Raw genomic sequence first — 72,089 nt, 5'->3', positions numbered from 1 at the left:
GGAATCATCAATAACATGATACCTAACTGTGGGTGTATTTCAAAAGGTGCTAAAAAGAACTGGCAGCTATGAAAGCTGAGTCATACTGTCAGTGCTATTTAGAAGATCATGGAAAATGGGAAAGGTACCAAAAAACCAGAGAAGGGCAAATATCTTGATTTCTAAAACAAGAAAGAGAAGCAAGTCTAAAACTGCAGGTCTATGAAATTGACTTTAATTCCTAGCGAAATTGTAAAAAAATATCATTAAAGTGATGCATTGGTGAATATCTAGAAAGGGAAAAAGAACCAGCTTGGTTTCATCAAGAATAGGATATGCCAGATGAACTTCATTCCTTTTTTTGGATAGGATTGCTAAACTACAGATTAAGGGGATATTGTTGATATGATTTAACTAAATGTTAGTAAATCTTTTGATAAAGTATCTTATACTGTTCTTATGGTTGGAACAGAAAGATGGAGATTAGACAGTAATACAATCAGATGGATTCAGAATTGAATGGATAAATTGACTTTTCTTTTTTTTTTGGCAGGGAAATAAGGGTTAAGTGACTTGCCCAGGGTCACACAGTTAGTAAGTGTCAAGTGTCTGAGGCAGGATTTGAACTCACGTCCTCCTGAATCCAGGACCAGTGCTTTATCCACTGCACCACCTAGCTGCCCCCGGTAACTTGACTTTGAGTAGTTGTTCTTATATCAATGTAGCAGGAGGGGGCAGCTAGGTGGCACAAAGGATAGAGTTCAAATTCACCCTCAGACACTTAAGACTTACTAGCTGTGTGACCCTAGGCAAGTCACTTAACCCCAATTGCCTCACCAAAACCAAAACCAAAACCAAAAAATAAATAAATAAACAATAAATAAATAATGTCTCAATGTAGCAGGAGGTCTGGATGGACGGTCCCCAGGGATCTGTCCTTGGTCCTGGGCTATTGAATATTTTTATCAATGACTTTCATAAAGGCATAGAAAATATGCTCATTAACTTTACAAATGACGACAGTACTGGGAGGCAAAACTAACACACCAGATGACAATGTCAGGATCTGAAAGGCTATGACACCAGAATAAATCTATTAAGATGAAATTCCATAGGGATCAATATGAAGTTTTGTGCCTGAGTAAAAAAAAAAACAACTAAAAAAAAGATAAGGTAAATGTGGATATATAGCAAGAGTTCTCAAAAGAAACATATTTTAATGGACCGAAAGCTTGATTTGAGACAGCAGTGTGATGTGGCAGCCAAAAACACCAAAGCAATCTTGGACTGCCTTAGAAGAGACACAGCTTCCCCTTCACTGTATTCTGCCCTTGTCAAACTTCATATGGAGTATGATGCTGAGTTCTAGGGATGATTGTTTAAGAAGGACTTTGATAAGCTGGCTTGTATACACAAGAAGAAAACCATGGTGGTGAAGATCTTTGAGTTCATGACATATAAGAATGGGTTGAAGAAATTTGACATGTTTAGCATAGAGAAAAGACGATTCAGGGGGAACATAATGGCTATGTTCAAATATTTGAAGAGCTGTCATGTGTGGGAGGAATTAGGCTTGTCTTATTTGACCTTTGAAGGCAGAATCAGGCACAATGAGATGTAAAGAGGTAGATTTGGGTTTGATGTCAGGAAAAAAACCCAAAAAACTTCCTAACAATTAGTGTTGTCCCAAAGAGGAAGGGCTGACTTGAAAGGTAGTAGGTTATCCATACTTGGAAGTTTTCAAGTAAATGCTGGAGGGCCACTTGTTGGATATATTATATTGATGTGTAGCTTGGACCAGGTACCTGGGCTAGATCCCAGGGTAGACGCGTCCCTTCCAAGTTCCAAGTTTCAATGTCTCTCCTCTCCTCTCCTCTCCTCTCCTCTCCTCTCCTCTCCTCTCCTCTCCTCTCCTCTCCTCTCCTCTCCTCTCCTCTCCTCTCCTCTCCTCTCCTCTCCTCTCCTCTCCTCTCCTCTCCTCTCCTCTCCTCTCCTCTCCTCTCCTCTCCTCTCCTCTCCTCTCCTCTCCTCTCCTCTCCTCTCCTCTCCTCTCCTCTCCTCTCCTCTCCTCTCCTCTCCTCTCCTCTCCTCTCTGTCTCATGTGGCTTAGTGGATAGAGATCTGGACTTAGGATCAGGAAAGTGTTCAACTGAAATTATGCCTGAAACACACATTAGATATGTGTGACCTTAGAAAAGTTGTTTAACTTCTTGAGTTTCAGTTTCCTCACCTAAAATGGAGGAAATAATAGCAGCTACTTTATAGAGATGCTGTGAGGAGCAAATGAACTAATATATGCAAAACACTTTACAAACGTTATAATTATATATAAATGTGGACTTTCCTTGCCAACTTGCTTTACTTATCTTAGTAACTGGCTGAAGAGAGGTAATGCTTGAGAAGAGGAAGGTCTTCTTGATGAGCTCTCAAGTCTTACCTCTCCTCATCATTTCCCCTCTTTTCTCCTCTCTTCCCTAATCCAGGGTTTTCCATCTCCTTAAGTCTTTCTCTTCCTTTAATCTCAAGACCTTTTCTTTCTTCAGTTCAATTCCTTCTCTTCCTTTAGCCTGAATTCTTTTCTTTCTCCTCCTTAAACTGAGTCACCAACTCTATTCCTTCTGGGAAAATGGGAGCCCATCAGATCTAACCATCTTCCTTGCCACTGCCTAATGTTCTTTCTTTCTTTCTTTCTTTCTTTCTTTCTTTCTTTCTTTCTTTCTTTCTTTCTTTCTTTCTTTCTTTCTTTCTTTCTTTCTTTCTTTCTTTCTTTCTTTCTTTCTTTCTTTCTCTCTCTCTTCCTTCCTTCCTTCCATTCATTCATTTACCAATATAGAGTTTCCCCTCCACTAAATCAATCTCTGGATTTCTTGAAATCATTTGTTTCCTTAATTTTTCTTCTTCTTCTTTATTTCAAGTCTCTCATGCTTCTCCCACACAGCCTTCTACCACCAAATCCAGAAGTAGAACAATGGAACTACAGAATTTTTAAGCCATAAGGGACTTGAGAGAGCATCTCACATTATTTCCCACTAACACCTATAGCTAAGTAGACTTTTCATTAGGATACTTTGGATGGATGGAGTTCCTGGAGGAGAGCAGGCCTAGGTCATAGATCACAAAGTTATAAAATCAGAGTTCAAAGGGCCTTAGTAATCCTCCAGTCTAATCCTTTGTTTTTACAAATGAGGAAACTGATGCTCAGAGAGAAGTGATTTATCCAAGGTCAGGGTATATGTTAGGGAGGATGGCTTTGGGAAGTCAGAGAGCATTCAAGGGTGCCTGGAAGTGGGCAAGGGACACAGGAAGGGAAGCAGATAAGTGATGATTAAATTTCATTTCCTTTGTAAGTTTGGCCAGGGTTCTGTTGGCAGCAGGGGCCTAAGAACCTTTTAACACAAAGATGAGTGGTAATCCATTGCTCTTGCTGGACAGTCTTTCACTGAACTGCTAGGCCCACTAAGGACAATATTTTCTTTTTTCCTCTTTTTTGGGGGGCAATTTTTTAAAAAATTATTTATTTAAATTTTTCTCAATTACATGTAAAGATATTTTTTGAGTTCCAAATTTTTCTCCTGGCCTCCCTTTCCCCCCTTGAAGCCAGTAAGCAATTTGATATAGGTTAGACATTGTGATGTTTAAAATCTAAATGTGTGGTTGCCTTAAATTAGAAGCTTTAGCACCAGTCTTTGGGCATTAAGCATTTATTAAAGCATACTAGGTATTAGTAAAAATGAAAACACATGGAGTTCAGAAAGTTAGGAAAAGGCCTATCAAGCTTAGAGTTCCAGCCTGGTCTGGTTCTTCCTCAAGTCCTCCACCATGAGCCTGCTTCAACCATGAACTGCCCCTCAAACTATTGTGGAAGCTTTTTATAGGTCCGGAGCAGAGGTAGTCCTTTCACACTTCTTCAAGTTGATTGGTTAGTGTCATCCAAATCCATTGGTTCACTGGACTTGAAGGTGGTTTCATGTTGAGTTCAAAGTCCTTAGTTTCTGAGAACAATACCTTCTTAAGGGCTAGCCAGGTGTGGTTACAATTAACAATCTAATTAACTTGAAGTAGACTAATCAGCCAAGTCAATCACTCTCACTTAATTCAATCAGTTTAGATTTATCTCCAGGTGGGCCTTTGAGTATCTGCCAAATCCCATTATTTTTTCTCACAATGTTAAACATATTTCCACATTAATCAGAACAAAAAGAAAAAAATACAAGAAAAAATAAGCAAGAACCATAACAAAAAAACAACAACAAAAGTGAAAACCGTCTACTTCAATCTGCATTCAGACTCCATAGTTCTTTTTCTTAATGTGGAGAGCGTTTTCCACCATGCGTCTTTTGGCATTGCATTGCCTTGGATCATTGCATTGCTGAGAAGAGCCAAGGGACAACAATTTCTATTCAATGGTATACGCATATATGTATGTGTGTATGTGGCTGTTGCTGTTTGTCCTTTGTTCTTGAAGAGGACATTGACATGACATCGGGGAGGTGATATGACTTGTACTGAATTGGATTGAAGTGAGACTTGGCTGTGCAAAGTCACCAGCTTCCCTTTCTCCTCCAGAGCCACTTGGGTCCAAACTTCTGTTTGCCTCAGTTTCCCCAACTGCAAAATGGATAATGACAACACCTACTTCCCAGGGTTGTTGTGAGGATCAAGTAAGATCATCATTGTAAAGCACTTATTACGTGGCTGTTAACTATTTACCATCCGTTCTCCGGAATTTCGGTTGCTTGTTGTGCTGATCAGAGTTCTTAAGTGAAGGATTGTGATCTTTGCTGGACAAAGGTTACCTGGACAAAATTAAGGGATATTTGAAACATTGCAGAAAGGAGCTGAAACATGTGCCACCGTCTCCTCTATTGGCCTGAAAGTCCCATGGTGCCAGAGATCCTTATAGCCTCACATCCCTTTTGTTCATCTTTGAATCTCCCCTGGCATTCTGGCTTAATAAATGTTTGTTAAATTCGGACGAATGTGTGTGTATTTATAAACATTCATGTATGTGTCCATGTGCACACACATACACACACACGTGTGTATAGAGACACACACAGTGATTGTTCAGAAAAACTACTCAGGTGTTGGAATGCGTCACTTCACATTGAGGGAGGAGGCCTGTCTGGTTCACAGGATTCATTTCCATTCCCACTCATCTTCTTTCTCTACCTTCTCCCTCCGCTTTTCTTGTCATCCTCACCCTCCTCCCAGTCCCCTGGGAAACACTACCCATGCTTTCACTTGCACTGAAGGTTCACTTTTTGAATGTTTCATTGATTTGCTTTTATCATTGTAAAAGGCTATTTTTTATGAACCTTTTCATTTTGATCTAAATACAGCACAAAGCCCTGATGGGAATAGAGATCTATAAATAACCACCAACCCAAACCGACCAAAGCCCTTTTTTTTTTTTTCTGGAGATAAGAAGGAATTTTAAAGAGCAGGGATGTTTAGATCCCCTTAGCTCATAAAGGGCTAGAGCTCAGTCTACACTGCAGGTCAGAAATCTGTTTAGCCTTCCAACTCCCTCTCGACTCCAGAAGCCCCACAGACTCCAGAAACCCCACAAGGTGCATGCTCACGCACGCACACACACACACATGCACACCCCCCCACACACACACACCCTGCTCTTGTTCTGATGAGAAAACTCACAGTTCCTTCTTCCAGGCACAGGAGACCAGGGGGCCAGGCTTCAAAGGAATACTATCAACTGTCTTGGTGAGAAAGGTAATGAAAATAGCCTCTTTTTCTTAAACAAGTGTTCAGGAGGAGTACCCATTGACGCCATGCCTGAGGAAGAATGTACGTTTTTTTGTCAGCCTGAGGGCACTAATAAATGTTGGTTCTTCTTATTTCTGTCACTAGGACTGGAGGATGACTGAGATCAATACCAGAGCATCTGGCAAGGTCCAACGGTGGCCTAGAGAGCTCATCCCTAGGGTCAGACTTAGCTGTGGACTTCACAAGATTCTGCTCAAGTGCCTTCCCTCAGAGAGTACCTCCATTTTACCCTCTAGAGCTCCTATGTACACACTGGTCTGCATGTTATTTCCCCATTACATCATGAACTCCTAAAGACTGCTTTTGTTTTTCTTCATATTTCCAGAACTTAGGATAGTACCTGGTACATAGTAGGTGCTTAATAAATGGACATCGATTGACTTCAGGGCCACTCACACAGAGAAGGGATGACCTGAGGGTTCCAAATACCTCCCTTACCAGGCACCTTCTCTTTCTACCTAGAAATTCCCATAGTAGACTCATTTTTGTTGTTCAGTCATTTTTTAGTTTTGTCCAACTTTTCATGACCCCATTTGGGGTTTTCTTGGCAAAGAGACTGGAATGGTTTGCCATTTCCTTTTTCAGCCCATTTTACAGATGAGGAAACTGAGGCAAACTGGGTTGAGTGACTTGCCTTGGGTCACACGGCTAATGTCTGAGGCTGGATTTGAATTCGGGTCCTCCTGACTTCAGGACAAGCACTCTATCCACTGTGCCACCCAGCTGCCTGTAGACTCACTACCAGGTTAAAAAAAAAGCATAAGCATTGTCTACAGAATGTCCCTATTGGGGAAAAACCAAAACAAACCACTGATGCTGTCTAAAGTATCCCTCTCTCTAGATCTCTCCCATGAGCACATCAGTTAGTTAGTTGGCACCCCATCTGATGTCAGCTGCTATAATGCGACTCTCCCCCATCATAAAGTGAGAGGATTGGACCCGAAGATAATGATGACAACAGCTCTGGTCTAAGATTCTTTCCAGCTCTAATGGTTTATGACATGTGACATGAAAGATATCCACCTATTACAGAGGACAGTGTCTTGGATAGGGAGTCAAGAGATTTAGCTTCCTGTCTGCCACGAACTAGCCCAGGGATCTTGAGCAATCATTTCCCTTCGCTGGGTCTTGGTTTCATGAGATTGGTAAAATGAGGGAATTTGGACTAGATGAAAGCATGAGTCAATCTATGACATCACCAGGGAGCACCTGGAAAAGGATGGCTTTGTGTTCTTGTTTCAGCCTCCAGGTCTCTTGTTCTTTTCTGGATAATAAATGGAACCTGGCCCATATTTACTTTTCTTATCCAGAGGGGGAAAAAGGATATGGATATGGGGGAGGTAGAGAGCTGGGTTGAGATGAATGGGCCAGAAATGAGCTGGGATGAGAGAAAGATGAGTTTGGGATTGGTTGGGGTGGGGTGGGGGAGACGATGAAAAAGTTTTATTACAGTCTCTTTTGAGTGGCCATCCCAAAGTGCATGGGGTAGAGTGTATCTGATCCCAGGAGGAAGAATTATTAGAACACAAATGATCTCTATTGACTTTCTCGACCAGCAAATTCTTTGGAGCTATGGAACCAAATCTTAGTTTTGGGATTTTAAAAAATGAGATAAATATAAATATTATTTAATGTTTCATATTATCAAGGATTTTCCCCAAAAAAATGCTCATAACATAAAAAATAGTTTGATAAGTGGTCCAATTGATGAGAAAGGAAATGAAGCCAACTCTTCAGATTAGATTCCTTCTTTTATCAGGGGGTCTAGACACACAAAACTTTATTTTCTCACACCAGCCAAAGAGAGAAAATGAAAACGTCTTTGAGGAAGGTTCAGTGCTTCCTTGATGATCACTGCCAACATCATCTTTGACCTTCTAGGCTTTCATACAAAAGAGGCTTGGGTTAGGGGTGCCGAAGTGCTGGACCCCAGGTCATTGCCTGTAGGAAGTGCTTTGCTAGGGCTTTGAATATGGCAGAATTGCTTTCTATTGGTTCTAAAATGACTGACATGTTGGTTGGGTCTAGACCTATTAGAGTGTGGGTGTCCACTGACACCTGCAAAACTGTTTCTCTTGGAATTCCAAGATCACCTTAATACAACCCAAATACAGGTAATCCATTGACTACTAATCCATCAAGTTCGTAGTTGGCCTTTGTTCTTGAAGAGTACAAATATGACATCAACATGTTGGGAGTCAAGGTACGGTGTATCTGACTGTGGCTGATCAGACCAATATGAGCTCAGAAGGCTCTACATCAAGTTGGTCACAAATAGTCCATCTACTGCCATATCATCAGAAGTCCCAACCATGCTGCTCAGTTCCCTCCTGGCTCATTCTCTGGTCTCCTCTACCTCTGCACTGGTTGTTTTGCCCCTTTGTGGCAAATGCTGTGGCCAGCTTTTCCTCCTGCCCCTTTACGTGTTGTCTTCTCCCAATTAAAATATAAACTCTTTCAGAGTGAGAACCTTCTTTCTTTCTTTCTTTCTTTCTTTCTTTCTTTCTTTCTTTCTTTCTTTCTTTCTTTCTTTCTTTCTTTTGTTCTTCCTTCCTTCCTTCTTTCCCTTCCCTTCCCTTCCCTTCCCTTCCCTTCCCTTCCCTTCCCTTCCCTTCCCTTCCCTTCCCTTCCCTTCCCTTCCCTTCCTTCCCTTCCCTTCCCTTCCCTTCCCTTCCCTTCCCTTCCCTTCCCTTCCCTTCCCTTCCCTTCCCTTCCCTTCCCTTCCCTTCCCTTCCCTTCCCTTCCCTTCCCTTCCCTTCCCTTCCCTTCCCTTCCCTTCCCTTCCCTTCCCTTCCCTTCCCTATCCTCAGCAGTAGGAGCCTTGGCTGGCTCATGGATCCCTTTAAAGACTGACCTACTCAGCGAAATGCCTAGCACATGGTAGGTGCTTAATAAATGCTTGTTGACAGACCATCATCCATCCTACTTTCCCCTTGTCTTTCTTACAATGTAATGAGGACAATCAGGGGAATTCCCCAACTCCTCCCACCTTGAGTTGCTGGGCGGGGCTTTGCTGGGATCACTCCATGGTATGTGTGTGGGGATGTGCCTGTGGGAGCTGTCCCACATGCTCTGGTCCTGCACTGGAGTCCTTGCAATCCCTTATTGAGTCCCATGGGCATTTGCGTGAATCATCCCAAAGGGAATCCAAGTCCTTTGGTACTGAGCCAGAGCACATGGGATGACTCCCCCAGCCCATCTTCACACATACTCCATTGAGCGCCCCTCCAGGACTTAGTACAGTACCCCAGGGATGGGAGGGTTCCTATAAATATCCCCATGACACAACAACTTCTCAAGGCATCTTGCAATATATTACCTGTCATTTTCACTGTCTTCTTGGGGACTTTCTTCCTCTGGCTTTGGAGCCCTGGTCAGTGTTTGTCTAACATCCCTGCAAAGAACCAAAGGGGAGGCAAGAAGACCGGGATGATGTGGAGGGCACGGGGCTCCCAAGGGAAAGCCTTCCCAACCACTCAGTAGCAGGAATGGAAAAGCTGAGGTACCGAGCATTTAACTGTCAGGAGCTAGTCAGAGCCTAAGAAAAGAATGTCAAAATATCCCTCGGGGGGTACAAGTTACATTTGGTAAATGCAGTGACTGAATTTAAGAAACTACATCAGAGCTGAGAGAAAGAAGCTCTTCTGGGACCCAGAGTGAGACTTCATTAAGACAAAACCAAGGCTGTGTCAAGAGCATTTTTCACCAGATGGCAATGTTCCAAGAGATGGGGAACAATCCATGGTGGCTGTCTTGTCTCCAGGAGCCACATTGATGACTTAGCCTCCATGACCATACCTAAAAAGAGTGGTAACCATAAAGATGTCCATTAATTAGACAACTTGGAACATATACTGAGATGGAGACAGCTTCACTAGATACATCCTGGGGAGGGAGGTGACGAGAATTTCTTGGTCCAGCTGTTTGTTTCAGAAAGCTGATGCTGGGTTTGTCTAGTCTCATGGGAGTCTGAGAATCTGCCACCTTCCCAGTGGAGGGATAGAGTTCATGGTCAGCAGAGCCACAAGAAGAGATTACTTGGTTTAACCCTTTCATTTTGCAGAAGCACCAGCTTAGGTCACAGAGAAATGACTTCCCCATGGTCATACAGCATCAGTTCAGTGATGAGTCAGGTTCCCAGGGTCTTAGGGTTGGAAGGGACCTTGCAGATTATCTAGTTCAGCTCCCTTGTTTTACAGATGATTTTGAGCTTTCAAGTTCCTTTCTCTGATCAAAATCTCCTGTCCTTTCAACTCTCCTTCTGCCTCACTCTTCCTCACCATGATATCCCCTTACGGGATCAGAGTTTTAGAGCTAGAAGGGACTTTAGGGGACATGGAGTCTAACTCCTTCATTTTACAGTTGAGGAAACTGAGGTTCAGACTAGTCCAGTGACTTGACCAAAATCACACAGGTAATAAGTGACCAAGCTGGGATTCAAACTCAGCTTCTCTAAAACCCAGTTCTCCCAGCACATTACTCTGTCCTAGTCTCAGCTCCCTCCCTCAGTAATCCTATTCTACAGTTAACCAGATCAATTATTCATTACCTCCACCCTAGAATCCTTTGGTTCCCTTGTCCTTCCATTAATCCTTACCAACCCACAACCATGGGCTACCCCAGTGATCCCCCTTCTCTGCTCTGATGTCCAAGCTACTAAAAGCAGGAAATCTACTATAAATTCATATTAGCTCACCTCAGAATGGGGAAGGGGAAGGGAAGGGAAGAGAACAAGCATTTATATAATGCCTACTATGTGCCAGACACTCTGCTAAGTACTTTACAAATATTATCTCATCTCATCTTTACAATACTATCATTATGCCCATTTTATGGTTGAGGAAACTGAGGCATACAGGTTAAGTGGCTTGCCCCGGGTCTTATAACTAGTAAGTGACTGAAGCTAGATTTGAACTCAGTTCTTCCTGACTCCAGTCCCATTGCTCTGTTCCACTTAGCTGCCAACCACCTGTTAAACATCCCCCATTAGCATCTGAAACTCACCAGGTCCAAGACCAAATTCATCATCTACTCCCCTAAATAGGCCCTTCCTTAAAACTTCCCTATTTCTATAAATAACACTATAGTCCTTTTTATCAAACAGTTTACTAACTTTGGAGTCATCTTTGACTCTTCCGTTCTGCCCTCCCCCAACATCTTTATATCTATGTTGTTTCAGTCATATCTGATTCCTTGTTATTCCATTTGGGGTTTTCTTGGCAAAGATACTGGAGTGGCTTGCCATTTCCTTCTCCAGCTTATTTTACATATGAGGAAACTGAGGCAAATAGGGTTAAATGATTTGCCCAGGGTCACACAGCTAGTGAGTGTCTGAGACTAGATTTGAATGCAGATTTTTTTTTTTATTCTGGGACTGGCACATTATCCATGGTGTCATGTAGCTGCTTTTTGTGCCACATAGCTGATCCTCAATATCTAATCAGTTGCAAAATCCTGCTTACTCTACCTCTATGACCTCTCTCACATCCACCTCTTTTTTTCCATACTTGCACAGTCCCATGACAACTTAATTGGTCTCTCTGCCTCCTCCCTTCCCTCTCACCAATCCTTCATCTCAACTCCTGTCAAAATAATCTTCCTAAGTCATTTGACAATGTCACTCTCCTGTTCAAAACTTTCAGTGGCTCCCTATTGCCTCCCAGATGAAATATGAAACTATGTGAACCCATCATCAGGATGACTTTTAAGACCCTCCACAGTCTAGGTCCAACCCTCTTTTCCACCTTATTTTTCATTATTCATTGCACACCCTCTATGTTGCAGCCAAATTAGACTAGCTGAACATCCAGGTATTTTATGAGACATTCCCATGCCTAAAATGCATTCCCTCCTCATCTCAGAATCCTCATATTCTTTCGACAGTTGTTTTGTTTTGTTTTGTGGGGCAATGAGGGTTAAGTGACTTGCCCAGGGTCACACAGCTAGTAAGTGTCAAGTGTCTGAGGCTGGATTTGAACTCAGGTCCTCCTGAATCCAGGGCCGGTGCTTTATCCACTGTGCCACATAGTGCACCCCCACCCATATTCTTTCAAAGCTCAACTCCAGTGCAAACTTCTCAGAGAAGCTTTCGCTGACGACCCCTCCCCCACTTGTTATTACCCTCTCTCTTCTCAAATTATCTCTATTTACTTATCTGTGTATCTTTTCTTTTTATCCATCTCTGTAATAGAATGGAAATTCCTTCAGGGTAGTAATTGCTTTGTTTGTATCTTTGTGTACCCAGTGCTTGACATAATATAGACACTAATCCAAGCTTGTGGAATTGAATTGAATGAAGAAAATGAGAACCAGAGAGATTCAGTAATTTGTCCAAAGGTTACACAGCCAATAATGGCAGAGCTTGGATTAGAACTCTGGACTTTGCTCTTTCATATGATCTCTTTGGTGCTACCACCTCCCCTCAACCCCAAGCAAGGCTGAATCTCAGGTCAGAGGGAGAAGAGGTGGTGGGTATGATGGAAGATAAGGGACAAATTGAGATGTCTTGAAAATGGGTCAAGAGCAGCATTTATTGTTTTTTCAAATCTGATTCAATCTCCTTGTTTTTCTCCCAGAATTCTGAAGAAATACAACATGAACAGGATGGAATGTTTCTGGCTTCTTTAAACCAAGATTCATCACAGCACAGCCTCACAGGCCAACATTCCCCTCTGAAAACATCTGACATTAGCTCAAAGTTCCATGGTCCAAGATCCAGGAGAATCTCAAGAAGTGATACTTTCTACTTTCCTTGTATTACAACAACAAATAGTTATTACTAGTCTCTTTGCCTGTGGGGAAGGGTGCAGCTAGTTCTTGGGAAGTTTAATCATAATTATAAATTCCTAGAATTCTAGAATGTTGTAACTGGAAGGAACCTCAGAGTTGATCTAATTTAATCCCTATGTCTACAGAGGGGTAAACTGAGGCCTAAACCAGTGAAGTGATTTGCCCAAGGTCATATAGCAAATTATGGGCAGAGAGAGCCAAGACTAGGACCCAGATCTCTTGTCTCCCTATCCAATGTGGGTTCTGTGTCTCACTGCAATTAAAGAAAAATCATAAAAAGAATAATTCCCCCCCCCCGCCAAATAAAAAATAATAATAATTCCCATTTACTTCAAGAAGCTAGTTAAATACTGGAGAGTGATAAGCATAACCACTTTTTTTTTTTAAGTGAGGCAATGGGTGTTAAGTGACTTGCCCAGGGTCACACAGCTAGTAAGTGTTAAGTGTCTGAGGGTGGACTTGAACTCAGGTACTCCTGACTCCGGGGCCAGTGCTCTATCCACTGTGCCACCCAGCTGCCCCAGCATAACCACTTTTAAAAAAAATTTAATTTAATTTTTTTTTTTTTAGTGAGGCAATTGGGGTTAAGTGACTTGCCCAGGGTCACACAGCTAGTAAGTGTTAAGTGTCTGAGGTCGTATTTGAACCCAGGTCCTCCTGACTCCAGGGCTGGTGCTCTATGCACTGCGCCACCTAGCTGCCCCCCATAACCACTTTTTAATATGTGGTTGTGGCATAGAAAGTGAGATGGATCTGGTGGATCAGCCTTATCTTCCCTAGTTGAGTCCCCACCTGGAAGGGAAGGACTGATTCCTTCAGGGCCCTGTTTTCCCAATTAAAAGTACTTTTGTCTTCCTCAAATTTCTTGTGGTATTTTGTCTGGGCCCTCTTTTTTTGCACTCATTTCACCTTACACACCATAATAATAGCTAGAATTTATTTAACACTTCATGGCTAGTAAAGTGCTGTGCATGTTAATCTCATTTGATTCTTATGACAATTCTTTGAGGTAGATACTACTATTATCCTAATTTAGAGCTAAGGAAACTGAGCCTCAGAGAGGTTAGTAATTTACCCAGGGTCACACTGCTAGTTGGTGTCCAAAGTGAGATTTGAACTCAGGTCTACCTGAGTGCAATCCAGCACTCTCACCCACTGTACCATTTAGCTGCCTTATGAAAACTCCCAGCAGTTGTCTCCTTGGCTTGGCACTTTGACACTGGCCTAAACCAGAGGTACACCTTAGGAGTTAGTGATAAGAAAATAAATGCAGGAAAACAGTACTATGGGAGTCAGCTAGTCCTCTCGAGGGCAGACCAGCAGTAGTGTGAGGCATAACATCAATGTCTGGGAGCTATTATTTTTATAGATCATTAGGGTTCAGTGAGAGACTGCAGTTCCCCCAATTTGTGTTCTTCCTTCCCCCTCCCACCTCTCGCAGTTCCCTTAAAAATGACCTTCCCCAGGTTCATATGTTGTTCTTAACCGGCTGTCACCTAATCCCCTAAACTATTAACCCATAATGGGCCTTGAGGTCTTCTACCCCACCCTTTCAAGGCCTTCCAGAAGGACAGGCATTTCTGATGCTAACAGATGGTCAAGGAAGTTTCAGCTGACACTTGGGAGGATTTGGAGGGAAAGAAGGTAAGCATTTGGGGAGTCAGGGGAACCTTCACAGTGCTTTTCAAGCCACACAGGCCATTGGTCACCTGGCATAGCATCTCACTGGGCTGCCCTGGCTCATTTCTTCTCTTTACAGAAAAGCGAAAACTCACTTCCTCGGTCATCTTAACACAGAACATAAGAGGCGGGGGCGGGGGGGGGGGGGCGGCGGCGGCGGACAATGGCTAGCTGATATCGACAGGAGGTAGTAGACAAGGTGGGGAGATGTGCCGCAAGAGACCCTACCATCAGTCATTAACACTTTAATGTGGATTTCAAGGTTACAGCTAGAAAGCCATTTCCCTTGTTTTATGATGAGGAAACTGGGGTCCAAAGAGGTCCCCTAAATGATTTAAAGCCAACCACTTAGCAACAGTGTTGATCTGACTCCTAATCCAGCGCTATTTCTAACGTGCCACATTCTGACTCGTTCCTATCTCTTGCTAAACCTTAATTTTGGATTACTATTCACTTCCTCTGCTCCTGCTGGCTAGTGGCTGGAGGAAATCTCACAATCATACTGAGTGCGTTTGTTAATACCAATACTACTACTATTACTACAACTACCATTTTCTACTATCTACTACTACTAGTAGTACTACTACTGTCTACTACTATTACCACCATTATCTACTATTGCCTAGTATTATTACTCTTTTTTTATTTTATTTTTTTATTTAATTTTTTAATTTTTTATTTCAATGTTTTTGGTGAGGCAATTGGGGTTAAGTGACTTGCCCAGGGTCACACAGCTAGTAAGTGTTAAGTGTCTGAGGCTGGATTTGAACTCAGGTACCCTGAATCCAGGGCCAGTGCTTTACCCACTGTGCCATCTAGCTGCCCCTAGTATTATTACTCTTACTACTAGTACCTATTACTACTACTACTACCACCACTACTACCACTATTACCTACTATTACTATACTATTACTACTACTACCTCCTCCTCCTCCTCCTCCTTATATAGGACTCTAAGGTTTGCAAAGTATTTCACAAATGTTATTTCATTTGATCTGTATAATTACCCTGGGAAGTAGGTACTATTACATTTTATAGATGAGGAACTGAGGCTGAGAGCAATTGAGTGACTTGCCTAAAACTACAGTTAGTAGATGTCTAGGACAGGATTCAAACTTAAATCTTCCTTAACCCAAAATGGGGGGAAACTTTTAAGTTTGTTTGATAAAGGCCTCCTTTTTCAAATATATAGAGAATTGAGTCAAATTTATAAGAATATGAATCATGCACTAATTGACAAATGGTCAGAGGATATGAATAAGCAACTTTCAGACAAATAAATCAAAGCTATCTATATAGTCATATGAAATGCTCTAAGTCAATATGATTTAGATAAACATAAATTAAAACTTCACACCTATCAGACTAGCTAATATGACAGAAAAGGAAAATGATAAATGTCAGAGGGGATGTGGGAGAATTGCAATACTAATGCACTGTTGGTGAAGTTGTGAACTGATCCAACTATTCTGGAGAGCAATTTGGACCTGTGCCCAAACCTATGCATACCCTTTTACCCAGCAATAAATACTATTTCTACTAGATCTGTATCCAAAATATTTTTTAAAAAGGGAAAAGGACATTTATGTATAAAATATTTCTAGCAGCTCTTTTTGTGGTGGCATAGAATTGGAAATTGAGAGGATGCCCATCAATTGGGGAATGGCTGAAAAAGTTATGGTATATGATTGTGATGGAGTATTACTGTGCTATGTGATAAAATAATGGAATTGGCAGAGGCCCAGGGGTCCCACCTGATTGATCTAGTATTGTTTGAGAAACCGACTAAGTATCTACTTGAGATGATTAGTTATAGGCCACACCTGGCCTACCCTGAGTGATGTATACTACTGATATCACTAGGGCGACCACTCTTGGCCAAGCAACTTGAAGGACCTCCCTTTTGGGGGATGGAGAGAAAAAGTAGAAAAGGGAATGCTCACTGAGAGGAGGTCTTTCTCCTGTTGGCGAGTTTCCAAGAGCGGATTGGAGAGGGGCTGCACCATTGACTCCTATAGAAACTATGGACCCCAAGTGGTGAGTTAATAGAAACGAGACCAACTCTTCGAATTAGCTGAGCTGGAAGCAAGTTTAGGGATTGTGTCAGTCTTTGCTAGAGCCAGGGAGCTTATCCGTTTTTCTCTTCCCCTATTCATTGTCCTTGACCTTATTAATTTCACCTTTGTTATATATTTTATTCCCATTAATAAAACCTGATTTGTTTGTGGAAAAGAGGCTGTTGAGATTCTTATTGGCCTGGGAGAAATAACTAAAAAAGTCAGTTTGGAAGGGAGGAAACTTTGGACCTAGAGGTCCCTAATTATTTTCTGAACCCCAATATTATGGCAAGCCATCCAATTAACTCTCCCCATATTAAATTTGGCCCCTACGGTTATAAGAAATGATGAGGGCAGTGGTTCCAGATTAAAATGACAAGACCTATATGAACTGATGAAAAGTGAAATGAAAAGAATCAGGAGATCATTGTACACAGTCATAGCAATATCATATAATAATCAATTGAATGACTTTGCTCTTTCTCAACAATACAACGATCCAAGACAATTATGAAGGACTTATGATGAAAAATGAGAAGTGATGGAGTCTGAATGCAAATCAAAGAATACTATTTTTTCATGTTTTTTTTCTGTTTTCTTTTACAACATGACTAATATGAAAATATGTTTTATATGACTGCGCATGTATAGCCTATATCAAATCACCTGCTTTCTCAAGGAGCAGGTAAAAGAGGGAGGGAGGGAAAGAATTTTGAACTCAAAATTTTAAGAAACGAATGTTAAAAACTGTTTTTACGTGTAATTAGAAAAAAATTCTTTAAAAAAAGGATCACAGGATAGCTAGGTGGCACAGTGGATAAAGCACTGGCCCTGGATTCAGAAGGACCTGAGTTCAAATCCATCCTCAGACACTTGACACTTACTAGCTGTGTGACCCTGGGCAAGTCACTTAACCCCCACTGCCCCGCAAAAAAAAAAAATTAATAAATAATTTTTGGGGGGCAGCTAGGTGGCGCAGTGGAAAGAGCACCGGCCCTGGAGTCAGGAGTAACTGAGTTCAAATTTGGCCTCAGACACATAACACTTACTAGCTGTGTGACCCCAGGTAAGTCACTTAACCCCAATTGCCTCACTAAAAAGAAAAAAAAAAGGATCACACATGCTTTAACAGGCACAACTAAAATGGAAGACAGAATTTGAATATGATATTCAGAAGACAAAGGATATGGCTTTACAGCCAAGAATAACTTACCCAGCAAGACTGAATACAGTGCTACCCATAAAGCTTTAATGCAGTAGGAGACTTCCAAGAATTTCTGATAAAATAACTAGAAATGTATAAAACCTTTGAAGTTAAAATAGGAAATAAGAGAGACATTAACAAGTCAAACATGAGTGGGGGCAGCTAGGGGGTGCAGTGGATAAAGCACAGGACCTGGATTCAGGAGGACCTGAGTTCAAATCCAGCCTCAGACACTTGACACTTACTAGCTGTGTGACCCTGGGCAAGTCACTTAACCCCCATTGCCCCACAAAAACAAACAAACAAAAAACAAAAACAAAAAGTCAAACATGAGTGATCAATGGCAATGGACCAAATAAAGATAAATTACTTACATTTTTTTTAAAGAATAGATAATATGAAAATGTTTTGCATGACTGCACTTATATAATCTCTATCAAATAACTGGCATGCTGGGCCACCACCGGTCTTCTTGACCTCTGTCTTGCCACTGGACTTCTATGACTCTGGAGGAAAGAGTGAGGCTGACTTTGTGCAACTCTGCCCCACTCATATCTAATTCATGTGCAAGTCAGGACATCGACTTTGTGATGTCATTGGTCCTCTTCAAACAAAGGATGAACAACAACAACAATAACAATGATATCAAATTTCTTGCTTTCTCAAGGAGGGGAAGAAGAAGGATGGAGGGAGAGAATCTGGAATGCAAAATTTTTTTAAAAAAATGAATGTTTAAAATTTGTGTTTATATGTAATTGAGAAAAAAATAAAATAAAAAAGTCTTCCTGATTCCAAGTCCAACATTTTATTCACAAATTTATGCTACTCAGTTTCAATTGAACCTTCACTGTAGCAAGACCGTCCTTTCTGGATTCCCTAGCCCACTCCCTACAGAAGTGATCCCAAATCTTTACTTCCCTCTTCCTCAAGTCTCCCATAATTCCCTCTTCTCCTTCTCTCTTAGTGGAGGACCTCGCCTTTTACTTTACTAAGAAAATTGAGGACATTTTATGGGAACACTCTCTTCTGTCAGTTTCTTCATTTCAAACCCCTTGACATCACCTCCCTCTTTCTCTCCTCCTTTCTCCAAATCTCTGACAAAAATAGCCCCTTCTCTATGCTGAGACCGAAACTCCTGCATGAGGATTTAATTCCATTCCCTCTCATCTCCTTTTGAAGATTACATCTTCAATCATCCCTCCTTTCATGAATCTTTAACCTCTCCCTATTGATTCCTTCCCTCCTGCCTTCAAAGATGCACAAGTCTCCCCCAACCTTAAAAGAAAAAAACCACCTTCACTATCTTCTCCCTTTCTCTCCTCACTTTCATCAGAAAAGCTGTCTGCATTCCTTGCCTCTACTTTCTCTCCTCTGACTCAACCCTTCCTGATCAAGCTTCCAATCTCACCATTTCACGCTGTTGTCTGTCTTCCACTTCCTTTGCTTTGAGGATTCCATGACACCCTTCTTTCCTGGTTCTCCTCCTACACCTTCTCCCAATTAGAGGAGAGATAATAACAGAAATCATGGGGGCTGATGAAATCACCAAGTGAACTAGTACAGAGGGAGAAGAGTCCAGGCAAATTTCTCCCACAGTTTGTGGGCGTGATATGGATCCAACAAAGGAGACAGAAAAGAGTGGGTCGGGCAGGTAGGAGAATGGGGAGAGATTAGTGTCACTAAAATCTAGAGAGAAGAGAGGGATAGACAGCATCAAAGGCCACAGAGGGATCAAGAGGAATGGCAGTTAGATTTAGCAACTAAGAGATCCTCAGAAACTCTGGAGAGGGTGGTTTGTATAGAATGATGGAGTTGGAAGCCAGACTGCAAAGAGTTAAAAAGAAAGCAAGAGTACAGTAATAAGCGGCAAAGCCAGGTGCTATGATTTCAGATTCCTCCTTTCTCCAGCCCCTGACACTGCCTCCTAAAAAGAGCCTCAGAATTCATCCAGTTCAATACCCTCATTTTACAGATGAGAAAAATGAAGCCCCATAGAGGGGAGGTGAATTGTCTAATATCAGAAAGGTAGCAAAATACTGGGAGGCCGCTAGGTGATGCCATAGTGCATAGAGTGCCACAACTTCATGGGTTCAAATCTGGCCTCAGATACTTACTAGCTGGGTGACCCTGGGCAAATCACTTCACCTTGTTTGCCTCAGTTTCCTCATCTATAAAATGAGCTGGAGAAGGAAATGACAAAACACTCTAGTATCTTTGCCAAGAAAACTCCAAAGAGGTCACAAAGAGTCAGACACAACTGAACAACAACATGATAGAGGCCCTTGTGCCTCTTATATTTATCTATTTTCTTGTGTATAGAATAATTTAGGGCACCTAGTTGGCTTGGTGGGTAGAATGCTGGGCCTGGAGTCAGGAGGACCTGAGTTCAAATCTGACCTCAGACACTTACTAGTTGTATGACCCTGAGGAAGTCGCTTAACCCTGTTTGCCTCAGTTTCCTCATCTGTAAAATGAACTGGGGAAGGAAATGGCAAACTACTCCAGTATCTTTGCCAAGAAAACCCCCAATGGGGTCATGAAGAGATAAGGCACAACTGAAAAGACTGAACAGCAACAAAAACAAATTCCTGGAGGAGGCTAAACCAAGCTTTGAATTCTATATTCAAAGTTCTGTTATTCCACACAATCTCTTCTTCTGCCATGGGAGACTTTGTCTCCTGTAAAAATACTTTCAAGCATCATCAAAAAAAGGGGTTGGGGTGGTTTTTCTGGATAGGGAACCCTTGTCCCTTGAAATCAGGGGGCTAGGGGATGCCACTGCCTTCATTTCACTAGCTCTTTTTTTGTGTGTGTGGGCAACGAGGGTTAAGTGACGTGCCCAGAGTCACACAGCTAGTAAGAGTCAAGTGTCTGAGGCTGGGTTTGAACTCAGGTCCTCCTGAATCCAGGACTAGTGCTTTAACCATTGCACCACCTAGCTGCCCCCATTACTGGCTCTTCTTCAGAGAGAGATGGTCCTCAGGGGATCATCCCTCCTCTCCTCCCGATCCTCCTAGTGTGGATAAACTTGCCTGGGTGAGCTCCGAAGTTTCTGAAGAACCCCAAACTTTCCTTCTTTCTTTAGGATAATTATTTTTCTATGAAAAATTCCCCCCTTAAAACAGAATCATAGAAAGAAGGCAAGCAGCTATATTTGGGAAATAATTCACTGTAACTACATACTGAGAAGCTCCAGGAGGCAGAAATAGTTCCAAAAACACTAAGTGCTTAAAAAGGCCCACTACCTGGCGCGTTCGAGCCATTAGAGTGGACGTTTTATAATAATGGAGGTACAAGTAGTTTATTTTGTAATAATTGCTTTCATAACCCATAGAGAAAATGCATCACAAATCCAAACAATTAAGTAAAGTGGCACCATTAGTCCTCCTGGAGTTCAGCTGTTTGAAAATATCAGTTACTGACTTTACTTCTAGCTTTTTTTTTCCCTTTTAAATCGCTGATAACAGAATTTTCTCTTGGAATTAGATGAAATATCCTTAATGTTCAGAGAGAGGACAGTCGAAAATAATATCTGCTTCTTCGATTTATAGAACCTTTTGTTGCCAAAAAACAATAATCCCTTAAATGTATAACCTTGAGGGTGTTATTTACAAATATTAATACTTAACTCGGCTATTTGCCCGGGGTGTGGGGGCGTGGCGAGGCAGTCGTGATAACTCCCGTATGGGAATCTCCTTCACTGGTGTATTTCCTTGTATTTCAATTACTCAATTCAGCAAGCATGAATTAGCACCTACTATGCACTAGGAGCTGCTAATAGAGCCCAAAATAACAAAGTCCCTGGCCTCAAGTTTTCATTCTACAGGGTGGAATACACCATGTATGAAGATAAATAAATACAAAGGGTGTGTGTGTGTGTGTGTGTGTATGTGTGTGTGTGTCTTTGTGTCTGTATCTTTGTGTGTCTGTCTGTCCATGTCTGGGTGTCTGTGTGTATGTCTGTGTCTTTGTATGTCTATCTGTTTGTCTTTCCGTGTCTGAGTGTCTGTGTGTGTCTGTGTGTGTATCTGTGTGTGTATCTGTGTTGGGAGGAGGAGGGGAAGAGAAAGTGTGGGCAGTGTTCAAGAAAAGCCTCAAGGAGAAGGCAATATTTGTTTTTTGTTTGTTTTTCTTTTGTGGGGCAATGAGGGTTAAGTAACTTGCCCAGGGTCATACAGCTAGTAAGTGTCAAGTGTCTGAGGTCAGATTTGAACTCAGGTCCTCCTGAATCCAGAGCCAGTGCTTTATCCACTGCACCACCTACCTGCCCCCAAGAAGGCAATATTTGAACTGTGCTTTAAAGGATTCTATGAAATTTAGGGGTTTGGAGGGCATGCATTCCAGACACCAGTGCCACCCTTCTCTAAGCGCACAAGCAGGAGAGGAGCTGGTCTATAGAGGGAACAATTAGCAGACCAATTTGACCAGGTTAGAGAGTACATGAAGGAGAGTAATAGGAAATAAAACTGAAGAAGGAGATTTGGGGCATTTTGTGGCATCCTCTAAATTCTAGTCATGAAGATTTTAGTTTTAGCTTGGAGGCAATAGAGAGCCACTGAAGATTGTTAAGTGGGGGAGGAGGAGTGCCATCTTGGAATCTGTGTTTTAAGAGTCAACCTGAGGGGGCGGCTAGGTGGCGCAGTGGATAAAGCACTGGCTCTGGATTCAGGAGTACCTGAGTTCAAATCCAGCCTCAGACACTTGACACTTACTAGCTGTGTGACCCTGGGCAAGTCACTTAACCCCCATTGCCCTGCAAAAAAAAACCCAAACAAACAAAAACAAAACAAAACAAAAACAAAACAAAACAACAACAAAAAAAAAAACAAAAAAAAGAGTCAACCTGATATGGATAGAGTACAGGCCCTGGAGTCAGGAGGACCCAGGTTCAAATCTGGCCTCAGACACTTAACACTTACTAGCTGTGTGACCCTAGGCAAGTCACTCAACCCCAATTGCCTCGCCAAAAAAAAAAAAAAAAAAAGAGTCAACCTGATAGCCATGTCGAGGGTGGATTGGAGAAAAGAGAGGCTAGAGGTAGGGGGGCCAACTAGGAAAGTACTGCATTAGGGCCACATGAGAAGTGACGAGGACCCCTAAAAGGGCAGAGGTTGTGTGTGTGGAGGGAAATGAATCCTAGAAAGACATTTTGTGGAAGCAGAATCAGTAAGTCTAGGCAAATAATAAGACTTCCCTCCATACTTTCCCATCCTGTGTGATTCTTGTCCATGTCTTTCTGTTAACCCTCCAGAGAACAGCCCCTTGGTGTGCTGAAGGCTTTCCTCTGGCTTCTCCCCATATTTCAACACTGGTTGTACACGACTACCCCTCTATAAGAGCAACATCCCTCCCTTTGTAGTCTATGAGTCCTTGAGGATGTTAGAGGGGACTTGATCTACATGGTATCAAATCATTAACTCTTATTTAGGTTTCTGATATTGAAAGTAACAAAGTAGACTTGCTTTTGGATGATAAGACCATTTGGGGGGGGGTTGAAAAATATGCATATATATGTATATACATATAGGTTTGTATGGTCACACACCGTCATGCATGTTCATATAGGCATATATTCATGTGTATACACATGTATAATGAACACACATACATATATACATATATATGTGTGTGTGTATATATATATGGAGAGAGATCACTTACATGGTACAGATACTATGGGTGTTGGAAATCTATCAATAAAACCAAGATGGCTTTACAGTAAAACAGCAGGGCTTGTGTCAACATGTCACTGGAAAGAAGCCTTCTCATGGGGTATGTTAAGTTGAGAGCTTAGGAACTTGGGTTGATGGTCTTCCCATTGGGTTGTCCTCAGCTGAAATTCTTCTTTTCTTCTTCTTCTTGGGCAATGAGGGTTAAATGACTTGCCCAGGGTCACACAGCTAGTAAGTGTCAAGTGTCTGAGGCCAGATTTGAACTCAGGTCCTCCTGAATCCAGGGCCATTGCTTTATCCACTGCGCCACTTAGCTGCCTCTCAGATGGAATTCTTACAGAACTAGGCTATAGACTCATTTTCCTCATCTCTAGAGAGGTAGTCGGTTCCACATCAGTCAAAAGTTACAAAGTCAATGGGGTCCAGGGGGTAAATGACAGCTGGCTTCAAGGTCATGCTGAGCTACTGGAGGAATCACAACATTTCATTGGTCTTTTCAAAAACTGAGCTTTGCCCAACCATTTGTCAGCCGAGTTGATGTCATGCTTCAACTCCCAGCGATGGGAGGCCTTGGATGATGAAGCAACAATAAGGAAATACCTGGGTGGGATCCCCCAATTGACCAATTTGAATATTTTAATCATAGAAGAAGCACAGTGCGTGTGGAATACAGAACAAACTCATTTGATTTTATCCAGCACACAATTCCAAACACTATGGATCTTATTGGACTGCTTCTTGTGTGTCCATCATCATTAGTGATACGGTGCAGCCAACTGAGACCCTCCAGCTGCCTTTCTCTTGTCCTTTGGGTCATATGAAATGCTGATTCCTCTGGAGTTCCATGATTCACAGCATCCCTGGTAGAATATTGAGATTGAAAAGAGAGGCTTTTGCAGGGCCAGCAGCTTGGGATCATTGAAAATATTGTGGCTTCCCAGATGAAATAAAGACTGGCCTTCTCTGACTTTTCAATTACTGGCCCAATTCAATCCCCCCATTCTGGGGTGTTTTCCCCCACTGTTAGCCACCTCTAACTCACACTGGTTCCATTTAACCAATTAACATCAATTAACGTTCACGATGATATATCTACTGAGAAGATATAGGAAGAGCAGAAGTCCAAACATTGTATTTTCTCCCCCCCCCCATACTACTTCAGTCCTTGGGGAGAGCAGGCTTAAGCTCCCAGCAGCTTCTCTATAACCTTGGTACCAGTAATTTGCTTCCAAAGGTACCCTAGCTTCTGGATGAGTCCATGTTTCAGCTACTGCTAGGCTGGGCCAAACTGGTTGCTTGGTATTTTATTCCTTACCCTCCGGTGGCTGGCAAATATCAACAGACTCCAGTCCCCTCTGGTGGCTTGCCATTCTGACCTTTGGAAGTTCACAAGGTCATAGTACTTCTTCACCTAAAAGTAGGAAAGCGTAGATATAACCCTGATAGAAGCAATGGCAGAGTTTTAGTTCTCTCGGCATTGGCTTCACACTAGCTCTGGGTGAGACAGGGCTTGAGGCTCCCTCTTTCACCCTGAGGCCCAAAGTGGCTTGTTCACATGCCAACCCAAGAGATCTGGGAAATGCCTTTGAACAAACTGGGGTTCTGACTCCATAGATGATAACCACTGCATGGTGCTAGGACCAGTCACAGAGTATCTGTTCATGCTCCAAAATCCATGTGATCACATCACCTGCACATGCTTGCTAGCCACCTGTTATATATACTTATATATGTCTGTGTTGTCTTCTTGACAGGATATAAGTCCCTTGAGGTCCAGGCTATTATTTTTGTCATTGTATCCTTGGCACCTGGGCAGCTAGGTGACAAAGTGGATAGAGTGCTGGGCTTGGAGTCAGGAAGGATGAAATCCAGGCTCAGATACTTACTAACTATGGGCAAGTCATTTAACCCTGATGCCTCAGTTTCCTCATTTGTTAAATGAGTTGGAGAAAAAGATGGAAAATCACCCCAGTATCTTTGCCAGGAAAACCCCAGATGGGGTAATGGAGAGTCTGACATGACTTAAATCACTAAACAATAACAATAGCAATCCTTGACACCTAGCACAGTGCCTGCCACCTACTTGGTGTTTAATAAATGCTTATTGAATAAATTATTATGAACTATACAGGGGGTATAGAACTAAAAGTTCTCCATCTACTTTGAGGATAGAAAATTAGTTTAAATTGTAGTATCAGGGACTAGTTTAGATATAAAGAAACTATCCCCAAAGATGGGAATTGTTAAATATTGGAATACTGCTGAGGAGGTCATGAAACTCTCTTCTCTGGAAGTCTTTACACAAGGGATCAAACTAAAGTTATTTGCGATGACTCAAGAATGGTCCTGCTGGAACAGGGGAGAATGGATTGGACTGAGTTTCCTCAATCCCTTGGAGGTCTGTGATTCATGGAGGCAAGAAACATTTAGCAAAGAGTTCCAAGCTTTAAAAGCTGTATCGAGAGGTCTGTTTTCTCTCTTGTGTACATTAGTCAGCAGTTAGCAAATGAGTTTTAGGTTTCAATTTTGAGATGCTCTGCTAATGAGAATTGTTTCCGACATCTTGGATCTGAATTGCCTGACTTGATGTCTTCTGCTAGCATGAGTAAATTCCTTTGAATAGTGTTTGGGTAGGCTGGTAACCATGGTACCTGTGGCAGTAATAAAGCCCTGGTTGGTAATTAATGGCTTGCCATTGCCTACCTGGCTAATTACTTCATGTATCAAACAGTCCAGTCAGGAACAATGAGTAGGAAACAGATCAGAGAGGTTGACTGCTCAAGGCCAAATCGTGAGTCAGAGATGGAGCTGAAAGGTAAGTCTGCTCTTGACTCCAGAGATTGGGCCAGAGGTAACAAATACAGAGCAAAAGACCATCCCACTCTCTTGGGTCAACAAGCACTCCTGTTTTGGAATACTCATTCAAACAAAAATACAAACATAAAAGAACAAAAGATAGCATGTGTTCATGAACCAGGTGAGAGAGAGTGCAGCCAGCACCTTCCTCTCCCCTCCTCCCACCCAGCAGTTCATAGTAGTTCTTGATTTACTCTTTCCAGGAAGGAAAAGAGACAGAGGGAGCAGTGGGACCATCCATTTTCACATAAGAACTCAGCTACCTGGGTCAGAAAGGCAAGAAAAAAAGCAAAATTGTAGACCTTATAGATAACAGTAATGCTTCCAATTGTAACTCGCCACAAGGCTTCAGGTAGATCATGTTATCTCTGTAAACCATCTTCTGTGGAATAAAGTTTAAGACAGTTACGGTACTCAAAGGTCATTTTTTTTAGAGTTAATTGATAGAATTTGCAAAATATTTCCATGATCTGAAGTTCCAGGAAGGAACAGGTATAATAACAATTTGTAAAATGTCATTTTTAATCCCTCTGGTCCTGATTTCCTCACCTTCTTAGAGGAAAACATGATAAACCAATGTCCCTGATAGCATCAATCACCATGATGCTTGTTCACATGTATGCAGTGTATATAATGAGGAGACTGACTAATGAGGGCTCATGCCTTGGAGCATGCTCAGATCTGCCTTTCCTTGGGGGAAGAGGGCGAATACAACATCCTCTGGTTGGTTACAGTTCAATCAATTGCATGGATAGTTGGGGAGGGAACCTGTTTTCTTTTCTTTTCTTTTCTTTCTTTTTTTTTGCGGGGCAATGGGGGTTAAGTGACTTGCCCAGGGTCACACAGCTAGTAAGTCAAGTGTCTGAGGACAGATTTGAACTCAGGTACTCCTGACTCCAGGGCTGGTGCTCTATCCACTGCACCACCTAGCCGCCCCCGGTTCATTTTATGAAAAGAAAATGTGAGCATGCCGATTCACTGTGAATTTGTGTTTATATGTATGGAGACCACGAAGGGACTGCTGAACCCCTCAACCTTCTGATCTTCACGTTGGGTAAGAAATTTTATGTTTGTATGTTTCTCCTATTTTCATTGATTTTATGGCACGAGGATAATTAGGCAGATGATGCAAAAAGTGATGAAGCAAAGATAAAAAATATTTTTAAAAATTAATATAAAAAATTCCTGGTACTGCACTGACAATCCATATGAGACTTGGATTATGGGGGAGGGGGAGTCCTTTCAAACAATGGCATCAGGTTGGGAAGAGTAGTTGGCAACCACACAATTTAAATTTTAAACATCACACCTTGTCTATTAAACCATAGTGCCTCTTGTAGCAACAGCTTAAATGAAGCCCATAAAAGCTCTGGGAATCCTTATCCCAGCTCCAACTTTCACTAAGTTGGGTCCCCTGAGGGTTGATTGGTTACACTCCCCTTCAGAATCCTAGGGATGGCCCTGAGAGAACATGAGCATCTTTCTAATGGTACTGGCTCAATCTTCCAATACCAATGACCAGTTAAAGTATCTCTTCTATATCCTTGAGTGACCTGGTGTTTAGTACCCCAGTATCATTTAACACATTAATATCAATGAGCTTTTTCTAAGGGTTACTGACTGAGAAGATATAGCAAGAACAAAAGTTTTAAGGCATTTTTACCAAACACCAAAGGGTACACTCTCCCCAACCACCTCAGTCCTTGGGTCATAGTATATACATACTTTGACAATACAGTGTTATTTCCCAAAATCAAGTCAAATTTACTTCATGTCCAAGAAAAAGGCAGAATTGTGTTATAGTATAGACTAGAGTGGGTACTTAGGTCTTGCAGTGGATAGAGCACCAGGCTTGGAGTCAGGAAGACTCATCTTCCTGAGTTCAAATCTAGCCTCAGAAACTTACTGGCTGTGTGACCCTGGGCAAGTCTTTGCCTCAGTTCTCTCATCTGTCAAATGAGCTGGAGAAGGAAATGGCAAACCACTCCAGTATCTTTACTGAGCAAACCCCAAATGGGGTCATGAAGAGTTAGACACAACTGAACAACAACAGGGTTGTTTTTTTTTAATTTAGAATTTTATTTTTCCAAATTACATGTAAAAACAAATTTTGACATTAATTTTTAAAAACTTTGTGTTCCAACTTCTCTTAATTCAATATAAGCTAAACATGAGTAGTCATGTAAAACATCTCCACATTAGCCAGGTTGTGAAAGAAAACAGATAAAAACAAAACTTCAGATTAAGGAACTATCAAAAAATTATGCTTCATTCTGTTTTTAGATACCATCAGTTCTTTCTCTGTAAATGGATTGCAATTTTCATAAGTCCTTCAGAGTTATCTTGGATCATTGGAGCAGAGTTATTAATCTCTTTTTGTATCAGGGACTACTGTCTGGTAAAACATGAATCAAATAAGATATTTGTAAAGTACTGAGCACAGTGTCTGACACATAGTAGGTGCTTAATAAATGCTTATTCCCTCCCCTTCCCATGCATACAGTAAAATACATAGGATGACAAAGGAAACCAAAGATTCATCAAAATGAAGATGCAATGTTTCACAGACCCCTTTTTAGGAGGAGACGAGGATCAGTGGAAGAACTAACTGAAAGTATAAATTTTTATGGGCCATAGGAATGAAGGAGTGGAATTCTCAAGAGAATCAGAATTTTTATCAGAGAATGAAGGTTCCCTAGCTTCAAAGGGAGTTTAAAGGGAAGCATTTTCATGGAACTTTAGAGTTTGAAGAATATTAAGGCCAACCTCATTTTCGAGATGAGGAAATTGAGACTTCTGGAGGGAACAGCCTCGCCTGGGGTGACAAAACCAGTTAGTAGCAGATCCAGAAATGGAGTCTATTATCTCTAGACTCCCAGGCCAGTGTTTTTTGCTACTACATCATGCTGACCCCTTGACCCTCATTCCTCCATTGAGCCCAGGACAATTGCAAGACTATTGAGTTACAAAGGTTTTCTATTTCCACCACTGCCTGGGCCCTTACGTGTTCTCATAGATTTTGCTTCCTGGAGATTTTTCCCCCTTATCCAATTTAGAGAAAAGGGAGGAAAAAGAAATGGAGCCAGAAGAAAAACTCACGTGACAACCGGCTAACATATTCTCTTCTATGATTTTAAAAAATAAAGCTGAAAATTCTTCTCCGTCGGTTGAATTCATTTCTTTTGTGAAAATAATTTTCAGTCCAAGGCAACAGCTAAATTCTGAGCTGAATCAGGGTTTTGAGCAGTGACAGGCAGGTGTGGGGTGGCAAAGACTATAGAATCTGAGGTCAGATCCCCTCCACTTGCTACATTACCTCTCTATGCCTCAGTTTCTCCTTCTGGACAATGAGGGTCCTAGATCAGATCTCTAATATGGCTTCTTCCAAGTGTAGAGCCTATGAAATGGCTGTCTGATTTTTTCAAAACCCCTTTCATCCAGTCCTGGTGGTACTAGAAGCATCTACCGCATAATGCCTCTGTATTTTCCATAAAGGATGAATGAATGGTTACACAAAAGAATGAATGATAGCATCCCACAGGGAACAAGAAGCTGGGAACCCCAGGGGCAAAGGGGACTTACTGGGGCCTCCTCTTGCTCTTTTCAGGGCTATGGGCTTGACTAAAGCACCCCCTGCTTCTTGGCCCCTGAAGAGTGGAAGAATCAGTGGTGCTTTCAATAGGAGGTTTTTCTGTAATTTTGCCACCTGATGCTCACAGGGAGGAGAACTGATTGGGTCAATTTTTGAGAATATCTGTCTCTTTCTTCACCTGACCCTTCAAAAATGGTTTGAAAAGGCTTCCAAAGTCAAATGGAAAGCTGGGGGCTTTAGACTGAGGGCCCATCACTCTCATTTCCTGAAGAACTCGTCTAAAGGACCCCTTTCCCCTTCAGGCCAGTCTTTTCAAGTATGTATGTTGTGTGTGCATGTATATATATTGTGTATGGTTATATGTGTATATATGTGTATATGTATGCACCATGGAGCATGTGTGTGTATGCATGTATGTGTATGTACATATGTATGTATGAAAGTTGGGAGAGAGTAGGGAGGAGAACAAGAAGGTCCTGGGTTCAAGCTTCCTGGTGATAAGCCCATATTGAAAGCACCCCAAAGGTGATGCGGGAAGGGGGAGAGATCAATCGATCATCTGGACACCCTGGGAGATTTCTTCAACATGATTCCTATTAGTTGTGTCAGGCAGGGCCATAGGTTTGGAAAGAGCCATGGACTGGGAGACAGAGAAACTGGGTTCAAATGCCCCAAGGTCACCTGTGTGACCTCGGGCAGAGCATTGAAATAATCAGGGATTTTTAACCAGTGCCCATGAACTTGTTTTAAAAATATTTTGATAAACTTTATTTAAATATAATTGTTTTCTTTTGCAATCCTATGCAATGGATGACATGATTCTGAGAAGGGGTCCCCAAGGCTTTCCTGGCCCATCACAGGGGTCTGTGACAGAAAAAGGGTTAAGGATTTCTGGTCTAGATCATCTCCTGTTCAAAATGCTATGCTCCCATATTGGATAACTCGCCATTACTATTTCCATTTAGCCCAGAATTAGACAGAGATTGTATCCTCCCAAGCTCTCGGCTCCTTAACAGGAGGATGACAAATGATGACACTGCCTCAGGGAACCGGGAGGGCTAGTGTCTCCACCAGCTGAAGAAAGTAAGTATAAAAGTGGGAGCTCATCGGGGCTGGACGTGACCCAGATAGATCCTCTGGCCCTCACCCCTCCTTTATCTCCTTCTCTCCAGTTAGGAGAGACTGCAACTAGCTGAAGAACATGGGTGCCCATCTTATTTTACCAATCCCTAATAGGAAGGGAGAATTAGGAGAAAAAGCCCCATCGTGTTGGACATATTGAGAAGCCTGAAACTGCTGAGGGGGTGGAAGGCTGCCCATGTGCTAGGTGGGGAGCAGGGAACTTTCCCAGTACCTTATGTGGGAATGGATTCTGCTCACATTTTTTTTTGTCTAGTAGACCAGCTGCCAATTAGTGAGAGAGGATGAGGGAGAAGGTGAGGCATGGAACTTCGTGCTAAGTGGGGCATTAAATGTACTATGGAGTCTCAGTAAGGATCAGCCTTTCCTATGGGAGGGGAGCATGTGATAGAGAGCAAGCCTCAGAATCAGGGAGAGCTGGGTTCTAGTTCTGCCTGTAACACGTGCTGACTCTGTGACGCTGGGCAAGTCGCAACTTCTTGGTGAAGGGATCAGTCTTTTATGCTATCCAATCTCCCCACCCCCTTCTCCTGTAGCATCTGCAGGGCTGAGCACATATTAGGCATTTAATACCAGCTGAACCAAAGAATAAATGGATGGACATAAGATAAATGAGTGAAGCTGGAAGATATGGTGGAGAATGTGGGGCCAGGGGAAGGGGCTTCATTCGAATTTTTAATTGATGTGTCATATAGGTTAGGGATCAGTCTGTGAGCCAGGTTAGAGAAAGGTTAGTTTGTTTGAAGAACAGAATCTAATTGAGCTAACCAGACAGGTGTGGTAAATATGAAATCATAATAACCCTTTATACATGAAGGCATATATACTCAATAGTACTTAATTGTCAGTCAGTTGGGTTGGGGTTTTTTTCTGACTCTCCGTGACCCCATTTGGGGTTTTCTTGGCAAAGATACTGAAGTACTTTTCCATTTCCTTCTCCAGCTCATTTTACAGATGAAGAAACTGAGGCAAACAGGATTAAGTGACTTACCCAGGATCATACAGCTAGTCAGTGTCTGAAGCTGGATTTGAACTCAGGAAGATGAGTCTTCCTGATTCCACTCCCATTGGTTTACCCGCTGTGCCAGCTGCTTCAGTAGTATTTAATATATGTTGATAATTCCCAGTGGATTATGATGATACTAATAATGATAACAGTTCACCTTACAATAAAGTATAACATTTTATCATTGCAAAGCACTTTACATCTGTAATGGGAGATTGATGAGTATCCAAAACATGCTGGGTCATAGCTGAGAGCTAGTATTTTATAGCCCTTTAAGGTTTAGGAAGCACTTTACATATGTAAGTGCTATTATTATGTGTATTTTACAGATGAAGATTAGAGATATATGAATGGGATAATGTCCAGGATAAATGCACAGAAGCAAGAGAAGGTGAGTAGAAGGTTCACTAGAGTTAGGTTGTAGTGTAGCTACATAATAATTATACCTCCCAAATACAAAGTACTATTCTCCCTTCCAACAGCCATAGTATTCAAAGTATTGTCATTGTCCCCATTTTATAGGGAAAGAAACCGAGGCTCAAAAAATTGCCTGGGGGGCGGGGCGCAGCTAGGTGGTACAGTGGATAAAGCACAGGCCCTGGATCCAGGAGGACCTGAATTCAAATCCAGCCTCAGACTTACTAGCTATGTGACCGTGGGCAAGTCACTTAACTCTCATTGCCCCAACAACAAAAAAATGCCTAGGGAAGTGGCAGGACCAGTTTTTAAATCCAGGTTTAATCCCTTTTAGTCCAGTGCAAGGTCCCAATTAGTGTGAATAATGGCCCCCTCCCCTGAAGTGCCCACATCTATTCAAATTTGTACTATTCAGTTCTAATTATATAAGATATGGCCACTGGCTCCAGCCCAGTGGAAGTATGTAGTGCGAATTCCCCCACTTCAGGGAGATTCATCATTCACACTAATTGGGAGCTGGCTATAAAAGTGAGTTTAAAATGAGGCTGAAAAAAGTTCTTACTTCAGATACTTACTAGCCTTATCACCCTGGGCAAGGTCACTTAAACGCTGCCTGCCTCAGTTTCCTCATTTGTAAAATAAATGTTCTACTCACCTCAGAGGGCTATTGGGAGGAAAGCACCTTATAAACATTAAAGAGCTATAGAAATTTGAATTATTAATGTTGTTGTTATGGTTACTCTGCAGGCAGTGAGGAGGGATGAAGCTTTTGGGAACCTGTCATGAGGAACTCTCCTTTGTCAGTGATTAGAAGGTTGGATTGGGGAGAGGAGAACTTGGGGTCAGGGAGCTCAGTCAGAAAGCTTTTTTTTGGGGGGGGCAATGAGGGTTAAGTGACTTGCCCAGGGTCCCACAGCTAGTAAGTGTCAAGTGTCTGAGGCTAGATTTGAACTCAGGTCTTCCTGAATCCAGGGCCAGGGCTTTATCCACTGTGCCACCTAGCTGCCCCTCAGTCAGAAAACTTTGACCCATTCCTATACCAGTTTTAAATTTTTCCTGTTGAATTTTGCCCTATCCTTGAACTAGTCCATTGCGCAAAATTATTTTGAATGATGTCCTCATTTTCAGAAGTGTTAGCAACTCCACCCAAACTGGAGCCATGTCATGTGCTCAGCAGCCAAGTATTTTAATGTCAAATGTATCAATATCAAGGAAAAAAATTAATTGTTCTCCCATGGGATATCATAGTTTATCACCCTCTGTTTGATGTGGGAGCCTCCGATAATGAGTCTCCATCAAAATATCTCAGCTTTATACAGTGTAAAGCCTTCCACAAATGTCATTGCCTTTGGTCCTCATGACAACCCTGGGACATAGGCACAGAGGAGGTTAAGTGATTTGCCTACAGAGCAATTGAGTAATGAGTAATGGGGGTGGGGTTTTTATCACTCTCCTTCATGCATGGGCCAGTTGCATGACATTCCATCTCCTGCTTCCATGTTTTTGATAGATTGCCTCCATATCTGGTCTATACTCCCTCTTCTCTTCTTGTGTATTTTCCATGTGAGACGTGTTTGTCTACTTGGGTTATCTAAATGTGTCTCACAGGGAGACATTGATAGACACCTCTTCAATTTTGCCTAACCTTCTCCAAGGGAGCCTTTGATTTCTGCCTGGAGGGGAGCAAGAAAGGGCACCATGAAGATGACTGCTCTGGGGCAGCTAGGTGGTGCAGTGGATAAAGCACTGGCCTTGGATTCAGGAGGATCTAAGTTCAAATCCAGCCTCAAACACTTGACACTAGCTGTGTGACCCTGGGCAAGTCACTTAACCCTCACTGTCCTGCAGAAAAGAAAAAAGAAGAAAAAAAGAAGAAGAAGAAAAAAAAAAGACAAGATGGCTGCTCTGTTTTCTTAGGAAAAAGTTGCCAGACTACAATTATATCTATTTGCCACTCACTGCACTGCCACCCCCCCTCCCAATATTTCTGGTCTAGGGGAGTGATTTCTTAGATTTAAAAGCAACAAAGCAGCTGGTCTTTCTGGTCACTCTCCCTTGTCAAGTCAAGTCAGAAATTATTTATTAACTGCTTTCTTTTGTGTCAGGCACTGGGCTAAGCACTAGGGCTATAAAGAAAATAATCCCTATCCTTCAATATAATAAAGGAGACAATATGCAACAAATTGGAGATAATTTCAGTGGGAAGGCACTAACTTTAAGGAAAGAACAGTCAATGGAAAGGAACAACCCCAGACTTATGCCTATAGGCTTGACCCCTTCCCACCAAATGCTGGCTACACAAAAGACCATCTTAAATAGTGAATGGTGAATAAGACCACTTATCCAAGCAGATAGCGAACAGAAATTGGAGAAGTTATAGAGTAGAATATCTCAGAAGACACAAACAACGATTTCTCCCACTGAAAGCAACAAATTTCAGCTCAACCGGGACAGAGATCAATCTCACCCAATGGAAAATTCCCCAAAGTCTCTAGAATGGCAAGGCAAAAATCAGGGACATGTTGAGGAGCCAGGTTTACATGCCTGCCAATTCCCAAAGTCTTTTAAAAAATTCTCTCCAAGGATTTCTCCCCAAAGAGAGTCTGGAATCACATGTATACCTTTCAAAGCAGGAATGAAGAATTTCTCTCTTCTTCAAAGCTTCTTTGACACAGGCATGCAGCGTTGAGTCATCATTCTCTCCACCAATTAGAATAGTCTTCTGAGGATGATTCAGGCTTGAAGCCTAGATTAAAAATTTTAAAACAAATTCATGGGCCTGATATTAACAACCCCTGGACTAAATGATCTTGATAGTTCCACGTGGCTCTAAATCCTATGAGCCTATGAAAGGAGGTGAAAAATTGGGAATCTTAATCCTATTCCACTGTGAACTTGGGAAAAGACAAAAGGTAGAGTTGGTTGTGGCAATGTGAGAAGAAAAGGGTGGGCAAATTCTTGTGGCCTTGGGGCAAGGGGGGGCAGAGAGAAATGCCTTCAGCCTCACAGAACCAGCATGGGATGAGGACTCACCATATGTCCACATGTGGTTGGTTGACCACCTTGCACCTGTATATTCTCTGGCGATGTGAATGTCCAACCACCATTTCATAGCCTCCTAATAATGTCTTCTGTTGAACTCCTCCCAACAACAGTAGCAGGATTAAAATGATTAAAAGCTTTCATATGAGACTATCACCTGAGACAGGATACCAGATCTTAGCAAAATCCAGATATAATTAGCTTTGATGAACCCCAAATGTATTTGGTGTAGTTTAACCAGCAATGAACTTGGATACAAATGACTGGGTATCAGATTTTATCTTTAACACTTATTATTGTGGCTTAGAAGATTTGCAGCTGGGGGCAGCTAGGTGGCACACTAGATAAAGCACCAGCCCTGAAGTCAGGAGGACCTGAGTTCAAATCCGGCCTCAGACACTTGACTCTTGCTAGCTGTGTGACCCTAGGCAAGTCACTTAACCCCCATTGCCTCCCCTCCACCCCCAAAAAGATTTAGAGCTGAGAGAGACTTTGGAATATCTTTTAGTAGTGGTTTCCAGTGGTTTTGTTTGTTTTTTGTTGTTGTTCTATGAACCCCTTTAAGTAAAAAGAAATGTTTTGTTAACTCCAGTGTAACTTAATATGCTACTGCTAATAACCCTTTAAACTTATTCATTAAGTTCTTACAATATCTACAAAGATAACTTTTGCTCCCAAATTCTCCAAAGTAAGATTTTTATTATATAATTTTAAAATATGAAGTTATATTCTACCTGCAATTATGACTCCAAATAGAAAACTATAGAACTAGTTACAAAATAATTACGAATATTTTATGTGACATTAATTAAAAGGACTAGTCCTGGAAGACCTCATATGTTTACCACTACCTACAAGTCTTCATCATATTAAATTTCTTTATTTTACAGATTTCATCGTATGTAAATAACATTTTAGTAAAATAAGTTAAAACTTAGAAGATGTTTAACATAATATAATAATCATATATAAATTTAGTTTCTATGTTGGTTTTTTTTATTTGAACCAAAGTTTTTAACATCTGGCTCAACACCAGACAAATGCAGTCTTTAATTTGGTTCCACATTTGAGATTATTATTTTTTTTAATTTTGATTCAAAACAAGAATAAAGTGAAAATGTTTGCTCACCAAATAAGTAGTTAGAAAATGGTAGGTGAATTTTGCAAGTTCTTTTGCTGAGTGATAGAAATTAATTTTTTAAAAAACTTTAGCCACCCAACCAATCAATGAAAATGGATAACAAGTTATCATGTAAAATATTTACTTTTCTACTGGTTAATGACAAGCATTGTTTTAAATGACAAATGTATTGTAAGTGAAATTGCACATATGGTTCCATTTTTCAACAATGCTTATATAGAATAACCTTTAAAGGTAATAATCTCTTCAGATGTGACTTTCTTCTCTTCTACCACTGGCACACTCTCACAGAAATTTGACTGAACAACTGATCAGTGTTGCCAACGTGTTCATTTGAACCTCTGCCAGATAGAAGAATAGTAGCATAAGTAGAAGTAAATTTAAATCTGAAAACAGCCTTAAAACTGCAATAAGAGGCAATTAAGATTTGTTTAGGATGGTCTCTGATGATACAATGAATAGAGTGCTGGACCTGGAGTCAGGAAGACCTGAGTTCAAATCTAGCCTCAGACATTTACTACCTGTGTGACCCTGGGCAAATCAGTACAGACCTCTCCTCACTTCACTACCTAGCTACCTTCAGCAAGGATATTATAGAGAGATTGATAGATGGACAGATGGGTAGATAGATAGATGATAGATACATAGATACATAGATAGATACATAGAGATATGCAGAATAAATATAAATAATGAAACAATCTCTACTCTCAAGGAACCTATATTCTAATCTCTGACCTGCATTGGTAGAAAGAGTACCCACACTGATGAAATCACAGGTTTTTGAACCCATTATCACTCCAATCATCAGATATTGGAACACTGAGTGACCTTTTGGAAAACCTTTCTGCAATAGAAACAACAGTGAGGTAAGCTCTTCAAACTCATTGTTTACATTTGCCATTCCTATGGTAACCCATGCCAGGAAGAATATTCTCTTCACTTCCATTAATGTTGTTTTTACTTAGCCAGAGAGCTAAATAAGAAAAAATGGGAATCTCCAGTGGAGAAGGGAGATTGGGAAATCTGGGGTAAAGCATCTCAATTGTATCCCTAGCTTTCTTGAATATAGGAGATGCTCCAAGAAGATGAGAATATTCACAAAGGGCACTTGCCTATTCATTCATAAGTATCTCTGACAAAAGAGGCTGCATTGATTTTAATTATGACTACTTGATTTTTCCCACTGATTCTACCATCTCTACAAGTCAGTCATCTATTAACCAGACACGATCTAGTCCCCACTCACATCACAGGAAAAAAACAAAACTGATTCACAGGAATAGCCCCAAATTCCTTGGCTTCCATGGGGATGTGTCAGACATGATCGCTTAAGCAATGCAGTGTTTGAAAGAAACACAAATAAAACTCTTCCAATTCTGCTTTGTGAAAAGAACTTTAGAATAAACCCACTATTAAAGATGATACATCTTTGAACTTCCTGCCTACCAAATAGGATTTGGCCTGGGAATTCATGCCTGAGGTGGGACTGAGAAATGTCATGAATGTAATGATAATAATTTTAATCTTCTTATACAGATTATCAATTAACAAAAGCACATTGCTTAAAATAATGGTCTTTACTTTATTAAATAATTTAAAACCTGCTGATGTGCTTCAAATATTTCCCTAAATTCCACCTCAGGGATTTTATATTTTTTTATGACTTCTGAGTGATTTTGGGATACTCACAATTTCTCTTGGCCTCCATGTCCCCATATGAAAATTGAGAGAGGCTGGACTAAATATCCCTTAGAATTCCTTCCATATCTAAATCTGATATGATGCTCTCATTATTTCTCACTCCTAAAACAAATTAACAAGTCATTTCTTTATCAAGAATTTATTAGGCACCTACTATGCACCAGGCATATTGTCATTAGTATTATTAGTAGTATATTAGTATTAGGCACTGGGGACACAAATAGTCCCTAACCTCAAGGAGCTTTCATTCTACTACTAACAGTCCACTGGACTAACAATGAGATAAAGTTGGTGCCAGTTTAATTCTCTTTACAATTGAGTATGGTCTTATCCATGCAACAGCATCCTTCAATACTTCAGAAAGCAGATCTGTGATTTCATCTGTGTGGATAGTCCCTTCATCAGTGCAGAATGCAACACCTCTGTAGTGTTTTAGACTATCTTCCCTGGTATCTCCTCAAGAAGCTGCTTACACTCCAGTCATCATCCCCATATACCTACCTACAGCAACCTTGGACTCCACCCATGATTACCCCAGCTCTGACAGATAAGAATTTGCTTTATCTTTCTGAGAAAGAGTGCCATGACATTTCCTGGCCTCTTCTGCACCATACCCCCTCATCTTCCCCTTCTTCCCAGCTCTCCTCCATGTGTTATCTTCCTTTATTAGAAAGGAAACTCCCTGAGGGCAAGAATTATCTTGCTTCCTCTTATTTGTACCCTCATGGCTTAGAAATGTCTTGATTTTTGTAAACACTTAATAAATGCTTTCTTTTTTATCCATCTGAAACTGAAGCAAACAGGGTTAAATGACTTGCCCAGGGTCACACAGCTAGTATGTGTCTGGGGCTGGATTTGAACTCCAGTCTTCTTGACTCCAGTTCCGGTACACTATCCATTGCACCACTTAGCTGCCTCTCTATGTGTAATATGTGGCCTAGAATCCCCTACCTTGTACTCACGTGGATTGAGTTGAATTCTGAGGGCTGACCCAGTCCTAGGATTCACCTTATCTGAAGCTATGGGTCTCATTTGTTTGATGGTTGCTTTCTTGATCTTGTTTGCCATGTAATAAATTGCTGCTTGACATGTTGACATTGAATACAAATTACAGAAGTAATTATATGCATTTTATTCTGGCTCTGAAAACTGTTGTGTTGGTGTCATGGAGATGTCCACTAATTCCAAAGTCATTTTATTAAAGATGATAACTTAAAAAAAATCTCTGTGTGTGATTATGCCCCTAGTGGGGCTTTAACTCAGGAAATTTCTAAATATAGCTTAAGTATAGCTCATGTCTAGGTTTTCCTCGGTGCTGGTAAAGTAGATCCCCAGTTTCTAGACAAGCTCTTGAAGTAATAAATATTTTTTTTGGATAGCTTAGTCTTCATTTCAGACTCAAAATACAGAAGATATGGATCTTACCGAGCCCATAAATAGATACAGAAACAAATAAAGTCAATTAAGAGCCCACAAGCTCCTGTTGGAAGGGAAGTGAACTGGAGGTTACCATTGGAGTGATATTGTTTATACTCTAGGAGGGTCTCTTTTCCTTCTACACCATCCCCTAAGACTTGTGGCAGCACTGTGTGGTTTAGACTACCCCAAAAGGGAAAACACACTCTGAGAGCTACTAAATAAGTAATACCATTGCCACTGGACCACTGCCATCTAAATAATCCACTATAATGGAAGAGGGTGGCATGGTCCCACTTTTTCTCCTTCCCTCCCTCCTCTATTTTGTGGCTTTGCTCTCCAAAAAGAATGGAATTATGTGGCAGATCCTCTCTTTCCTCCAAGAGGAGCACTATTCTGAAACTCTCCTTCTCTACTAGAAGCTCCTATTCCCAAACTCTTGAATTTGGGGAACCTCAATCAATGAATTAACTTGGGGTCATATTCATGAAGCAAATCCTGAGGCTGGCACTGCCCAGATCTTTTTCCTTTGACTAAGAGGGCTGGACTCTGAGATCACAATATGGAGGAATTGAACATCTCCTTTCTTTATATAGGACACACACAGAGGAATCTTGGCAGCACTGTCAATCACTACCCTCTTGGGCCACATGGGTAGGTAAGTACACATCTACTTGTGCCATGTGCTTTTTGGCCAGAATTCTCTCAATGGCCCAGACGCTGCCATCTATGGGGCTGGCAAAGTCCATTCTCAGGTCTCCAGTCTCTGACCTGTGTTCTGAAAGCCATGTACAAACACAGAACCTCCATGCCCTTCCACCCTGGAGGTTGGCATTTCCAATTCTTGGGGCAAAGGAATCCATGCATGAACAACTTACCTCTAATCCTACCACTGCAGAATAATGACAACAACATTTATATAGTGCCTACTATGTGCTAGGTGCCACACTAAGTGCTTTACAAATATCTCATTAGAAGAGAAACCAGGTCCCTTCCACAGTGCTTCTGATATGTCCTCTGTATATAGAAAAAGCAAAAAAGCAAATAAGGCTGAATGTGGTCTCTCTCTTTCCCTTATAAGCCAATGAAAAGAGAGTTTTGTGAGATGAGAAGAGTCTTCTTGAGTACTATGTAGCAAACCCTTTTGAGAGCAAGTCTAGTTCCTGAAACCCAATTAGGAGCCATCCCCTTCTCCTCTCAATAAATACAGTAGTCAATGGTGATGCCCATATTATCAATGGAGAGGTGCTTCACATCCCATAATTTTACAGAAGAGGCAACTGAGGTAGGAAGAGGTTAAATGACTTGACCAAGGTCACACAGCTAGTAAATGTCAGAGGCCAGATTTGCTCTCCGGTCTTCCTGACTTTAGGTCCCGTGCTCTATCTACCCTGCCACCCAGAAGTTATCTCTTCAACTTGATCAGAGGATTCCCCTGATGAATCTCCCACTCCCATTCCCATCACCTCCTTACATATTGGATTGTTTGGGTTTTTTTTTGTCCAAGTCGGCTTCAGTGAGTTTGGTGACATAGAGGTTATCAGAGAATAGTGAGTCAATAAACTTTATTAATCACCTACTATGTGCCAGGCACTGAGTTAAGTGCTAAGGATAGGAAAAGAGACAAAAGGTAGTCCCTGTCCTCACGGAACTTACAATCTAATGGGACAGACAACGTACAGACATATATACATAAGTAGGCAATAATTAAGAGAAGGCAGTAGAATTAAAAGGGGGTCAGAAAGACTTCCTGGGAAGATGGAATTTTAGTTGAAACTCAGAGGAAGCCAAGGAGGTCAGAAGGCAGAGCGGAGGAACATTTCAGGCATGGGGGACAACCGGAGAAAATGCCCTGAGCTGAGAGATGGAGGGTCCTATTTGTGGAACAGCCAGGAGGCCAGTCCCACTGGATCAAATAGTATGTAGCAGGGGGTAAAGTATAAAGATGGGAAAGGCAGGAGGGCACTAGGAGACAAAGGGCTTTGCACACCAAACAACGGGGCTAGACCAAACAGTTACACTAAAAGCAACAGGTTGATAATACAAAGTTTAACTCACACAAGACAAAACACAAATGCTAAGCTGAAACACTCTGGTACATGAGGGGTTTGGGGTAAAGTATACAGATGGAGGAGGAGGAAGAGGAGGAAGAGGAGAAAAGGAGGAGGAGGGGCAGCTAGGTGGTGCAGTGGATAGAGCACTGGCCCTAGAGTCAGGAGGACCTGAGTTCAAATCTGACCTCAGACACTTAACACTTACTAGCTGTGTGACCCTGGGCAAGTCACTTAACCCCAATTGCCTCATCAAAAAAATTTAAATAATTTTTTTTAAAGGAGGAAGAGGAGGAGGAGGAGGACTATGAGAGGCCCCATGGAGGCATGGCAACCAAGATATGCTGGTGTTTTCTCACTCTCCCTTGTTCAGTGTGTAAACTCCTGCCCCACAAAACTCTTTAGAGCTTCTAAGGACTTGGGATTTAATTGGGAGGGTGTAAGTTTTTTTTTTTAGTGACTGTATCTGATTGGTTGTCTGCCTCTCATGCCATGTAGACTGGGGGATACAGACCTTCCAGGTAATCTAAACTTCAGAGATGACCCTGAGTGATGACCTCACTTACCCATTCATCCAATAAGCATTTATTAAAGCCCCACCACATACCAGGGACAGTGCCAAATGAGCAGGAACTATTTTCTTTTATATTGGGGATCTTATTTCTGCTGAAGAATTCTGCAGTTTTCATTTAATTTCCGCAAAGCCAGGGTAGGCTCTGAAAAGTCCCTCGGCAACATACGTCAAATGTGAACGTGCCCATCTTCACTCAACACTCTTTGTTCAAGATAAAAAGTGATGACATATCATTGAGTTCCATGGTATCTGCCATCTTGGGTCATCTGGGGAGGAAGGGGTGCATGAAGTTTATTACATACTGTTGCTAGTGGTAATTTAGGTACTTCCTGAATTTCCATGATTGTTCATGAGAAGGAGCTTTAATTTAAAGTGGGTGTGAAATATAGTCATGTTTTACATAATCATACATGTATAACCCATATTTGGTCGTTTGCTGCCTCAGGGAAGAGGGAGGGGAGGGAGGAAAAGAGGGATAAAAATTGGAACCCCAGACTATAAATAAAAATGTTTATTATTTAAAAAAAAATAAAGTGGGTGTGGTTTGAAAACAACAACAAGATTTTGCTGCAATTGAGCCCAATTCTCCTCTAGCCTTGATTCTCTGAAGTCACTGTGGGGAAGAGAGAGAGGAGCAGAGCACAATGGCTAGTCATACTATTTCACTTGCACCCTAAGGCAGGTTCTGCTCTGTAAACACAGGTGCATTTGTTTAGACTGCTAGGTTTAGAAAAGAATGGAGTTGGAGTCTGGAAGACAAGAGTTCAAATCTGGCTATAGACCCTGGGCAAGCCCCGTAATCCCTCTCACTCTCAATTTCCTCAACTGTAAGATGGAGTTGATAGCAGCCCCTACCTCACAAGGTCCTTGGAGATAACATATATAGTGTTTTGCAAAACTTTACATGCTAAAGAAATGTAAGCTATTTATGACCAAAGAGCTCTAAAACCATGCATACCATTTGACCTAGCAATACCACTACTAGTGCTAGTGGATGAAATTGTTCTTAAAATACTTTGCTAGTGGCAAAGAATTGGAAATTGAGGGGATATCTATCAACTGGGGAAGAGCTGAACAAGTTGTGCTATGTGATTGTGATGGAATTCTACCGTGCTATAAGAAATGATAAACAGGGTGTTCTCAGAAAAAACTGGAAAGACTTACATGAGCTGATGCAAAATGAAATGTATTGTGTACAAAGTAACAGCAATATTGTAAGATGATCAACTGTGAATGACTTAGCTATTCTCAGCAAAACAGTGATCCAAGACAATTCTGAAGAACTTATGATGAAAAATGCTATCCATCCCCAGAGGAAGAACTAATAATGTTTGAATACAGAATGAAGCATACTTTTTAAACTTTATTTTTCCTGAGGGTTTTTTTTTTGATCTGTGTTTTCTTTCATAACATGACTATTATAGAAATATTTTTATACAGTTTTACATGACTATTTGCCTCCTTAATGAGAGGGGTGGGGAGGGTGGAAGGGAGAGATTTTGGAACTCAAAGTTTTAAAAACAAATGTTAAAAACAATTTTACATGTAATTGGGGAAAATAAAATACTAAATAAATATTAAAAACAAAAAAGAAATGCCAGCTATTATTATTAAGGATCCAGATTCCTCCTCATAGGGGCCCGAGATATTGCATAGATCCTCCCCTTTGTGAATAATAAGATAGGGAGGGAATACACATTTATTAAATACCTACTATATACGAGGCATTATGCTAAGTGTTATACAAATACTATCACATTTGATTCTCACAATAACTCTATGAGGTAGATACTATCATTATCCGAATATTACAGATGAAGAAACTGAGGTAGAGGCTAAAGGACTTGCCCAGGATCGCTCAGGTAGGAAGTGTCTGAGGCTGGATTTGAATTCAGCACTATTAATTTCACAACCTTGCTAGGGACTAGACCTGTTATTTCATTGGTATAGGGGAATCCCAGATAGAGAGACTTTCTCAGTCAATGCCGGTTGTGCCCTTCTCTGTAATCTACAGTCTTAGAGAATTCCAGGAACAGTTCTATGGTCTAAGAGCCCTCCCAGCTCTGACCTTCTGTGTTCTAAGAGCCCTCCTAGCTTTGACTTACTAAGGGCGCCTCCCAGCTCTGATAGGCTATGATGTAAGATCTATATAACCACCCAAAAGCTAGGAGCCTTGAGAGGTTAAGTGAGCTACCTGGGGTCACATAGCCCACAGGTGTCAGAAGCAGTATTTGATCCCTAGATTTTACTGGCTTTGAGACCAGTGCTCACTCTCGTGCTCTTCCCCCCACCCCGCCCCTCTCCCCACTCTACCACAATACCTCTTGTGGATAATAATACAAATATTGATTTAGTGTTTATTACAAGGCGATTCCTCATGATAAGCCTGTAAGGTGTGTAGTATATGCAGCTCCCTAGGAGCAGAGACTGTTTTTGCTTTCTCTGTAACCCCAGCACTTAGCACAGTGCCTGACACATAGTAGGTCCTTAACAAAAACCTCTTGAATAGTACTAGTGTGAGCATTATGGTATTTTGAGCTAGTCTGAACTTTAGAGTTAAATGCATTTACTTTGCAATTAAAAAACAACAATAACTGAGGCTCAAAGATGTTAAACAAAAAGATTTGCCTCAAATAACAGAGGTAGAAGAGTCAGCTAGGATTCCACTTGAGGTTCTCTGGAGTCAAATCCCACAGTTTTTACATTCTGCTACATTGTTATTATCATCCTGTTTTTTCAGATGAAACCGAAATTGGGAGGAAAAGAAGTGACTTGCCCAGGGTCACTCAGTTATTACCAGAGCCAGGATTTCTAGTATGCCATGGTATGTCTTCTGTCCTTCTAAGGGATTATAAACCTTCCCCCCAGGGCGTGGACCACAAAAGCAACACAACCAGTCCCTCCTCAACCAACCATGGGCTGCCTGACAACATGATCGCCATAGCAACAAGTATAGTTGACGTGTCCTACTCTTCCCCTTCCCCCTCCCCCCAGTACGGGGACCCCTTTCAGAACCATCCATTCACTACTGACCATCCATCTACTCTGCAGAAGAGGATGGTGGGAAAATGGAGAAAAATGGATTAAAGGGCTTTCAATAAAAAAATCTTTGGACACTAAGGCACCACAGGATGCTCGAACTAATAGATAAACCCGGTGCCTAGCGGAGGCAACAGGGCACATTTAAAAAGCTGGCCTGCTGTTTACCATGTTGGTGAGGGCTGGTGGGCAGCTGAGTAAATGGGAATGAGCCAAAGTGATTAAAAACAATATTACATGTGGAGCGGGATCATATTGAAACCAACAGAAGTAACCCGTGGAGTAATGACAATAATGTGCTCACGTCACTTAGAATTCATGGCAGCAAACACCAGGACGGAGGGAGAGTATTTGTTAAACAGCATAGACTGACTCAGGGTAAGCGTGACACAGGCAAGGACCGAGAGAACCTGGCGGGGGGCGGGGGGGGGGGGAGGTGCGGCGGCAGGCGAGGACCTGAGGATTAACTGTGCGCTTGCTTTTAGCTCTCAAACCACCTGATGCCACCACCTCAGAAGCTGCTGGTATTTTAAGAACAATTTCATCCACGTGCTTTTAATTTGGGTCTATTCAATTCACGAAACTTGTGGCTGGGAGGTAGAAAGAAGCTTTCTGAGACGTGTCTCCAAAAAAGGGAAAAGAGGGTTCAACAGAAAAATGCAACCTTTGGTGAGTCATTCCCCTGCCCCACCCCCAGCCTCAGTTTCCTTACTGCAAAATGAAAGGGCTGGGGTAAATAATCGATAAGGTCCCTTTTAGCTTCAACATTTTATGTTCCAACGTTGCTTTGAGTTCTGACATTATGTGTTCTAAGGTGTCCCCCCCTTCGGCCCCTCCCCCCCAACTCTGACATTCTATAGGTATCTCTCAACTCTGACATCCTATGTTCTAAGGATGGAAGGATCATAAATATGTTCTAAGGTCTTTCCCAGCTCTGACATTTTATGGCCTGACATCTCTCCCAGCTCTGACATTCAATGTCCTGAGGTCCCTCCCAACTCTAACATTCTCTGCTCTAAGACCATAAAACCTTCTTTAACCTTGTCCACTCTTGACCCCTTTTCTCTTAAGAAATTTTTAGGCAACCCCAGGAATGTAGGTATATCAAATAGGTGCACAGAATTTTTTACTGTTGTCAAGTTTTTTGCAACCCTCACATTCACTTACACTATACCATATGGGGTCTCAACCCACCGGTTAAGAAATGAGGTCTAAGACACCTCTAAAATTCTCCGTTCTAAGGGCCCTCCCAGCTCTGAATTTCTGTGTTGTAAGATTCCTTTGAGCTTTGACAGTCTATAATCTTCTTCTTCTTCTTCCTTTTTTTTTGTGGGGGCAGTGGGGGTTAAGTGACTTGCCCAGGGTCACACAGCTAGTAAGTGTCAAGTGTCTGAGGCTGGATTTGAACTCAGGTCCTCCTGAATCCAGGGCTGGTGCTTTATCCACTATGCCATCTAGCTGCCCCTTTTTTCTATCTTCTTCTTTTTTTTTTTTGACAGTCTATAATCCATGATCTATATAACCACAAAAAACTATGACTTCAGAAGTTATATAGCTCCATCTGGAGAAAGCAATGGTTTTTAGATGCATAGATGGATGGATAGTGATATACACATGTACATACATATATGTCTATATCCATAAACATACATATATCCATACATATACACACATATACATATACATACACAGATATATATATATATATATAGGTATACACACACACACACACGTCTCTGTGAAAACCATTTCCAAACATTCTCCTATTGAACAGAAGAAGAAAAGGGGGGGCATCTTGGACCCCCAGGAGGAGGATGACCCAAAGTTCAGTACCAAAGGCAAGGACTAGGAATCTACACTCTGACACACACCAAAAATGACACTGAAAAATTCAACTGGTCTTGCTGAACACAGAATCCCCAGATTAAGTGAACAGAAACAAATCGCTGGAGAACAGGCTATAACTAGAGCCAGGAAGCGGGGGCTGTGTGCCAGATGGTGACATCTGAGAGGGCACTGTTTCTTCCCTGGTACAGTCTGGAGACCATCATTTCCAGCCTGACTGTTTTCTGCCACCCCATTCCCCCCTGGGGGGCTGGCTCAGGAGAGGGGGAAGGAGAGTGGCAGCAGGATTTGGGAGAAGAGGGATGGAAGGATCATAAATATGTAGAGCAGGAAGCTTCAGTCGTTGAGGCCAGATCCCTCATTTTGCAGGTGAGCGAACTGAGGCCCAAAGAAATGATGTGACTTGCCCATCAGTGTCAGCTTCCTGACTCTAAAGCTTATGATACACCTTCATCGTGCCTGCCCCCATCATCAAACTCTCTCTCCCAAACCCCCCTCTTCCTCTCACCTTAGAAATACTTTCCCTGGGGCAGCTAGGTAGTGCAGTGGATAGAGCACTGACCCTGGAGTCAGGAGTACCTGAGTTCAAATCCAGCCTCAGACGCTTAATACTTACTAGCTGTGTGACCCTGGGCAAGTCACTTAACCCCAATTGCCTCACAAAAAAAGAAAGAAATACTTTTCCCTTCTCCTTGTCTCTAAACTTTTATCTTTTTCTAGCTCAGCATTAGCCTTCCACAGGGCCTGGACTACTCTCTTCTCTCTTGCTACTGTGTTTAGCTACAAAGGACACAAGAGATACAGGACCATAGTTAGTGCAGATGGAAAAATCCAAAAAGTGAAGTTCTTTTTTTTCAGGATTGGGGAGATACAGGCATGTTTGTAGGCAGTAGGGAATGAGCCAGTGGATAGGGAGAGACTGAAAATAAGCCAAAGAATAGGGGTGACATAAGAGACAATCTATTGGAGGAGATGGGATGGAATGGAATCTCTTGAACAGGTAGAGAGGGGTTAGCCTTGGTAAGGAGTAAGGCCACTCCCTCATGCTAGACAAGGGTGAAGGGGGAGATGGTGAAAGAAGGCACCTGAGCAGCAGGAGATGAGGAAGAGGGGGTGCATGGCCAATGGCCTTAGTTTTTTTTTGTGAAACAAAGTTCTCAGGTTGAGAACAGTAGCATCTGTGTAGGAGCTAAGGTGGCTAATGGTGGGAGTGATACAAGGCTGAGGCTTGGCTGGTTTACTGACTCTTTATATGATGAAGGGTGATGGTGGTAGGGATTTAAGAGAGTAGGATAATGTTTTCCAGGGCAAATCATACAGGGGGAATTCTATCTATGATGTGAGATCTGCAGTCTAAGGACACTAGCCTCCACCATGATGCTTCTTGCCCAAGACATTCCATCTCCCTAGGATGAAAGAAGATGCATAATAGAATAAATATCATGGAGAAGGGAATAGGATGGAAGGGAAACAGTTAACAATAGTAATCATGAAAAAGAGAAAAGGGGGAAAAATTGTACAAAAAATATTTATAGCAACTCTTGGTGGAGGCTAAGAATTGAGAATAAAGGGAATGTCCATCAAATGACGAATGATGGAGAAAGCTGTGCTATATGATTGTAGTGGAATGGTCTTGTGCTACAGGAAATGACAAAAGGATGATCCCCCCCAAAACCTGGAAAGACTAATGAACATCAATGTATTAAAAAAAGACATTCATCTCCCAACGCTGGGCATTTTCACTGGTGGTCCCCCACATCTGGAATGTTCTTCCTCCTTGTTTCTACCTTCTGTCTTCCTTTAAATCCTGGCCAAAATTCCACCTTCTACAAGAAGCCTTTCTTCATCCTTCTTGACTTCTCTCTTTGATTATCTCCACCTTATCTTGTACATTGCTTGGTTTGTTTGAATGTTGGCTTTCAAGTTAGATCGTAAACTCCTTGAGGGCAGGGACTGACTTTTGCCTCTCTTTGCACTTAGCACAGTGCCTGGCATGTAGTAGTAGGTGCTGAATAAATGTTTATTGTTTCACTCACTATCAGAAGTCTGTAGAGCAAAAGAGGTCAAAGGGAGAGAGGGGTTATGAAAGCAGCAAATTCAAGGAATGACAGTGTCAGAAGCCTGGGCTTACAAATGGAACAGGTGCTAGGGTCTTTCTGGGTCCTCTGCCTATCCCTCAAGCAAATGGATGGGATAAAAGGGATTTGGGGCTGAAAGGAAAAGACAGACAGACACAAAGACATAGAAATAGAGACAGAGAGAAATAGAGAGACAGAGAGAAGCACCACTCCTCCAAACTAATTTGTTTTACCACAGGGCGTCCATATGGTGACTGTGCCAGAAGAAATCTCATGTTTTGGACTTTAAGTGACTCTGAATGTGCCTACACGTCTTTGGGACTGACAAATGAGGGTCTCTATCTTTTTTCTCTTTACACTTTGTTTATTAATATTGTGAATTGTGTACTTGAAAAAATGGGGAGGGACAGCTAGGTGGCGCAGTGGATAGAGCACCGGCCCTGGAGTCAGAAGGACCTGAGTTCAAATTCGGCCTCAGACACTTAACACTTACTAGCTGTGTGACCCTGGGCAAGTCACTTAACCCCAATTGCCTCACTTAAAAAAAAATGAAAAAGTGGAGAACTAGTCTTGGTATGCAGGGAATATACCTATAAGGCTGGTAGGGTAGTAGATAGAGCACTGGACCTAGAGTCAGGAAGACCTGAGTTCAAATCCAGTCCTAAACACTCACTGGCTGTGTGACTCTGGGAAAGTCACTTTGCTTCTGTCTGCCTCAGTTTGCTCATCTGTAAAAGGGGATAATAATAGCACCTACCTCACAGGGTTGTTCTGAAAAGAAAACAATAATGTTTGTAAATGCTTTTGCAAACCTTAATGTGCTATATAAATATTAGCTATTATTTCCATTTTCCTGGGGCAGTTAGGTGGTGCTGGCCCTGGAGTCAAGAAGACTCATCTTTGTGAGTTCAAACCTGGTCTCAGACACTTATTAAGTGTAACCCTGGGCAAGTCACTTAACCCTGTTTGCCTCAGTTTCCCCATCTGTAAAATGACCTGGATAAGAAAATGGCAAAACACGCCAGTATCTTTGCCAAGAAAACCCCAAATAGGGTCATGAAGAGTCGGACACAACTGAAGAACAACAGCAATCCATTTCCCCAGGTTTTGCGTTGTACAGCAACAATAAGAAAATGGTCCAAAATGTTCCCAGTCCCTTATAGGGAATAAGGATCTTGGAGACAAGGATGATTCAAAATCCTGCTGTCATACGGAGGCTATCGTTTGAGACCTGAGCCTGTAGCTCCTTATCAATAACCCAACTTCCTGCAAGGATCAGCTCCCATCATTTTGTATTATGGTGATTTGTTTATGAATCATAAACCACTTCTCCTCTGAACCCCCCCCATCCCCCCAAGATAATTAGCTCCATGAGGTCTAATATTAGTCTTACTCACTTACATAAACAATGTCTGTGTGTTTTCAGTACTTCCACATTTGCAAAATGTAATTGGATGGAACTGGCTTGAATTTACTCTCCCCCCAGCTTGGAGGCCAGTAGGAATTAGAAAACAGGTCTGAACTAGTAGAAAGGGCCGTGGACTTGATGGCAGAAGACCCAGCCGCCACTCTGGCCTTGTTAATACTTAAAACTCCCTATGTCTCAGGTCCCAGCAGACTCTCAGAATTTTTTGCTCTTCATCTGTTTCCCTGCCTCCAGTCTCCTCCCTTCTCCAATTCTTCATCCACATCACTGCCAAACTGATATCTCTAAAGCACGTGTCTGACCAAAGCCCTCCTTGACTCACCAACCTCCGATGGTTCTCCCTCCAGTGGCCTCTTCAATAAAATACTAGGATAAAAAAGTCCACTGCTTGGCATTTAAAATCCTTCAAAATCTCACTCCAAGCTATCTTTCCCGACATGTTACACATTGCTTCCTTTCATTCACTCCACATTCCAACCAAACAGGCCTATTTGTTATTCTCCATACATGAATTCCATCTCCCATCACCATGCTTTTGCACAGGCTGAGCCCCAGGCCAATAATACATTACCTCCTCAACTCCACCTGCCTTTAAGGAATTCCTAGCTTCCTTCAAGGCCCAGCTGAAGGGCCACTTACCACATGGGTTTGTCCTTATCTTCTCAGTTCCTAGTACCTCTACCCAGAAATATATTTTACAGACACTTTGCATTTATTTATCTATATTCTTGTTATCTCCTCCAAGGAATTTAAGCTTCTTGAGGACAGAGAATGTTTCTCTTTTGTCTTTGTATCTTGGGTACTTAGCACAATGCTGGACATAGAGAAGACATTTAACAAATACTCGATGAATTCAGCAACCTGTTCCTCCTTTTTGATGAGATCAGATCCAGAATGGAACTTCCTTTTGTTGTTTTCTTTTGAAGGATGAAATTATCATTAAGGCAAGTCAAGGAATTTATTAGCTGCTCTGTTTTGGACAGAGAGAGGTCTGGATAATTGAAGCCTGCTACCATGACTATCTCACACTCCTGTGATTCTGGTCTATTTCCCAAACCCATCAATCTCTTCTTTCTGTTCAGTTCCTCAATCTACAGTTTACTCCAATGATAATGTTGCTTCTGATCCTACTCTTTTCAATCCAAAGCTTCCCTTTGTCTTTCCTGGATTTCCTTACATGAGACTTCTTCTTCTGCTTCCTATCTTCACCATTCCCATTTTTTTTTTACCTATTCTGTTCTTTTGGATTAAAGTATTTCCCTCCAGAGCCACCCTATGGTCATAGGTCCAATGCCACCAAGTTTCGGTGACAATTGTTTTTTTTTTGTTTGTTTGTTTGTTTGTTTTTGCTGGGCAATGAGGGTTAAGTGGCTTGCCCAGGGTCACACAACTAGTAAGTGTCAAGTGTCTGAGCCAGATTTGAACTCAGGTCCTCCTGAATCCAGGGCCGGTGTTTTATCCACTGCGCCACCTAGCTGCCCATGGTGGCAATTCTGAGGTTAAATCAACTCCCCCCCCCCCCTTTCCCCACCTCCAGCAATGTTCTTTAGTTCATCTCATTGGTCACACTTGGTGCATTTATGTTTACCCATCAGAGATCATAGGTCTTATTGCTGCCCTTTACTTTGGAAATGTCTCTTGCAAATTTCTTGGTGTCTCTACAGCTAATCTCCTTCTTTCTTTGTAGCCAAAAGAATGCCTTGTCTTTCCTTGTAAATAGAACCCAGGTCTCTCTATGTCCATTTCTTCTTGTTCTTCCTTTGTCTCTCTGTATTGTCCCTGGGAGGGGAATCCTTATCAAAAGGCATTCAGCCTTTTTCTGACTACACTTCAGGATGGTGAAACGCTGTGTGCATTGTCCCAATTTCCTAAGATGATGCACCGTTCCATCCCCCAAAAGCCTTTGAATATGGGTATGGCTGAAAAGACCAATAGTAAAAAGTAGTTCTTTCAATACACACCATTTGGGAAAAGCAGGTCCTTTGGCCTGTGGCCAAACAACTCTTTGAATGGATGGTCCTCTGGAGCTAACCATAGACTGAAAGAGAGAACATTCAGACCAGAAGGAGCATTAGAGAGCTAGCCCATCTCTCTCATTTCATGGATGGAAACAAGGCTCAGAAAGGGGAAGTTTCTTGTGACTTACTCAGGGGCATATTGGGATTACTGTAGATGGAATAAATGGGTACCTGTGTAAGATGATTTGAAGGGGGCCACAAAGGCATCCCCCTTCACCCAAATATTTCTTCTATATCTTGCTATGCCATCTACAATTCTCCTCCATTATAACTGTCCCTTTAGGGGGAGAACACAGCAGAGATTTGTATTTGGAATCAGAGGTTTGAGTTTTGGCCCTTAGGAAGCCACAAAGTCCCCAGGCCTTGTTGATATCAGAGATTCCTTACAGCTAAAAAGTCCACTAGTGTACCTGGAAGGCCCAGGTAAAATACATGCATCTCATCAGGGAAGGGGAAGGAGGGTCCACCAACATCTTAGCACAGATGTTCTTTCTTAAAGAGCAGACACGATATTTGCTACAAGGGTTTTATTTTTCTTTTTTCTTTTTCCTTTGGGATGGGGGGAAGGTAGGAAAGAGAAAATGAAGGCATGTTAATTTTGAAAAGTACAATTGGGCAGCTAGGTGGCATAGTGGATAAAGTGCTGGCCCTGGATTCAGGAGGGCCTGAGTTCAAATACAGCCTGAGACACTTGACACTTACCAGCTGTGTGACCCTGGGCAAGTCACTTAACCCTCATTTCCCCACAAAACAAAAAAAAAGAAAGAAAAGAAAGAAAGAAAAGTACAATTTTTTTTTGTGAGACAATTGGGGTTGAGTGGCTTGCCCAGGGTCACACAGCTAGTGTCAAGTGTCTGAGGCCGGATTTGAACTCAGGTTCTCCCGAATCCAGGGCCAGTGCTCTATCCACTGTGCCACCTAGCTGCCCCTTACAATTTAAGTTTAAAAGGAGTTTAGGGGGAAGATTATTAAAATGCTAGCTGGCTAAGATCCTGAGGAAGTGACGCAAAGGACAAGAGCACTTGGGCAAAGAGTCTGTGTGAATGAGCATGGATGCGAGGGTAGAGATGGGGGCTGCTACAGTGGGGTCCAGGGGGCAGTGAGGGGAGGAACCTGTGAAGAGGTAATGTGGAGAGATAAAAGGAAGGGGTTTCTAAGACTACCACTTCTACAATTTTGCCTGGTGTTTGCCCAGTTGTAGCCATAGGCAATGTGGTTGGTGTGGTGGTTAGGGTACTAGATTTTGGGGAATAGATTCATGGGCTCAGTTACCTATTACCTATGAGAAAATCTCAGTTTTCTCCTCTATAAAGTGGGGGGATTGACTTACCCATGCTCTAAGATCCTTTGCAGCCTCATATCCCATGTGAGACAGTAGAAATAACATATAATTTGGATCTGAGTTCAAATCCTAACCCTGGTATTTTTTTTTTTTTTACCTATTTGTCTTTTGGCAAGTTGCTTAACCTGTCTAGGTCTTAGCTTCCTCATTTGTTTTAAATGATGTTGGATCTCCAAAAGAGAAAAAGACCTATTTGTACAAAAGTATTTATAGCAGCTCTTTTTGTGGTGGCTAAGAATCGGAAATCAAAGGAATGCCTATTCATTGGGGAAGGGCTAAACAAGCTGTGGTATATGATGGTGATGGAATAGTGTTGTGCTATAAGAAATAACAAGCAGGATGACTTCAGAAAGGCCTGGAAAGACTTGTATGAACTGATGTATAGTGAAGTGAGCAGAATTGTGCACAGAGATGGCAATATGGCTTGATGAAGAACTGTGAATGACAACTATTCTCAGCAATACAATGATCCACGACAATCCCGAAGGACGATGGATGAAGCATACTACCCACCTCCAAAGAAAGAACTGATATTGATAAAACAGACTGAAGCATGCTATTTTTCTCTTTCTTTCCTTTTTTTTTTTTCCTTTTAATCAGGTTTTCTTGTATGAAATAATGATGTTGGAGCAGGTGATCTCTGAGGGCTCTCCTAGCTCTGAAAGTTATAATCCTGTGATGATTATCTTCATCTTGCCCTGTTGCTCTCCCCCAGTCTTTGCTCCATGCCTCCTGTCTGGGACTCCAGATTCCCAGGGTCCTCAATTACCGAGGCCCTCCCTAGAGTTGCCCCCTCTTCTCCTCTTTTCCTTGTGGAAGAATGTAACGGCCTCCATCAACTGACTCCTTTCAAAACTCCCACTGGGGTTAAAAGGGCTGTGAACATCAAATGTCTCCTCGAAGTGGTTTCAGGGCACAGGCTGATCAAAGTGGGTTGCAGACAGCCGCACATTCCCATGTACACCCTCAATAGAAAGCAAGAGGGGAGCGCTACCGCCCTAGGGTTGTAACTGAATGCCCCCCAGCTTTGTAATGAAGGAAGCAAAGGGCAGGAGTAGAGACTTTAATTTGGCAACTGAGCCTCCCTCTGGGCACAGCCACCCCCCCAAGGCAGATTAAAATCTACTTTGGATCAAGTAGTGGCTGAAAGGTGGCAGGAGAATAGAAGGGTTTTGTTTGTTTGTTTCGAGCAGTGTGCACAAGTCAGAAACCCCAAGCTTGGAGTCTGGCTCTAGGAATTTGGCAGAGGCCTTTAACCCTTTCTGAGACTGTTTCCTCATCTGATCACAGATCTGGAACTTGAACCCAGAGCCTGGAACTCCATACCTGAATCTTCACCCTCTAAACTGTGTGGCCTCCTTAATCCGGAGAAGGAGCTCAGGGAAGAAAGCCAGGGGGCCTGGAGGGAAGAAGTTGTTCAGTCATTTTCGGTCGTGTCTGACTCTTGGTGACCCCATTTGGGGTTTCCTCGGCAAAGATACTAGACTAGGTCTCCATTTCCTTCTCCGGCTCATTTGACAGATGAGGAAACTGAGGCACACAGGGTGAAGTGACTTGTCCAGGGTAATACAGGTAGGAAGTGTCTAAGGCCGTATTTGAACTCAGGAAGATGAGTCTTCCTGACTCCAGGCCCAGGACTCTATCCACTGTGGATTCAGGAAGACCTGAGTTCAAATTTGGCCTCAGACACTTACTAGCTATGTGGCCCTGGGCGGGTTTCCCTTTGTTGTCTCATCTACAAAATGGGGATAATAATAGCACCCACTTCCCAGGGTTGTTGTGAAGATCAAATGAGATCATATTTGTAGAGGACTTAGCTAGCACAGCGCCTGGCCTATCATAAGAGCTCTATTGTTGTTGTTTAGCTCAGTCATACCCATCTCTTTGTGATCCCATGGACTTTTGTGATGTCCATGGGGTTTTCTTGGCAAAGATACTGGCGAGGTTTGCCATTTCCTTCTCCAGTGTGTCCCCACTTTACAGAGGAGGAAACTGAGGCAAACAAGGGTTCAGTGACTTATCCAAGGTCACACAGCTAATAAGTGTCTGAAGCTAGATTTGAGCTCAGATCTTCCCAACTCCGGGCCCAGAACTCTATCCATTGTACCACTTAACTGCCCCAAGTGCTAGGTACATGTTAGCTATCATTATTCTCACTGGTATTTTTATAACACTCAGGGCTTCCAATGGGATCTTTGTGAATTGGGGAGCTGAGAGCACAACATCATTAGGACGAGGGCCTGTTAAATGAGGTGCCAGGTTGGTCCCATTATTCAGTTGGAAGGAACATGACTGAGTTGTAATGAGCAAAACCGGCCTCCGTGTTCTGAAGAGCTGGGGGAGGCTCTTCATGAGCAGGTAGAATGATAAAGAAAGGGAGGATGGAGTGAGTCATATGCGCAGCCAGCAGCCCTCTCAGATGCCCTTCCCCAGTGGGCAAGAGGGAATGGTGAGGAGAATACCAAATTGTGGCCATGGTTCTTCAAAGTCCTCTTCGACTTTGGAGCTCTGAAAACACAGATCAAAACCAGCACAAAGGTTGCCAGCCTATTTAACGAGGCAGGAGTTGTCAGAACAGTTTGACAAATTGGATTTGCTCCGTCCTTGGGGAGTCAAGGTGAGGATTTCAGAAATATGCCCGAGGACTCTTGGTCGTTTCTATCAAGAAACCAAAGAATAAGGATCAAAAATAGGAGCACAGCATGGGTTCAGCTCAAATACTCTGTCTTCTAAAAACCCGTTTGTTGCTATTGTGGTTTGGTCACATCTGGTTCTCTGTGACCCCATGGCATGCCAATACTTTTCAGGGGATTTTTTTTCTTTTTGCAGGGCAATGAGGATTAAGTGACTTGCCCAAGGTCACACAGCTAGTAAGTGTCAAGTGTCTGAGGCCGGATTTGAACTCAGGCCCTCCTGAATCCAGGGCCAGTGCTTTATCCACTGTGCCACCTAGCTGCCCCCCTAAAAGAAACTTTTTTGTGTGTGTGAGGAAATTAGGGTTAAGTGATTTGCCTAGGGTCACAGAGCTAGTAATTGTTAAGTGTCTGAGGCCAGATTTGAACTCAGGTCCTCCTGAATCCAGGGCAGGTGCCTTATCCACTGCACCACCTAGCTGCCCACAGGGGATTTTCTTGGCAAAGCTACTGGAATCATTTGCCATTTCCTTATTCAGCAGATTAAGGCAAAGAGGGTTAAGTGACTTGCCCAGAGTTACACAGCTACTAAGATTTGAACTCAGGTGTTCTTGACTCCAGGCCAAGCGTTCTATCCACTGAGTCACCTAGTTGCTTCCAAAACCTGTTTGGCCAGTGCTAAATCATGCAAACATGGCTTGTCAGAGCTAGAGGGACCCTTAGAACATAAGGTGCTGCATAGAAGTGGAGCCTAGATGTAGAAAATCACAGCTGGAAGGGACCTTAAGATACAAAACATTGGCATCCCAAGGGGCCTTAGAACATAGGGTGCTACTTATGGCTAGAAGGGACTTTAGGACCTAAAACATCAGAGCTTGAAGGGTCCTTAGGATCTAGAATGTTAGTTCTGAGAGGGACCTTAGAACATAGAAAACTAGAGCATAGGGCTTAAATAAACCCTAAATTTTACAGATGAAGAAACAAAAGCTAAGAAGGGAGATGTAATTTGCCCCAAATCTCACAGCAGTTTAATGGCTGAGCCAGGAGTATATCCTGGGCCTTGTCAGTTCCAGTGTAGAGCTCTTTCCACTTCACTGTTGAGCAGCTAGGTGGCGCAGTAGATAGAGCACTGGACCTGGAATCAGGAAGATCTGAGTTCAAATCCAGCCTCAGACACTTAACTAGCTGTGTGACCCTGGGCAAGTCACTTGATGTCTGTCTACCTCAGTTTCCTCATCTATAAAGTAGAGATAATAACAACAGAATGAGATAATAACATTTGTTAAACACTTTGCAAAACTTTAAAGTGTGATGTAAATGCCAACTGTTATTACTACTTACCACTTATGCCTCAACCAAGAGCATGTGCCCTCCCAAATCTAAGCACAGGGAGGACAGGCCTAGCTGGGAAACCTACTTCCTCAGGACCCTCCCCACACCTCCTTTAGCCTTTCCTGACTCTGAGGCAGTTTCAGGATTGGATCCTAGTGTTCTCATGTCATCTCTCTCTAAGTGCTTTATAGTTTTCAGAGGCTTTCCTTACAACAACCCTGTAAGACTGGCAATATCATAATCATTATTTCCATTTTACACATGAGGAAACCGAGGCATGGACTGATGAAATATCCACATTCATCCAGGTAGGACGTCTCATAGTGGGGACCTGAACCTAGGTTTTCTGATGCCAATTCCGAGGTTGCTACAACATCGCTGGCCTGTCTTTGTATCAATGAATCCACAAGCATTTATTAAGTGCCCACTGCGTGCTAGGCTGAGAACAAAGAACGAAACAATCTCTATTCACGAAAAGCTTACTTACAACCAATCAAAGCACAAGCATTTATTAAGTGCTTACCACATGCGAGGCACTATGTCAGACTGGGAGGGTATGAGTATAAAGAATGAAACAACCCCTTCTCACCCAGAGTTTATTTAGCAATCAACCCACCCACAAGCATTTATTAAGTGCTTACCACATGCGAGGCACTATGTCAGACTGGGAGGGTATGAGTATAAAGAATGAAACAACCCCTTCTCACCCAGAGTTTATTTAGCAATCAACCCACCCACAAGCATTTATTAATTGCCTACTGTGTACCAGGTACTGTGCTTACCCTTGGGATACAAGGTGAGACAGTCCTCATTCCCAGGGAGCTTACAATATAGCATAGGGAGACCACATGTATATACACGGGCATATACAAAAAAGATTGAAAATAAAAACAAGGTAATTTGGGGGGGGGGGAGGTAGGGTAGGGAGAGGAAACACTAGTAACTGGAGGTAGGGGAAGGGATAAAGCTCGATCTGAACCCTGAAGGAAATTCGGCATCATAAGAGGCAAAGGTAAGGAGGGGCCTTGTTTCAGGCATGGGGGTATCAGAGAAAACAAAGATGGAGCACTATGTATTAGAAACAGGAAGAAGACCAGTTTGACTGCAGTGGGGAGTATGTGAGAGGGATCAACGTGTCATAAATCTGGAAAGAGAAGTTGGAGCCAGGGTGTAAAGGGCTTGAATTATCAAACAGAGGAGTTTATATTTTATTTGGAAGGAAACAGGGAGACACTAGAGTTTATTGAGTAGAGGAGTGACATAATCATATTTGAGTGTCAGAAAAATCATTTTATTGTTCTTTGTTTTTAATTTTTATTTATTTAATTTTTAATTTGTGGAATAAAATAAGCATTTCCATAATGTAGTATACTTAAAAAAAGAAAATTGCACATGAAACTGCAAATTTATTATGTACAACTTTTAAAATATTTAATTAAAAAAATTTTTGACAGTTGTGCAGAAGATAGATTCCAGTGGAGAGGGACTTGAGGTAGAGAGACCAATATGGGTCCTTTACAATAACCCAAGGAAGAGGTGATAAGGACCCTAATGAGGGTGGTAGTTATGGGAATGGAGAGGGGGAAAACCTCAAGATGTTGCAGAGATAGAAAGCTGCAGAATAATATGGGTGGTTTTTTTTTTCTTTTTTTGGTGGGGCAATGAGGGTAATGACTTGCCCAGGTCACACAGCTAGTAAGTGTCAAGTGTGTGAGGTTGGATTTGAACTCAGGTCCTCCTGAATCCAGGGCTGATGCTTTATCTGCTGTACCACCTAGCTGCCCCAAATAATGTCTTTTGGGGCCACAGTATCTCACTAACACTGTCCTCTAAGGCAGAGGCGTCAAGTACAGCAGCCATCCTACACCAGATTAAACTATAATTGGGAAATATCTAACAAAATAAATAAAAATGCAATCGAGCATAGATGATGTTAATTTGTGGTTTTCTAAATCTAGATACAGCCCGGAATGATCCCAGATCTTTCACACTGATACCCTGAGGAATAAGGAGACCATAGTTTATGTTCATGGAGGTAGGCTTTCCATAGGTACAATTATGACTCTAGAAAGAATAAAGTAAGGATCACATGTAGACCCACTCACTACCCTACTCCTTGGAGATACCAAGGTGGAAAAAGACAGTCTTTGCCCTCACTGAATTTGCTATCTGACAGGGAGAAGGTGACTTCTTCATCCACAGCGGTCATCCAAGTGGGAATGTGATAAATGCAGAGGAAGCATCCAAAGTGCTTTGAGAAATCTGAGAAGGGAGAGCTCAGGATCCATTATATGATGCTTCTTCCGTATGAGCCATAAAATATTTTCACTTCCTCGGCTGAACTTCCATGGAGATGATTGATCCATCCTTCCTTTCTCCAGGCTGTATCTCACCCTCCCGGGACAAGGCCCAGACCTCCATCTCATCTTTGGGGTAAAGTTACAAAGTAATATTTCAGTCCACGATATGGTAAGCCCTTGCCCTAGTTTGTGACCTTGATGTTCATCGTTTCCTTAATTGTTTGTTTGGAAATAAATGCATTCTTTTTTTAAAAAAAAATAAATTAATTAATTAATTTATTTATTTACATATAAGGTATTTTTAAATGCATTCTTTTAATTAATTAATTAAATTGTCAACCATAAATGCATTCTTAATGTGTGCTTCTTTATAGGATATTTGTGTGTGTCTGTGTGTGTGAGGGGGAGCAATGAGGGTTAAGTGACTTGCCCAGGGTCACACAGCTAGTAAGTGTCAAGTGTCTGAGGCTGAGTTTGAACTGAGGTCCTCCTGAATCCAGGGCCAGTGCTCTATCCACTGCGCCATCTAGCTGCCCCTCCAAATATACTTTTTTTTTTTTTTTGCAGGGTAGTGGGGATTAAGTGACTTGCCCAGGGTCACACAGCTAGTAAGTGTCAAGTGTCCGAGGCTGGATTTGAACTCAGGTTCTCCCGAATCCAGGGCTGGTACTTTATCCACTGTGCCACCTAGCTGCCCCTATGTGTGCTTATTTAAATATGGAAGCTGCATACCCTTGTCATACTTTCTCATGCAGTGTGCCTCGTTACCTTACAATGACACTGATAATAAAGGAACATCCCCTCTACCCCTGCCCCCTGCCAGGGCATCAGTTAAATGGCACAGTACATAGACCACTGGCCTGGAGTAAGGAAGATCTGAATTCAAATCCAGCCTCAGACACTTACTAGCTGTGTGACCCATGGCAATCACTTCACCCTGTTTGCCTCAGTTTCCCCATCTGCAAAATGAGCTGGAGAAGAAAATGGCAAACCACTCTAGTATCTCTGCCAAGAAAACCCCAAATGGGGTCACAGAGTCAGATGTGACTGAACAGCAACAACAAAAAAACAGAGGGCATCAAAGAGACCCCCTTTACCCACCTCCAAAACTGAAAAAAGTAGGAGTGGAAAGAGTATTGAACTTGGAGTCCCAGGACCTGAATTCAAATCCTGAAGCTCTCGAAGCTGGTTTGCTTCTCTTCCTGTTAGAAGGCAGGATGCCCAGCTTCCTCTTTCCTCATTTCTACAGGGTTAGGGGATTTAGTGCTAGAAGGAATTTTAGAGACCATCTTGAGTCTAACTTCTTCAGGGATGGGAAGTGACTAGCCCAGAATCACCCAGGGGCAAAACCATTTCAAGGTTTCTTCTAAGCCTTGGATATTCCATCATTATCAATAATAAAGGGGTTTGGGGGGTAACTATTATTGACAATACCAATATATTGGCATTATATTCCTTGCTTCAGTACTTCATGGATCTGTGTTTTAAGTAGTGTGGGTATAACCCCACCCCTACCCCCTCCTACTACTTGTGTGTAGTTATCCCTTCCACGTTGTAGGGGTTAGGGGCAGGGCGGCTCTGCAATCTAGAAAATCCACGTAAGATTTTTTGACCCTCTCTTTGTACCAGAGAAAAAGTCTAAATTATTAGAATATTAAAAGATAAAATATATATAGTATTATATACATATATTTTATGTATTTCTGAATTTCTAAACTTTTTCTATGTTGTCTGTTAGCCTATGAGCGTTATCTGCGACTTTCACAAAACTCTCTCACTTAAATCTAATTTCCCATAAGAAATGCTGACCTGTGATATATTGAAACCACCTTGGAGAAAGTTGTGATGTGGAAGGGATAACTGTATATATGTGGGGGTAGGAATGGAGGATATCTTTCTAGGGTGGGGGTTCTGGGTGGCCCATGTGGCATTAATGAGGGGAAACACCTGGGCACCTTGATGAGAAGAGGTAAAATCCAACATCAAAAGCAAACCCTAGGGGCAGCTAGGTGGCACAGTGGATAAAGCACCGGCCCTGGATTCAGGAGTACCTGAGTTCAAATCCAGCCTCAGACACTTGACACTTACTAGCTGTGTGACCCTGGGCAAGTCACTTAACCCCCATTGCCCCACAAAAAACAAAAACAAAAAAACAAAAACAAAATTATGGGGCAGCTAGATGGCGCAGTGGATAGAGCACCAACCCTGGATTCAGGAGTACCTGAGTTCGGATCCAGCCTCAGACACTTAACAGTTACTAGCTGTGTGACCTTGGGCAAGTCACTTAACCCCAATTGCCTCACCAAAAAAAAAAAAAAAAAAAGCAAACCTTACCTTTTACATAATTTTGCAGCGGGCCTGCTATATTGTAGCTAGCTGAAAGCCTGGTCAACTGCAGTATGGCGTAGTGAAAAAAATATCAGATCTTCTGGAAACAGAGGGTCTGGGTTCAAATCTTACCCTTTGTCTTTAATCAGCTGTGTGACCTTGGGCAAGTAACTTCTTTTCTGTCATCATTGAGTTGTTTTAGTCATGTCCAACAATTCTTTGTGACCTCATTGGGGGTTTTCTTGGCAAAGATACTGGAGTGGTTTGCCATTTCCTTCTCCAGCTCATTTACAGTCACTTCCCCTTTCTGCTAATTACTACATGTGTGCCCTTAGACAAATGAATATTCCTCACCAGGTCTCAGTTTTCTAATCTGAAAAAAATGAAAGACTTGGACTCCAGGGGCCCTTCCAACGCAGATAATTATCCTCGTACTCTCCTACGGGCCCCTAAAGTCTCTGTTCTATTCGTGGTAGCTGGGACACTGGAGGGAGCGCTCAGTTACCAAGTCCCTCCCCAGGGTGTTCTCTTCCCACCACCTCCTGTCTTTACTGTCTGACCGCCCCCGCCAGCTCATCTGATCTCTTTCAAAGAGCACAATGGGGCGAAAAGGGCATGAGCACTCAGTGCCTCATTCAAGCGCTTTCAGGTCTTTGGGAGATAAAGGGTGGGTTTGCAGACGCCAGTGCTTTCCGACTGCATCTTCAATAGAAAGCAAGGGGGGGAAATGCTGCCGTTATAGAACTGTCACTGAATGGCCTCCCCCGGCTTTGTGGGGAACAAGGCAAAGGTCAGAAACAGAGGGAGCTGAATGTGCCAGCCAAGCCCTCTCTGCAGGCCCAGGCCCCCATGCAGAGTCAAATCCACTGGAGACCACTGGCTGCAAAGACAGCCAGGCTGGAAGTCAGAAGAACAGATGCTCAGTTCACTCCTGTCCGCTTAACCGGCCTTGGAGAGGTAAATGAAGCACCCGTGCCTCAACAGCCCTTCTGTGACTCGGGCTCCAGCTGAACAAGCCATGACCTGGTGGCGAAGCTTCCAATGACTCAGCCAGGCTGATTGATAAACCATTGGGCATTAATTAAGTGCCTAAAAACAACAATACTATTCACTGGTGTTTATATGGTGCTTTAAAGTTTGCAGAGTTCTTGACAAATATTATCTCATTTGACCCTCAAAACAACTCCAGGAGGCAGGAGCTATGGTCGTCCTCATTTTTCTTGGTGGTTGTTCAGTCATTTTAGTCATGTCTGACTCTCCATGACCCCATTTGGAGTTTTCTTGGCAGAGATACTGGAGTGGTTTGACATTTCCTTCTCCAGCTCATTTTGAAGATGGGGAAACTGAGACACACAAGGTGTGAGTGTCTGAAGTTAGGTTTGAATTTAGAAAGATGAGTCTTCTGATTCCAAGCCCAGGGCTCTATGCACTATGGTGCCACCTAGCACCACCCCCAACTCTTTATGACTCCTTGGGGTTTTTTTTCTGACAGATACCGGAGTCCAATTTGCCATTTCCTTCTTCAGCTCATTTTACAAGTGAAGAAACTGAGGCACATGAGGTGAAGTAACTTGCCCAGGGTCACACACTTGGTAAGTGTTTGAGGTAAGATTTGAGCTCAGGTGACTCTATTCTATCTACTATGCCATCTGGCAACCCCCCAGATGCTTCATGACCCCTTAAGGTTTTGCTGGCAAAGATACTGGAGTGGTTTTCTGTTTCCTTCTCTAGATCACTTTATAGATGAGGAAAATGAGGCAAATAGTGACTTGCCTAGGGTCACACAGCTAGGAAGTGTCTGAGGCCAGATTTGAACTCAGGAAGATGAATTTTCCTTATTTCAGGTCCAGCACTACCCTCTCTACGGTGACCAACCCTAACTCTGATGGTCTTTTCTCAGTCCTCATCCTGCTTTACTTTCCTATGGCTTTTAGACCACTGAGTACTCCCTCTTCCTTGATGTTCTTTCGTCTCTGAACTTCCATGAGGCTGCTCTCCTTGGCTTTCCTCCTACATGTCTGGTCTCCTTTGCTGACTCTCTCCTACCATTTTTGATATGTTGCCCAGGACCCTTTTCCCTCCCTTCTTCTTTCCCATAGATCTATGGTTCCAAGGGACCCGGGGATCATTTCTCGTAGTTTTCCTTCTCTCTCTCCTATGCCACCAGTTTCCAGACCATTGTTGCAATAAGATAAATATTCATGAAGCACCTAGCATGCATCAGGTACTGAAGTGAGGCTACATAACCCATAAACAATCTTCATTATAAGATGATGAAATGATAAGATCAGCATTTTAAGCAATATTACTTAATATATTATCATCTCATTAGCCCTAGAAGAGGTAGTATATTCTTCACTACCTGTCATATCAGTAGCAAAAAGATGAATAGTCTGGAACTCATTCTGCAAGACAGAAATGAGCAATAAAACCATGAATTTTCCTTAGACGACAACAGGATTGAGAGACATCACTGGCTCAATCAATCAGTCCATCAACAAGCATTTATTAAGCACCTACTGCATGCAAGACACTGTGCTAAGCACTGGGATTACAAAGACAAAAATCAAATTTTCCTGCCCTCAAGGGGCTTACAGTCTCTTTGTAAGTTAATGAAATTTGAAAATTGAATATTGAAGCCAGTGAATTTTTAGAAGAAAGCTTTTCTGAGATAATTAATCTTTGTAGTGGATGTTTATATTTACAAAAGAATGCAAACTCCTTGAGGAGCCACTAGAGTAGTTTATATCTACTGAAATATAAGTGCCATATGTAACAACCATAATACCTGGTATTCAAATGGCACAGTGGATAGAGCACTGGGCCTGAAGTCAGGAAGATTCACCTTCCTGAGTTCAAATCTGGCCTCAGACACTTACTAGCTATGTGACCCTGGGCAAGTCACTTCACCAATGGCAAACTTCTCCAATACCTTTGCCAAGAAAACCTCAAATGGGGTCACAGAGAGTCAGACACAACTGAAAACGACTGAACAACAACAAAATAAGAAATATTATCTCATTTGATCTTCATAACAACTCCAGGAGGAAAGCTCTGTTACTATCTTTATTTACAGTTGAGGAACCTAAGGCAGATAGTGGTTAAGTGACTTGCTTAGGGTCACATACCTAGGAAGTCTCTAAGGCCAGATTTTAACTCAGGTGCTCAGGACCAGCACTCTATTATTCAGTGTATCACCCAGCTGACTTACAGGTATACTCCAGTGAGAAATATTATAAAAGTAAATGAGTGCATAATGATTTTTTATCAATAAATTACGTTTTGAAGCAGCAGGCAGAACCACACTCATAAAAAGCCACAAAATTCATTCCCTCGAAAAAGCCAAAGAGCATATGGGAAGGTTCCTACGTGCAACATTCACTTTTGTACTCAGTATAGTTTGTGGAAAGGAAGGGTGTACATTTGAATTGTAATCAGTTAGTACCGACACTGTCCATTGCCTTGGTCCTGATGCTATCTATCCTCACTGACAAAGTTGTAGATGCTGCTTTTTGTTCTTTTGGGTCTGCAAAGAAAACTTTTTTTTTTTTTTGGTGGAGCAATGAGGGTTAAGTGACTTGCCCAGGGTCACACAGCTAGTGTCGTGTCCAAGGTCAGATTTGAACTCAGGTCTTCCTGAATCCAGGGCTGGTGCTCTATCCACTGCACCACCTAGCTGCCTCCAAGAAATCATATTTTGCTGCATTGTTCACCTCACAAAGAGCCAGGATTTTGTTATGGGCCTGGGGGTACGTCAGAAGTTTTCTGGGGGAAATAAGAACCTTCTCCTTGAGAAACTAAACCAAAGGACAGACACACCTAAAGAGATAAATGGCACCAGATCTGGACTGAGATAACTCCAGGAACACCACCCTTTATTCCAGTCTCCCCCACCCCTTGAGATAACCCTATTTGGTGTGACTGCTGCCAAAGTGTTGGGAGGGGACAGAACAACTACCCCTCACCAGACTGCTTCCAACCCTCTCCCCAGTAAGGGAACTTTCTACAGTCTGATGATCACCTCATGGGAGAAAGGTATCTCAGAGAGCCACGCCTCTGTACCATGCCTTCTCCCCTTGAGAAGTCCAAGGATTTCTCTCTTGATTTCCTTTCCCTAGCACCTAAATAAAATATTATTTTGTTCTTATTGGATTGGTTTTTTGTTTTTTGTTTTTGCAGGACAATGAGGGTTAAGTGACTTGCCCAGAGTCACACAGCTAGTAAGTGTCAAGTGTCTGAGGCCAGATTTGAACTCAGGTACTCCTGAATCCAGGGCCAGTGCTTTATCCACTGCGCCATCTAGCTGCCCCTGTTCTTATTGGATTTGTGTGCAAGAGGGTGAAATTCTTTAAAGAGGAATTCCTAAGAGCCCTTCCCCCCAAACCCCTACCAGTTTCCCCCATAACAATTTGAACTGGTTAAGCTTTGGGGTTTTGAAGAGTTCAGAGCTGAGGGTGTTTGAGGGAGTAGTAGGCTTCTGCCAGTCGCGGACGACCATGGATCAGCGCCTTGAAGAGCCACAGGCCACAGTGTGGCTGTACAGTCCGATACGGAAGCCAGAGCTCCTGCCACAACGAGGACATCAGAAAACTGCACTCTCTGTTGCCCATCGGTTCCTGCGTCTCATTCATTTTTCTTCCTCCAGAGCTAGGAGGCCCATCTCAGCTGCATGCAAGCTGCTCCTGAGTACTGAGCTCCATCAGGCACGGTCCTCGGCCATCTCCTCCCAGCTGCTGGTGTCTATTCCCAGAGCCCTCAAGTCTCGCTTACATACATCTCTGTAGCGAAGCACATACTACGTGCCAGATAGCGCTAAGCTCTGATGATACAAAGAAAAAAAAAAACCCAGTTCCTACTGTTATGGGGGAAATTGGTAGGGGTTTGGGATAGGGGTTCTTAGGAATTCCTTTTTAAAGAATTACACCTGGGGGCAGCTAGGTGGTGCAGTGGATAAAGCACTGGGCCTGGATTCAGGAGCACCTGAGTTCAAATCTGACGTCAGATATTTGATACTTACTAGCTGTGTGACCCTGGGCAAGTCACTTAACCCTCATTGCTCCACAAAAAATAAAAATTTAAAAAAGAATTACACCCTCCTTTCCAGGTTGGGCTGGTCTTTGGGAGGGCGCCAGCATGCACCTGGGAATCCTGTGGTTCCTGCTCTGGGCCATGCCGGCACCCCCTCCCCCAAAACACTGAGCTTAGAAGTTCCTCTGTTTCTTTGCAGGGCAGGGAGTTGACATCTTCCATAACAAGGAACGGAAAGTCCGGCGCAAGCAGCCCAAAAGCCAGGACATCTACCTGTGGCCGTTGGTGAAGCTCTACCAGTTCCTGGCCCATAGAACCAACTTGACTTTCAACAAGGTTGTGCTGAAAAGGCTGTTCATGAGCCAACCAACTGCCCCACCCCCATCTCTGTCCTGAATCATCAGGAAGATGAAGCTGCTGGGCAGGGAAAGCAAGACAGCTGTGGTTGTTGGGACTGTGACCCATGATGTGAGGATCGGTATGTGCTCTGTGTTACTAGCAATGCCTGGAATCGCATCCTCAAGGCTGGTGAGAAGATCCTCACCTTTTTTTTTTTTTTTTTGGCGGGGCAATGGGGGTTAAGTGACTTGCCCAGGGTCACACAGCTAGTAAGTGTCAAGTGTCTGAGGCTGGATTTGAACTCAGGTCCTCCTGAATCCAGGGGGCCGGTGCTTTATCCACTGCGCCACCTAGCCGCCCCAGATCCTCACCTTTGACCAGCTGGCTATGAGCTCACCCAAGGGCAGGGGCGCTGTCCTGCTGTCTGGTCCCCAGAAGGGCCGCAACATGTACAGGCATTTTGGGAAAGCACCCGGCACTCCCCACAGCCACACCAAACCATATGTCCTATCCAAGGGCCGAAAGTTCAAGCATGCCAGGGGCCACCTCACCAGCCAAGGCTACGAAAACTAATTCCCCTCCTCCTTGTTATATTAAAGACTTTTGGATGACAACAACAAAAGAATTACACCCTCTTGCACACAAACCCAATTAGAATAAAATAATAGTTTAGGTGCTAGGGAAAGGAAACCAAGAGAGAAGTCCTTGGACTTCTTCTTGATGTAGGAGGCAAAAAAAGGGTTAACAGAAAAGCCTAAGACCCAAGCTCTAATTTAGATCTGAGCTCTATGAAGGATTCAGACCCCAGTTAAGGGATAACTTAAGACTTGAGTCTTCATTAATACAAGTCAGGGGCTAGGCTCTTGTTACCCACATTAATCAGCACTCATAACAAGAACATAAAGGGGAAGGTCAGAGAGACGTTAACTATAACAATGATAGACAGACAGGGTATAGAAATTCTAACTGATAAATGAAAATATTTTGAAACCAGGCATAGGAACGAAAAGGTGACATGTGAAGAAAAGGCAAAATTTGTCCCCAGATTCACTGTATGACATGTAAACCCCCAAAACACACCTCCACAGAAAAAGGTACGACTCTCAGGGGTTGGCTCAAGCCCCCAGGAACTCCAGATTAGGATAAACCCTCCCCTGTACCTCCCAAAGATGATTATTATAATGAGACTGATAATCAATTTATCCATACTATAAATATAACTGTCTTTCCTTTCCCTATTCTAGAGATACCTCCACAGTGCCCTCCCTGTGTTCACTCACAATATTGCAATAAAACTTGGGAAACTGAATCACTGAGTCTTGTAATTCTTTTGGGACAACTCATGATCAATTCCATCCCACATCATTCTCATGGGGAGAAGGCATGGCACAGATTCGTGGTTCTCTGAGAGACCTTTCTCCTTGAGCAGGAGACAGGCAGATACTTTTATAGAGGACCAATGGTGGTCCCATGAGGTGATTATCTGACTGGAAAGTTCCCTTATTGGGGGAGGACCATCCCCCACTGGTGGTGGCTGGGGGAAGTTGGGTGAGGGGCGGCTCTGGATCTCTCAAGCCATCTCTGTCATTCTCATGCCACAAAGGCAGTAGCCACAACTAATCTTATCTCCCTGAGGGGTGGGGGAGACTGGAATGAAGGGGGATGGTCCTGGAGCTAACTCAGTCCTGATCAAGTGGCATTTATTTCTTTAGGTGTGTCTGTCCTTTGGTTTAGTTTCTCAAATAGAAGGTTCTTTGATTTACCCCAGAAAACTTCTGAGGTACCCAGGGGCCCACAATGATGTAGGAGGCAAAAAAGGGGTTAATAGAAAAACCTAAGACCCTAGCTTTAATTCAGATATTAGCTCCAAAAGGGAGTTAGACCCCAGTTAATGGATAACTTACAAGTCAGGATGTGTTCTCTTACCCACAGAAATCAGTACCCATAATGGGAACAGAGGGAGCTAGGCTGTGAAGACCTTAAATAAAATGACAGGCTATAGAAATTCTAATGAAGAATGAAGATGTTTTGAAACTAGCTATGGGAACCAGAAAGAGACATGCGCAAAAAAGGCCAAATTTGTCCCCAGATTCACCTTACGATGTGTTAACCCCAAAAACATACCTCCATAGAAAAAGGTACCCACCTTGGGGGTTGACTAAGGACCCCAGGAACTCCAAATTAGGATAAGCCCTCCCCTGTACCTCCCCAAGGTGGAGATTATTATGAGACTGATAATCAATTTGTCCAAACTATAAATATAACTGTCTTTTCTTTCACTATTTGAGAGATACCTTTCCACTATTCTGGTTCTCTCCCTGTGGTCACCCACTGTATTGCAATAAAACTTGGGAAACTGAGTCATTGAGTCTTGTAATTCTCTTGGGATGACTCACGATCAATTTGACTCTAAATTCCATCCCACATCAATAACACTACTCTTGTGCAGTCCAATGGGGGAAACAACACGGTAAGCAACTGTGTCCAAACACAATATAGACAGGATAAATTGGAAATACTTAACAGAGGAAGGCACTAGAATTTGGGGGGACCAGAAGATGAGAGTTTAGCTGGGATTTGAAGGAACCCAGGGAAACCAAGAGGCAGAGATTAAGAGGGAGAGCATCCCAGGTATAGGGAATAGCCAGAGAAAATGCCCAGGGGGGAGAGGGAGCATCTTGTATGAGGAAGAGCAAAGAGGCCAGTGTTACTGGAATGAAGAATATGTGGGGGTGGGGGGTGGGAAGGTGTTTAAAATATAAGAGACTAGAAACACTAGTGGAGGGTGGAATTATGAAAGACTTGGAATGACAAAGGATTTTATATTTGATCCTGGCAGTAATAGGGAGCCAATGAATTTTATTGAGTGAGGGGGTGACTATGAATGTAACATCATTTATTTTTGGAGCATGATGAGTAGTTGGAACACAAGAAATATGATGATTTAGTAAGATAAGTAGGATATTTGTGTTACTAATGGATTGAGAGGAGAGATAGGAGGCAAAGGTACTTGGGCAGTTGTCTCTATGTAAATCGAATCATCTAATTGTGACCTAACCTTTGGTGGTGGGAGTATGAATATGGGTGCTGTGGGAAGGGAAGATTGTAGGGCTCCATAGACTGGTTATGGGAATGTTGAGATTGAAGAGCCAAAAATGAGTTTGGGAGCTTGGATGACTAGAAAAAGGGCAATGCCATTTTGAGAGGTAAAGCCCCAACCCTCCCTCACCCTCCTGAGAAAATGGAAATGTTTTGAGAAATCCATGCTTTTTCCCCCTTCTTCCTTCCCTCAAGTTAGTGGGAGATAAATGGGTAGGGTTTTCTGAGGGCAGTCATTCATTCTTCTTTTTCAAAGAGGACCTATGACATCATGAGGGTGATGTCTTGACTTGTGCATGAATTAGATTTAAGTGAGGCAGAGAGAATTCCTCCAGAGTCCTGGGAGTCCAGTGGCCAGACAAAGGTCAAGAAGACAGGCAATTGTCCAGGATCTTGGCCTTTCCAAACTAAGGTGTTTGCCAGTTCTCATTTGGTCTGAGACTCAATGAATAAGAGCTGGGTAAGAGTTGAGACAAAAGACAGCTCAATTTACCATCACAGAGATATCAGTCTGGGAGGGGAAGAGCCTCAGAGTTTCTGGCCAGAACAGAAAAGAATTTCTATTTATACTCCTAAGCCATAAAAACCTAAACAAATGAGCCACTGAGGCTTGGGTTGGGGCTATTATTGGCCATTCAAAGAAAGCCAAGGGGGGTTGGATTTTAAGATGGAGTCAAGAAGCTCCATTTAAAACACTTTGGTTGTATGTGTGTGTGGTTTTTTTAAAGCTTGTCTTTTCAGAGCTATATTTCAAGAAATAAAAAAAGGAAAGCCATGCAGGACAAAAGCAAATTGTTTCAGTTCTTTAAGAAAAAAAGTAATAAGAAGAAGAGGAAAAAGAAGAGAAAGAGAAGAAAAGGAGGAGGAGGAGCAGGAGGAGGAGGAAGAAGAAGAGAAATAGCAGCATTCGGGAACTTCTGCTTCAATTGTCAGGTTGGCTCCCCAGAGGACAGTGTCTGCTACATTCAGATAACAGGGTAAAGACAGTACAAAACATTTTCCTAAGAACCTAGTTCGCTGCTTCCCACAAATGCAGCTTCCATGTGCTAGGATAGGCCTAAATTTAGACCACTGAACAAAGTTTAAGAAGTAAGTGTGACAAGGTTTACTTCACTACCTGCTCTGCATGTCCTTCTCTCTGTGTAGAGATTTCACGTAGAACCCTTCTTGTTGT

General features: G+C 42.4%; 1 pseudogene; it reads left to right on the top strand.

Annotated features, from left to right (window-relative positions):
- The first annotated feature begins 25,971 nt into the window (after positions 1–25,971).
- On the top strand, positions 25,972–68,389 carry LOC122739455 (annotated as a pseudogene).
- The last annotated feature ends 3,700 nt before the right edge of the window (positions 68,390–72,089 follow it).

Source organism: Dromiciops gliroides, chromosome 2, assembly GCF_019393635.1.
Source record: "Dromiciops gliroides isolate mDroGli1 chromosome 2, mDroGli1.pri, whole genome shotgun sequence".
NCBI classification, from domain to species: domain Eukaryota; kingdom Metazoa; phylum Chordata; class Mammalia; order Microbiotheria; family Microbiotheriidae; genus Dromiciops; species Dromiciops gliroides.
Note: the sequence above shows the minus strand (reverse complement) of the source record. Positions and strands in the feature narration are given on the sequence as shown.